The following is a 60,948-nucleotide window of genomic DNA, read 5'->3' as shown; positions in this document are numbered from 1 at the left end:
TTCTCAGGTAGCTCAGCGGTAAAGAATCTGCCTGCCAATGCAGGAGACTCCAGTTCGATCCCTGGGAGGCGAAGATCCCCTGGAGAAGGAAATGGCAACCCACTCCAATATTCTTGCCTGGGAAATTCCATGGACAGCAGAGCCTTGTGGACTACAGTCCATGGGGTCACAAAGAATTGGATACAAGTTAGCAACTGAACAACAAGAACCTAACTTAGCAGGTGCCTTGTTCCATGCTGCAGAACTCTCTCCTGTCATAAAGATAGAAGTTTGTTTTTCCTCTGGATAAAGATAATTAGCTAACACTAATTAGTCCAATTACCTGGTGAAGTTAGGATGAACTTTTTGTGACAAATGATGCTATCACATCTTATCTGAGAACGAGTTATTGTTTATCTTGAGAACAAGTATGTAAACACTTGTATCTGCTTATCTAATATTACAGGTTAGGACTTTCAGTCTGCAGTCTCTTAGCAGATTGCCTGTGATGGACATCACTTTCTGGTTTAATACTTATTTAATAGTAAAACTGTTTCCTTCCTCTACTACCTTTGTGGAGAGGACTTCTGAGTTGTAAGGTGATGTCATTTTAAATTATTTTACTCAACACTACCCGCTTGCAAAAGAGCGTCGACTTCAGCCATTTTCAACTTAAGAGTAAAACATCTGAGCTTGAAATTTAAGTGGCCGAAAGTGAAGTCACTCAGTGGTGTCCGACTCTTTGCGACCCCATGGACTGTAGCCTACCAGGTTCCTCTATCCATGGGATTCTCCAGGCAAAAATACTGGAGTGGGTTGCCATTTCCTTCTCCATCATTGATGAAACATTAACTTAAAATAGCAAAGAAGCGGTAGGGTTCATGGGACACCGAAGGGACTTTCCTGATGCAGCAAGATCTCACTTGCCGCGGAGCAACTAAACCCATGTGCAACAGAACTACTGAGCCCGAGTGCTGCAAATACGGAAGCCAAGCGCCTAGAACCCGTGTTCCGCAACAAGAGAAGCCACTGTAAGGAGATGCCCTGGCCCAGCAAGGAACACCCAGAGCAGCCGAAAATAAATAAATAAATTTAAAAAAATTAAGAAAGAAAGAAAGAAAATTCTGAAGAAGAGGATCATGCCCTGCTGGGCAGAAAAACTGGGACAGAAGCCAGATCCTGATTCTTCTAGGCCCCGCCCAGTCGGCCCCGCCCCCATCCAGCCCCGCCCATCTCGCTTTCAGTTCAGTCCCTGCCACCGCCCACGCCCCGCCCCTCACCGGCCCCGCCCTCGCTCCGCCTGCGCAGGCGCAATTTCCCGCAAACCCGGAAGCGGAGGGAGGGGCGCAGCCCTCGGTTTTTCTGTCACGACTGGGTATTTTCGACGCCCCTCACGACCCCGATCTGCCACATCTAAGGTTGAGGCGTCGTCATGTACGTTAAGATCCCCTTTATCCACTCGTCCACCCTCGGTAAGTCCCGGCAGCATCACGAGACATTCAACGCCTGACAGCTCCGCGGAGGATTGGAAGTCCTAGTCTACTTCGAGTTAAAATCGCTCTATAAAGCGGGTCTCCGCACTGGCCTTTCAGCCTTGGGTCCAGGTGACGCCTCTTGCCTGCTTGAAGTGCCTGCAGTGACTTCCACAGGCTCCGATCCTCTCTCTGTCTCTCAGCCGCGCTGTGCAAAGCTCTCACTCCCGAGGTGGCTTCTCGTCTACCACTAGGCCGTATATACCCAGAGGGCACATCTTCTCTGCCTCCGGGTCGTGCAGACATCACCCCTCTCCTGACAGCTTCCCTGTCTACATAGCCTCAGGAATCGGCCCCTCCCCTCCGTAGTCATCCTTTGCACTTTGCACTCACCGCCATGGAGTTCTCTGCCCCACGCGCTGGAAGAGGTGACACGCACCCATTTGGTTACATTTTTTTGTGTTTCTTCTGCACATAACGCATTCCACTGTCTGTGCTTGTCGTGGTGTGTTTACATTCCCAAAGCCCCACTGGAAAATGCATTTCGTGGGTAGAGGACATCTCCCTATCTCTTCCGTACCTGTGAATGTACAGGGTAGGGGATGAGAAAGACCGACAGAGAAAGGAAGAGTGAAAAAGAGAGGCTGAAATAGACGATGGACCAGGTGGATGTGGAGATACAGTCAGAACAAAAGAGTGAGTCAGAAGAAACCTAGATAGAAAGGCTCCTCCAAAAAGACAAAGGGAAGCCAACTGGGTGAGAGAGACGTTGATCAGGGTAGATGTGGGAACCGCAAGGGGCAGGTACCTGGAACTGAGAGCATGAGGGGGAAATAAAAGCATCGGTGCCCTGGACAACAGAGAGAGGGGTCCTGGGACAGAAAGAGGGGGAAAGAGGCGACAGGGAAAGCAGAGGGGGAAACAGAGCAGGGATGAATTCTCTGGTGTTAATCCCTTCCATCCTTCCATGTCTTCCCTTTGCCCTCAGGACGAGAATCCAGACTCCACTGTAGGACTTTACAGAAGGGGGCTCTGGAGATGGAGTGACCCTCCAGAACTGGTCTAATTTGAGGGAAGATACAAGCCTTCCCATCCAGGGCTGACCAGACATTGTCTGTCCAGCGAGGTGCTGTGATGTTGTGGAGGCCAGTCCATGTGACTGAGTCCTGTTTTTAAGGCAGGACTGAGTTGTGAGCCATCGGCAGCCAAACTCCTGGCTGTGGAGGAGTTCGTGTCTGAATAGTGAGGCAGACTGAGGAAGTTTATTCTATGTAGTAACCTCTGTGGGGTCTCTAATGAGTGTGAGGACCATTGACCCATAAGAGGTTAAAGGGAAGAATTTTGCAGACCATTTTGGGGGTAATCTGCTATGTTTTAAGTGGGTGAATCTCATTATACTGCCCAAGCTTTACTGTCATGTGGGTTCTGCAGGAAACAGATGACATCTTAGAAAGATGGAAGATACTAGAGTCTCCGTGGAAAACGTGGATTGTTGGAGACATTACTCTTACATTAGGATGTTGTGGCTGTGCCTGACTTTAGGGTGGGGTCTCCAAGAAGGAGGGCTTTCCTGATGGCTCGGACAGTAAAGAATCTGCCTGCAATGTGGGAGACCCAGGTTTGATCCCTGGGTCGGGAAGATCCCCTGGAGGAGGGCATGGCAAGCCACTCCAGGATTCTTGCCTGGAGAGTCTCCATGGGCAGAGGAGCCTGGCAAACTCCAGTCTATGGGGTCAGAAAGAGTCCAACATGACAGTGACTAACACACACAGTCCAAGAAGGAATATATGGGATCCTGGGCTGGTGGGTGTCCTCCTGCCGGAACAAAAGCTATTGACATTTGGGACGTGCTGTGGGATCCTATGGCAGAGTGTGCACTCAGTAGGGGTATCTATCCTGTAATATTGTGGGGGGCCCACTGGGAGCTTGTAGGAGTGTCTAGGGGACTGGGGTCAGGTGCTAGGGGTTTTCATTGGCAGCGAGGTGCTGGGGGCAGGTCTCTGGGCATGAACCTGAAGGGGCTGTAAGTCACGACAGGAGGGTAGCATTATCTGAGGGAAAGTGTGAGAAAGCTCCCGTGTTGGGACTCTGCGGGAGTTGACTGTCCTGAGTCCCTCCTGAGACAGTGGGCACAGAGGACTGTCGGTTCCGCGTGGTGAGGTCCTCCCTGTGTGTGTGTTTGAGGCACAGGAAGGGGGTGTGTTGATCCCAAGCACTAAACGGCATATTCTTGACACTCAGGACTGTCTTCTCAAGACCAGTCTTGGCCTGAGGAAGAAACCTAGAAGAGGAGGAAGAAGAAAGAACAGGAGTCAGGCATGGCTCTTTCTCAGGTAAGGTCATATTCTCAGTGGATTCTCAGTCTGTCCTTCCTGAAATGCCCTTCTCTGGACTCACAAATCGTGTCTGACTCTGAAGTGTCCTGTCTGAGTCCTGTACATGCACACTCACCTGGGGCCTTCCCTCAGGGCCTGTCGTCTCCACTTAGATCCCGTCTCCCCATGACCTGGTGACCTGGCCTTGTGAGGAGGCTCCCCTGGGCACCGTCCTGGGCAGGGCTTCACACCCACGGATTGGAGACAGGGTCTCAGTGCTGTTGGGCAGCAGGGATTGCTTAGGGCCCATCTGGATGCGCTGTCTGCTCTCTATCAGCCAGGATGGAAGTCACGTTCTAATGTGTAGGAATGGTTGGAAAATTCTGGAAAAGAAAAGTGATAAGAGGAAACCAGCTCTGCCTGATTTAATAATGCATTCAAAGCTAAGCAAGTGAATCGTGGTGTTTTTGGTTTCAAAATATTAATGATTCAGAATGCAGAAGAAAGTTCAGAAACAGACATCAGGGATTCAGGATGCTTCATTCGATAATTGGTTTTAAAATATGGAGTCAGTCTAAGTATCTAACAAGTGGTTTTAAAAACTTATTCTCAGTACATTCATCCCACAGGGATAATGGTATTCCTGCAAGGACTGCCTCCTAGCAGGTGTTTAAGGTAAAAAACAAAGACAGCGGAGCACAGAACTTTATCTTTGTCATCAGAGAGGCTATAGCTAAATTCTGGCTCCACCATTATTAATAAATTATTAAATTTTCTTTTAAGATCATGTGAGGTATTTATTTATTTATATTGTTGTGGTCAAAATTCCAATAAAGCAGAGGCTTAGGTGCTAAGATGTGAGGCATCTTCTTCTCTGTCACCATGCCTCATGTCTCATTGAGGAACCACTGTTGTCAGTTTTGTGGCAAGACTCAGCTCAAATCTTGTAACACTGCATTTCACATCATTATGAGATTTTTAGGAAAAATTCTTCAAGGCATGTTTGTGGTAATCCTTTATTAAGCACATTTAAAAAATGATCACAGAATGTGGCTGGAAGTGGTTTTCACATTAGTAAACACAAGATACACCTTGATCTTTACCGGGACATTCTCTAATGAAGACACAAGAGACCTTTGCATTTTTTTGCTGACATAGAGAATTGTGTCAGTGGCTACCTCTGAGCCTACTGACTTTTTAGCAGAGGTCTGAGGATTTCTTGGGCGTCTTAACATGTGACTGCTGGGACAAGAATGGCACATTTTGGGCTGCCCTGGTGGCCCAGTGGTAAAGAATCTGCCTGCCAATTCAGGAGACACAGGACCAATCCCTGATCCAGGAAGATCCCACATGCCTTGGAGCAACTAAGCCCGTGCAATGCAACTATTGAGCCTGTGCTCTGGAGCCTGGGAGCTGCTACTACTGAGCCCATGAACCCTAGAGCCTGTGCTTCTAAACAAAAGAAGCCATCACAATAAGACACCTGTGCACTGCAACTAGAGAGTAGCCCCTACTCACCACAACTAGAGAAAAGCCTGTGCAGCAGTGAAAGCCCAGCACAGCAAAAAAAAAAAAAAACAAAAAACAAAGAATGGCGCGTTTCATATTTTGATAGATTTTGTCAGATGTCCTCCCCTAAAGCTGCAAAGGTTCCATCCCCACTGCCAACCTGTGAGATTGCCTTCAATGTAAGCAAAGCTTGATGCTGTATTCTTTTCATCTTTTGAAAATTTTGGGGAAAATCACAATCCTTTGTATCTCTGTTTTCCAACTACTTGTGAGTCAGTTTCATGCTTTTATGGAAATAAAACATGATTTCCATACTTTGCTCAGTTCTCTTTTGATAGCTTTTTTTCTTTTGATATCTTTTAAAAAGCTATGTTTTGTAGTTGAATTCTTTATACATGCCCTGGTGTCTTTCCTAGTTTAGCATGTCTTTGCTGCTGCTGCTGCTGCTGCTAAGTTGCTTCAGTCGTGTCCGACTCTGTGTGACCCCATAGACAGCAGCCCACCAAGCTCCCCCGTCCCTGGGATTCTCCAGGCAAGAATACTGGAGTGGGTTGCCATTTCCTTCTCCAATGCATGAAAATGAAAAGTGAAGGTGAAGTCTCTCAGTTGTGTCCGACTCTTTGCTACCAAATGGACTGTAGCCTACCAGGCTCCTCCATCCATGGGATTTTCCAGGCAACAGTACTGGAGTGGGTTGCCATTGCCTTCTCCAACCATGTCTTTGCAGTGAAACACAAACCTTTCTTTCCTGCCCTGTGCTTTCTGATCTTGCTTGAGAAAGCCTCACCTGACATAATTTAAAAACACTGTCTTCCATACAGTTCTAATCTTTCCTGTTTAAAATTATCTCTATTTCTTTTCATATTTTTCCATTATGGTTTATCACAGGATACTGAGTAGAGTTCCCTGTGCTCTATAGTAGGACTTTGTTGCTTATCCCTAAATCATCCAGTATTTCTTCAAAGGTCTATTGCTGTGATAAGTTCTTTTTTCTTTTCATTGAATCTGCTAGATTAATGTACAACATTAGTACACTTCCTTAATATCGAATCATTTTTTAAAATTAGTGGAGTAAACTCCAGCTGACTTTTGTTAATGACTTCCCTGGTGGCTCAGGTGATACAGAATCTGCCTGCAATGCAGGAGAACTGGGTTCGATCACTGGATCAGGAAGATCCCCTGCAGGAGGGAATGGCTACCTACTCCAGTATTCTTGCCTGGAAAATCCCATGGAGAGAGGCGCCTGGGGGGCTACAGTCCATGAGGTCACAAAGAGTAGGACATGACTGAATAACACTTTTCAAATACCGGAGTTAAATGGACAGATTTATGTTTCTGCATATATGCGGCCCCTGATTCTGCATATATATGGATCCTGTCATGCTTGAAGACACTGTTCATGCTCTGGCTCCTCCAGGTACTGAATATCATGTAGTGTGTAAAACATAACCTGTATCTCCTCCATATGAACAATACTGTGTTGGATAATTTTCATCTGTGTACTTCTTTTATTATCCTCACAAATGGGAAATCTATAGTGATTCAGTGGATTTGATATCTTTTGCTGGAAAAATATAATAAAACTGAAAAAGTGAAAGTGTTAGTCACTCAGTCATGTCCGACTCTACAACCCCATGGACTATAGTCTGCCAGGCTCTTCTGTCCATGGAATTCCCCAGGCAAGAATACTGGAGTAGGTAGCCTTTCCCTTCTCCAGGGTATCTTCCCGACCCAGGGATCAAACCCAGGTCTCCCACATTGGAGACAGATTCTTTACTGTCTGAGCCACCAGGGAAGTGCCATAAAATTAGGGCCAAATAGTTATTCACAATAACCTTACTCAAAATGATCCATCACCTCAACTGAATCAATCCTTACTGCCTCTTTCCTATTCACATCTTGTGTGAAGATAAGAACTCTTCACCTGGTCCCTCAGTGAAAATGTGTTTTTTCATTTCAGGCACAGTTGACCTTCAAGGACGTGGCCATCGAATTCTCTCAGGAGGAGTGGAATGCCTGGACCCTGCTCAGAGGGCCTTGTACAGAGACGTGATGGTGGAGACCCTCAGGAACCTGCTCTCCGTGGGTGAGGATCACTTCCCTCCAGGAGTCAGGATCTGCCCCAGTGAGTCTCTGGGGAACCCCTGCCTTGCTTGGCTAAGCCTGAAGCTGGGCTGACTCTGAAGTGAAACAGAGTTGAACCTTCCCCTTTCTTTAGATGATCACACACTCCACACTAGATTTAAAAAGTATATATTTATATAATTTTTGGCTGTGCTGAGTCTTTGTTGCTGCATGTGCTTTTCTCTATTTGTGGTGCAAGGGCTTCTCACTGTGGTGGCTTCTCTCTTGTGGAGCGCAGGCCCTAGGTGCACAGGCTTTAGTAGTTGTGGCACGTGAGCTTAGTTGTTGTGGTTCCCTGGGTTCTGGAGTGCAGGCTCAGTAATTGTGGTGCACGGGCTTAGTTACTCCATAGCATGTGGGATCTTCCCAGACCAGGGATTGAACCCATGTCTCTTGCGTTGGCACGTGGATTCTTTACCACTGAGCCACTAGGGAAGCCCTCCATACTAAATTAGTAATGGCTCCAGAAGATGAGTAAAAACAAAATCTTATGGCAAACTTCTAAAAATAACTGATTCTGTACCCACTCTTACCCTGTACTTTTGATTTGGTAGTTCTTGGAAGACAGCTAGGTATCTTTTTAAAAAATACTCCTTAAACATTCAAAAAGAGACAGTCGGGAACAGATTTGTGCAATATATATATATATATATATAGTGTATATATATATATATATATATATATATATATTTTCCCCTTTTCCTCTTAATATTTATTTGGCTGAGCTGGGTCTTGGTTGTGGCATGCGGGATTTTATTTGTAGCATGTGGGATCTAGTTGCCTGACCAGGGATCACACCTGGGTCCCCTGCATTGGGAGTGCAGAATTTTAGCCACTGGACCACCAGGGAAGTCCCAAAATATTTTTCTAGGCATGCTGATGTCCTCTCTCCTTAGAAGAAAAAAGGGCTAGTGGTGTACTCTAGAAAATCTACAGCCCATTAATGTTCCACTCTTCTAAGCAGAAAACTCTTTTTGACCTGAATATTATTTCCATTTTGGAGTAAGCTAGAGAGCCCCAGAACGTGGAGAACAAGGTGAAAAAAGTGAAAAAAGCGAATGCGTGGGGACGTATCAAAGGCATGAACACCGGGAAGACCTCAGAAGGGCAGAGAGGAAGTCACACCGTTAATAATGTTGGGGAAACTTTCCAGAAGTGGAAAAGTTCTATGGGAAAACAAATGTTTATTTCCTGTGAGCTCTCAAAGGAAACATTTTTTTCCTTCCACTCAGTTCACCCTTCCAGTATCCAGTGGTAGTCCTCTTGGGCAAAGACCAAGGCAAAATCTTAATCATGGCCTATGACAGACTTGTGTACTTTGATCTTGTGGGGTTCTGGGAGGGCTGGTTATAAGGGGTCCTCTTTCTTCTTTGGTTTCTTTCTTTCTTTATGACTGCACTTGGTCTTCATTTCCACACAAGGGCTTTTCTCTAGTTGTGGTGGGCGGGGGCTACTCTTCCTTGTGGTGTGCAGCCTTGTCATTGCAGTGGCTTCTCTAGTTATGGAGCACAGGCTCTAGGGCACACAGGCTCAGTATTTGCAGCTCCTGGCCTCTAGAGCGTGGGCTCAGTAGTTGTTGGGCTTATTTGCTCCATGGCATGTGGAATCTTAGTTCCCAGACCAGGGATTGAACTCATGTCCCCTACATTGCAAGGTGGATTCTTAACTGCTGGATCACCAGGGAAATCCCAGAGCTAGTGTCTTTATCCTTGTTGTTTAGTTGCTCAGTTGTGTCCAACTCTTCACGACCCCAAGGACTGCAGCACGCCAGGCTACCCTTTCTTCATTAACTCTTAGAGTTTGCTCAGACTCATGTCCATTGAGTTGATGATGCCATCAACCATCTCCTCCAATATCTTTCTCAGCATCAGGATCTTTTCCAATGAGTTGGCTGTTCCCATCAGGTGGGTTAGCATTGGAGCTTCAGCTTCAACATCAGTCCTTCCAATGAATATTCAGGGTTGATTTCCTTTAGGATTGACTGATTTGATCTTCTTGCTGTAAAAGGGACTCTCAAGAGTCTTTTCCAGCACCACAGTTTGAAAGTATGAAAAGACAAAAAGTGTCTTTATAGTCTTCCTCAAACTCTTTGTATCCTTATTTAACTGCTGCCTGGATGTATTCTCTATTATTAAAAGGAGGGAAATGGAAGTCTCCAGATATTATTCTAGAATTGTTTTCTATTTCTTCCTTAAATTCTGTCAATGTTTGCTTCATAGATTTTGGGGTTCTCTTGTTTAGGTGCATATTTTCATAAGTGTTGTAATTCCTTGATGAGTTATTACCCTTTTTTAAACATATAATGGCCTTCTTTGTCCAAAAAATTTGACTTAGTGTCTATTTTGTCTGATATTAGCCTAGCACACCAGGTCTCTCAGGTTACTGTTTTTGCGTGGAACTTGTATTAGCTTGCTTGAACTGCCCTAACAAAGTACCATAGCTTGGGTAGCTTAAACACCAGGAAACAGTTTATTTACGGCTATTTCATCTCCATAGGAAATAAGTTCAGTTTAGCTTACCTTCATGAATTATCTCAGCTAGATCTTCTGGGTAACTTGCTGCAGCTCCTACATCAGCACTTGTGGCTTCATCGTGCACTTCTGTGTCCTAGAGATGGCTTCTTTCTTTAAACCTCAAGAGGCAACCTCAGCTAGCTTCAGACTTTTCTTCTGCGGCATCCACTCTTCTTTCAGCCTTCTGAGAAGAGAGTCAGGGCCTTTGTTCTGGACTCAACTTTGGCCTAAGGGAATGTTGTGGCTGGTTTGTTCTTCTCTCCAGACCATTAAAACTTTCTCCACGTCGGCAACGTGACTTTTTCGTTTCCTTATCATTTGTGTGTTCACTGCAGTAGCACTTTTAATTTCCTTCAAGAACTATTCCTCTGAGTTTACAACTTGGCTGTCTGGTGTGAGAGGCCTAGCTTTTAGCCTGTCTCAGCTTTCAACATGCCTTCGTCACTGACTGTAATCATTTCTAGCTTTTGTTTTAAACTTAGAGATGTCTGTCTCTTCTTTGGCTTGAAAGCTTATGGCCATTGTAGGGTTATTCAGTTCAGTTTAGTCGCTCAGCCGTGTCCGACTCTTTGCGACTCCATGAATCCAGCACGCCAGGCCTCCCTGTCCATCACCAACTCCCAGAGTTCACTCAGACTCACGTCCATCGATGGACTAACGTCCATCGTCAGTGATGCCATCCAGCCATCTCATCCTTTGTCATCCCCTTCTCCTCCTGCCTCCAATCCCTCCCAGCATCACAGTCTTTTCCAATGATTCAACTCTTCTCATGAAGTGGCCAAAGTACTGGAGTTTCAGCTTTAGCATCATTCCTTCCAAAGAAATCCCAGGGCTGATCTCCTTCAGAATGGACTCGTTGGATCTCCTTGCAGTCCAAGGGACTCTCAAGAGTCTTCTCCAACATCACAGTTCAAAAGCATCAATTCTTCGGCACTCAGCCTTCTTCACAGTCCAACTCTCACATCCATACATGACTACTGGAAAAACCATAGTCTTGACTAGATGGACCTTAGTCGGCAAAGTAATGTCTCTGCTTTTACATATACTATCTAGGTTGGTCATAACTTTTCTTCCAAGGAGTAAGCGTCTTTTAATTTCATGGCTGCAGTCACCATCTGCAGTGATTTTGGAGCCCAAAAAAATAAAGTCTGACACTGTTTCCACTGTTTCCCCATCTATTTCCCATCAAGTGATGGGATCAGATGCCATGATCTTTGTTTTCTGAATGTTGAGCTTTAAGCCAACTTTTTCACTCTCCTCTTTTACTTTCATCAAGAGGCTTTTTAGTTCCTCTTCACTTTCTGCCATAAGGCTGGTGTCATCTGCATATCTGAGGTTATTGATATTCTCCCAGCAATCTTGATTCCAGCTTGTGTTTCTTCCAGTCCAGCGTTTCTCATGATGTATTCTAAATAGAAGTTAAATAAGCAGGGTGACAATATACAGCCTTGATGTACTCCTTTTCCTATTTGGAACCAGTCTGTTGTTCCATGTCCAGTTCTAACAGTTGCTTCCTGACCTGATAACAGATTTCTCAAGAGGCAGGTTAGGTGGTCTGGTATTCCCATCTCTTGAAGAATTTTCCACAGTTTCTTGTGATCCACACAGTCAAAGGCTTTGGCATAGTCAATAAAGCAGAAATAGATGTTTTTCTGGAACTCTCTTGCTTTTTCCATGATCCAGTGGATGTTGGCAATTTGATCTCTGGGTCCTCTGCCTTTTCAAAAACCAGCTTGAACATCAGGAAGTTCACGGTTCATGTATTGCTGAAGTCTGGCTTGGAGAATGTTCAGCATTACTTTACTAGCATGTGAGATGTGTGCAATGGTGCGGTAGTTTGAGGATTCTTTGGCATTGCCTTTCTTTGGGATTGGAATGAAAACTGACCTTTTCCAGTCCTGTGGCCACTGCTGAGTTTTCCAAATGTGCTGGCATATTGAGTGCAGCACTTTCACAGCATCCTCTTTCAGGATTTGAAATAGCTCAACTGGAATGCCATCACCTCCACTAGCTTTGTTCATAGTGATGCTTTCTAAGGCCCACTTAACTTCACATTCCAGGATGTCTGGCTCTAGATGAGTGGTCACACCATTGTGATTATCCAGGTCATGAAGATCTTTTTTGTACAGTTCCCCTGTGTATTCTTGCCACCTCTTCTTAATATCTTGTGCTTCTGTTAGGTCCACACCATTTCTGTCCTTTATCGAGCCCATCTTTGCATGAAATGTTCCCTTGGTATCTCTAATTTTCTTGAAGAGATCTCTAGTCTTTCCCATTCTGTTGTTTTCCTTGATTTTTTTGCATTGATCACTGAAGAAGGCTTTCTTATCTCTTCTTGCTGCTATTTGGAACTCTGCATTCATACGCTTATATCTTTCCTTTTCTCCTTTGCTTTTTGCTTCTTTTCTTTTCACAGCTATTTGTAAGGCCTCCCCGACAGCCATTTTGCTTTTTTGCATTTCTTTTCCATGGGGATGGTCTTGATCCCTGTCTCCTGTACAAGGTCACGAACTTCATTCCATAGTTCATCAGGCACTCTATCTATCAGATCTAGTCCCTTAAGTCTATTTCTCACTTCCACTGTGTAATCATAAGGGATTTGTTTTAGGTCATACCTGAATGTTCTAGCAGTTTTCCCTACTTTCTTCAATGTAAGTCTGAATTTGGTAATAAGGAGTTCATGATCTGAGCCACAGTCAGTGCCTGGTCTTAGTTTTGTTGACTGTATAGAGCTTCTCCATCTTTGGCTGCAAAGAATATAATCAATCTGATTTTGGTGTTGATCATCTGGTGGTGTCCATGTGTAGAGTCTTCTCTTGTGTTGTTGGAAGAGGGTGTTTGCTATAACCAGTGCATTTTCTTGGAAAACCTCTATTAGTCTTTGCCCTGCTTCATTCTGCATTCCAAGGCCAAATTTGCCTGTTACTCCAGGTGTTTCTTGACTTCCTACTTTTGCATTCCAGTCCCCTGTAATGAAAAGGACATCTTTTGGGGGTGTTAGTTCTAAAAGGTCTTATAGGTCTTCATAAAACCTTTCAACTTCAATTTCTTCAGTGTTACTGGTTGAGGCATAGACTTGGATAACTGTGATATTGAATGGTTTGCCTTGGAGATGAGCAGAGATCATTCTTTCATTTTTGAGATTGCATCCAGGTAGTGCATTTCAGACTCTTTTGTTGACCATGATGGCTACTCCATTTCTTCTGAGGGATTCGTGCCCGCAGTAGTAGATATAATGGTCATCTGAGTTAAATTCACCCATTCCCGTTGATTTTAGTTCTCTGATTCCTAGAGTGTCGACGTTCACCCATGCCATCTCTTGTTTGACCACTTCCAATTTGCCTTGATTCATGGTTCCTATGCAGTATTGCTCTTTACAGCATTGGATCTTGTTTCTATCACCAGTCACATCCACAGCTGGGTATTGTTTTTGCTTTGGCTCCATCCCTTCATTTTTTCTGGAGTTATTTCTCCACTGACCTCCAGTAGCATATTGGGCACCTACTGACCTGGGGAGTTCCTCTTTTGGTATCCTATCATTTTTCCTTTTCATACTGTTCATGGCGTTCTCAAGGCAAGAATACTGAAATGGCTTGCCATTCCCTTCTCCAGTGGACGACATTCTGTCAGTCCTCTCCACCATGACCCACCGGTCTTGGGTTGCCCCGCAGGCATGGCTTGGTTTCATTGAGTTAGACGAGGCTGTGGTCCTAGTGTGATTAGATTGACTAGTTTCCTGTGGGTATGGTTTTAGTGTGTCTGCCCTCTGATGCCCTCTTGCAACACCTACCATCTTACTTGGGTTTCTCTTACCTTGGCCGTGGGGTATCTCTTCACTGCTGCTCCAGCAAAGCACAGCAGCTGCTCCATACCTTGGACGAGGGGTATCTCCTTACTGCCGCCGTTCCTGACCTTCAACGGGGATAGCTCCTCTAGGCCCTCCTGTCCCTGCTCAGCCACCGCTTCTCAGGTTGCTCCTCCCGGCAGCCGGCCCTGGCCTCGGGCATGGGTGGCTCCTCCCAGCTGCCGCCTCTGGCCTCGGGCTCAGGGTGGCTCCTCGGGTCACCTCCCCTGGCCTCGGGCGCGAGGTGGCCTCTCCCAGCCGCCCCTGACCCTGGACGTGGGGTGTCTCCTCCCGGCTGCCATTACCTCGGACGCTGGGTAGCTTCTCCCAGCTGCCCCCCTGACCTTGGATGCGAGGTGTCTCCTCCTGGCCGCCATTGACCTCGGACGCGGGGTGGCTCCTCCCGACCGTTCCTGCGCCTTCACAGCCTGGCACTCTGGGCCGCTGTCCCTTACTTCGGATGTTGGGTAGCTCTCGGCCACGTTTAGTGCACTGGCCCGCCGCCGCCTGTGCTTAGTGTGCTGGCCCGCTGCCGCCGCCACCGCCTGCAGATAGATGTTAGAATACTGTTAAACTTTATGTATTTTTTTAGGTGAACATTTAAAAATTTTTATTTATTTTAATTGGAGACTAATTACTTTACAATATTGTAGTGGTTTTGCCATACACTGACAGGAATCAGCCACGGGTATACATGTGTTCCCCATCCTGAACCCCCCTTCCACGTCCCTCCCCATCCCATCCCTCAGGGTCATCCCAGTACACCAGCCCTGAGTACCCTGTCTCATGCATTGAACTGGTGATGTTTCACATATGATAATATACATGTTTCAGTGCTATTCTCCCAAATCATCTCACCCTCACCTTCTCCCACAGAGTCCAAAAGTCTGTTCTTTACATTTGTGTCTCTTTTGCTGTCTCGCATATAGAGTCATCGTTACCATCTAAATAAATTCCATATATATGTGTTAGCATACAGCATTGGTGTTTTTCTTTCTGACTTACTTCACTCTGTATAATAGGCTCCAGTTTCATCCACCTCATTAGAACTGATTCAAATGAGAATACTGTTAAACTTTAGATAAAATAAGATAAGATATGTTAGGTCATGACAACTGTTTTCTGAAACCCATAATTATAAAGGGCTTTCCTAGTGGTTCAGTGGTAAAGAACTCACCTCCCATTGCAGGAGACAGGGGTTCCATCCCTTGTCTTTGAAGATCCCACATGCCATGGAGTAACTAAGCCATGTACCACAACTACTGAGTCTGTGCTCTAGTTCAGTTCAGTTCAGATGCACAGTCGTGTCCGACTCTTTGCAACCCCATGAACTGCAGCACACCAGACCTCCCTGTCCATCACCAACTTCTGGAGTTTACTCAAACTCATGTCCATTGAGATGTTGATGCCATCCAACCATCTCATCCTCTGTCATCCCCTTCTCCTCTCACCTTTGATCTTTCTTAGCATCAGGGTCTCTTTCAATGAGTCAGTTCTTTGCATCAGGTGGCCAAAGTAATGGAGTTTCCGCTTCAGGATCAGTCCTTCCAGTGGATATTCAGGACTGATTTCCTTTAGGATGGACTGGTTGGATCTCCTTGCAGTCCAAGGGACTCTCAAGAGTCTTCTCCAACACCATGGTCCAAAAGCATCAATTCTTTGGTGCTCAGCTTTCTTTTTAGTCTAATTCTCACATCCATACATGACTACTAGAAAATCCTTAGCCTTGACTAGGCAGACCTTTGTTGGCAAAGTAATGTGTTCTAGAGCCTGGGAGCCACAATTACTGAGCCTGCCCTCTGCAACAAGAGAAGACACAGCAATGAGAAACCTGTGCACTGCAACTAGAGAAAAGCCTGCATATCAATGAAGACCCAGCACAGCCAAATAAGTACATATAAAATAAATAAAAATTTAAAAGCCCTATAGTCCTTAAATACCTAACAAATGATCCTTCTTTATCATTGCGATTATTTATCACTGATCATCCACAGTGAGGATTTAATTAGGTTATATTAGGAGCCATCAGATTTGATGCAGGGGCTAATACCCTAGTTTCCTTTTAGAAGCTCAGCTCACAACTAAGAAATTATTCTGCCTCCCTGTCCTGCTTTGCCACTGGATCTGATCCTTCTCTAGCTACCAGAATTTCTTTTCCAGACATGAACACTTGCTCAGATTACATCCCTTCCTGACTGCCTCTCAGACTGAAGCAGAAACTACCATACCTGACTCCTTCCTATTGCCATGGGGGTGGGCTCAGTGTAAAGGTCATGGAGCCAGGAGGTGTGTGAGAATGAGGCGGCCAGACCCTGAGATAATGGGTTTGTGATCTGTGACCTCATCCCCTTGAGAACTGCAATTACCATTTCTCTTGTAGTGGCAATGACAGGACAGTCTTGGGGAGCTGAGAATGTTTATGATAAAAAATTTTCCCAGTTGCTAATTATGAAAACAATTCCAATTTTCTTGTAAGTGTCTCCAAAGAGACTGATGACGTGCTTGGAGAGACCGTTAACGTTTTCATGATTCACAGTGGAGACAGGATCTTGGATGGAAGGAGCAGTAGAAATCATGACTTGGGAGGGACAGGCAGCAAAATGTATGTGTCTCCCAGGATTCCCTGAGAAGTTGTTCCACTAAGTATCCATTGTATTCTTTTAAGCTTCAGAGTATTTAGCTGCATGGTTAACTTAAGTACTCAGCAGATACATGGAATCAGAGAGAGTCCAAGATGAATTTTTAATGAGATAAGTGTAAAAGGAAGAATATGTAGATAGTTTACATTAAAAATCACTGTCCTGGGAGAATGGAGACAGGTATATATATGGCTGAGTCCCTCTCCAGTTCATCTGAAACTATCACAATACTGTTAATTGGTTATGTGTGTGCTAAGTTGCTTTGGTTGTGTCTAACTCTTTGCAACCCTATGGACTATAGCCTGTCAGGCTCCTCTATGCATGGGATTCTCCAGGCAAGAATACTGAAGTGGGTAGCCATGCCTCCTCCAGGGGATCTTCCTGATTCAGGGATTGAACCCTAGGCTCCTGCAGGTTCTTTACCGCTAGTGCCACCTAGGAAGCCCCATTAATTGGCTATACTCCAATATAAAATAGAAAGTTAAAAAAAAGAGAAATCATTGACCTAATTTGTACAAATTTGTATAAATGAAAATTAATTTGGAAATGGTGATAATGGACATTTCTAGAATATTGTGTTTTAGCAATACAGATCCCAACACTGATATGAAGTACAAACAGAGGAATATCCACAGAAGACAGAGAGGTATTTATAAAAGTGCCTGTCACAAATGAAAACACAGGATCAGATGGTTTAGCAGACAGTATCAACTGTTTTTTTTTTTTTAATGTATTTTTGGTTGTCCTGGGTCTTCACTTATGCACATGTCCTTTCTCTAGTTGCAGTGAGCAGGGGCTTCTCCCTAATTGTGGTGTGTGGGCTTCTCATTGTGGTGGCTTCTACTCTCCCAGAGCACAGGCTCTACACTCATGGTCTTGAGTAGTTGTGGTGCACAGGCTTAGTTGTCCCATGGCCTGTGTTATCTTCCTGGACCAGCAATCGAGCCCTTGTCCCCTGCATTGACAGGTGGATTCTAAACCACTGGACACCAGGGAAGTCCTCTGCTATTCTTTTAACTATAGCCAGGGCTGCTTTCTCCATTCAGCAGTAATGAATGGTTACCAGAGGTCTTTGTACATACTTTTGCTGAATTTCATTAATGAGCACTCATTGGTTATACAATGAATGATGAGACATGAACTTTAAGGGGGAAAATCACTGCTTTTCATTTTCCAACAGGCAAACACACAATCTGAACAAAGCCCACTATCCATTTCCCCTGTGAGAGTTTTCAGTCCAACTGAGAAGTTTAAGAGTGAAACATCATCAGTCAGGCCATGCCTGTTTTTGACACTAACTGCAAGTGTGGGGTTTCCCCAAACCACAGTCAGTTTCAATAATCCTCTAGAAGGACTCAGCACTCACTGAGAGCTGGTCCACTCACTGTAATGCTTGATTACAGGGTTAAGATACTTTCCCTGGTGGATCAGATGTTAAGGAATTCACCTGCAATGCAGGAGACCCGGGTTTGATCCCTGTTTTTGGAAGATCTCCTGGAGAAGGGAATGGCATTGCCATTCCAGTATTCTTGCCTGGAGAATTCCATGCACAGAGGAGCCTGGTGGGGTATAGTCCTTGGGGTCACAAAGAGTTGGACATGACCAAGTGACTAAAAAAATAACATCTGTCAATGGAAGAGATGCATGGGTCAGAGTTCAGAAAAAATAGTCAAATTGGAGCTCCAGTTTTCCTCTCCCCATGAAGTGATGATAAGTTATTTTCCTGGCATGGATACCTTATGATACAGGGAGTACTGCCACCAGGGAGGATCACCCAAGCCCGAGTGCCCAGAGTGTTTTACTTGTGCTCCTTTAGGATCTGTCTGTGTAGCTGAGCTTTAGTCTCCAGTTCTTCTGAGTGTCAGGCTAATCCTATCATCTCCAATTCCTCCAGAAGCCAACCTAATACTACATAGCCTAAAGCCCCAACAAACTTACCCTGCAAGAGAGGCTGGTGGCCACACCATCAAACCAAAAAATACTCCTGCTATCAGAAAGACAACCTACAGAATGGAAGAAAATATTTGCAAGTGATGCAACTGACAAAGGATTATTCTTCAAAATATACAAACAGCTCATACAGCTCAATATCAGAAGTTCAAGCAAATGAATCAAAAATTGGGCAGATGATCCAAATAGACATCTCTTCAAAGAAAGTATACAGGTGGCCAACAGGCTCAGGAAAAAATTCCCAACGTTGGTGATTATCAGAAAAATGGAAATCAAGACTAGTAAGATATCACCTTACAATGGTCAGAATGGCCATCATCCAAAAGTCTATAAATTATCAGTGGTGGAGAGGCTGTGGAGAAAAGGGAATCCTCCTTCATTGTTGGTGGGAAGGTAAATTGGTTTAGCCACAATCAAGAACAGGATGCAGTTTCCTTAACAAAACTAAAAACAGAGCAATTAATACCATGTGACCCCACCACCCCACTTCTGGGAATATACCCAGAGAAAATTATAATTAGGAAAGATACACACATCCCAATCTTAACAGCAGCACTATTTACAATAGCTAAGATATGGAAACCCCCTAAATGTGCATCACTTGGGGAGTGGATAAAGAAGAGATGGTATATAAACACAATGGAGTATCACTCAGCCATTAAAAAGAATGAGATAATGCCATTTGCAGTACCATGGATGGACCTAGGGATTATCATACTAAATGAAGTAAGCCAGACAGAGGAAAAAAAAAATAGCATATAATATCATCTATATGTGGAATCTTTTATTAAGAAAAGATACAAATAAACTTTTTTACAAAACAGAAAGAGACTTACAGACATAGAAAGCAAAATTCTGATTGTCAAAAGGGAAAAGGGGGAGAGGGATAAGTTAGAAAGTTGGAATTAACATACACACTACCATAAATAAAACATAATCAACAAGGACCTAGTGTACAGCACAGAGAACTGCACTCAAAATTTTGAAAAAACATATAAGGGAAAAGAATCTGAAAAATAAAAAAATACATATAACTGAATCACTTTGGTGTCTACACTTGAAACTAACATAACATATACTTTGATTTTTTTAAAATATCTTAATTAAAAATCAAAACAAAAAACAGCAACGAAAAAGCCCTCATTTAAACTGGACTAAGAACTTGCTCATGGATTGTTTCTATATTTGAGCCCATGGTGCAAATATCTTCAGTTCAGTTCATTTCAGTTCAGTTGCTCAGTCGTATCCAACTCTTTGCGACCCCATGAATCACAGCATGCCAGGCCTCCTGTCCATCACCAACTCCCGGAGTTCGCTCAGACTCACGTCCATCGAGTCAGTGATGCCATTCAGCCATCTCATCCTTGTCGTCCCCTTCTCCTGCCCCCAATCCCTCCCAGCATCAGACTCTTTTCCAACGACTCAACTTTTCGCATGAGGTGGCCAAAGTACTGGAGTTTCAGCTTTAGCATTATTCCTTCCAAAGAAATCCCAGAGCTGATCTTCAGAATGGACTGGTTGGATCTCCTTGCAGTCCAAGGGACTCTCAAGAGTCTTCTCCAACACCACAGTTCAAAAGCATCAATTCTTCGGTGCTCAGCTTTCTTCACAGTCCAACTCTCACCTCCATACACGACCACTGGAAAAACCATAGCCTTGACTAGATGGACCTTTGTTGGCAAAGTAATGTCTCTGCTTTTGAATATACTATCTAGGTTGTTCATAACTTTCCTTCCGAGGAGTAAGTGTCTTTTAATTTCATGGCTGCAATCACCATCTGCAGTGATTTTGGAACCCCCCCCCCCCAAATAAAGTCTGACACCGTTTCCACTGTTTCCCCATCTATTTCCCATGAAGTGATGGGACCAGATGCCATGATCTTTGTTTTCTGAATGTTGAGCTTTAAGCCAACTTTTTCACTCTCCACTTTCACTTTCATCAAGAGGCTTTTTAGTTCCTCTTCACTTTCTGCCATAATCTTAGGAATAGAAAATATGCCTGGAAAACCTTTACCCTTTACACACTAAAGAATCAGAAGTAGAATGTTATTTATTTATTTATTTAGGCTGTGCCGGGTCTTCTTTGTTGTGTGCAGGCTTTCTCTAGTTGTGGTGAGCATGGGCTCCTCACTGCAGTGGCTTCCCTTGCAGAGCACAGGCTCTAGGCACACAGGCTCAGTACTTACTTGTGGTGCATGGGCTCAGTTGCCCTGTGGCATGTGGGATCTTCCTGACCCAGGAATCAAACTGGAGTCTCCTGCATTGGCAGCCAGATTCTTTATCACTGAGTCACCAAGGAAGCCCCAAACCTACACTACTAAATATAAAATAGGTAACTAATAAGGGCTTCCCAGTTGGCTCAGATGGTAAAGTGTCTGCCTGCAATGTGGGAGACCCAGGTTTGATCCCTGGGTTGGGAAGATCCCCTGGAGAGGGAAATGGCAACCCACTCCAGTACTCTTGCCTGGAAAATCCCATGGAAGGAGTAGCCTGGTCAGCTTCAGTCCATGGGGAGGCAAAAAGTCAGACATGACTGAGCGACTTCACTTTAATAAGGACCTAGTGGGAACTTCTTAGATGGTCCAGTGGTTAAGATGAAATCCTTTCTAGGCAGGGAGAAGGGGTTCAATCCCTGGTCAGGGAACCAAGTCCCACATGCCCCAAGGCCTGGTTTACAACAAAAAAGAAGGGACCTACTGTATAGCACAGGGAACTCTATGCAATCCTCTAAATGGCCTATATGGGAAAAGAATCTAAAAAGAGGAGATATACATACCTATGTATAACTGATTCACCTCGCTATACACCCAGAACTAACACAACATGAGAAATCAAGTATAACTTCATAAAATTTTAAAAACATACAATTTATGTTTTTCTGTTAAGATTAGGCGATTTTGTGTTCTTCATGTACAGAAAACAGAGACTGGATACAATGGAGTCACGGCTCATGAGCAGAAAGGGGCTGATAAAGGGAAAACACACATTAATGAGGCCAGTTGTATACACCAACCACCAACTGGGATTATGAAAAAGAGCAAGAGTAATGTTAAAGATGGAGGACAGGGTGTGGAAACACATGAAGGTGCTCGCCAAGAGTAGGATGCTTTGGGTGGCTCTGGACTCAGCAGAGGATCTGGGAGACACACAAGCCTTGTGAATATACTGGACTTGCTGACTGTGTCTGTACAGGGTGAGAATCATGGAGCCACTGGCCCAGAAGATGAGCACAGAAAATGAAACTTCAGGGAATACTATCAAAGCTGTATATATTAAGCCTGAGATTTTCTCAAGATCTGTGGCAGCACAGTACTCTGAATCTCTTGTATTTGTCATGTTTGTGCTGTGCCATTTTTCAGAAACATATAATGCATACAGAGGAAAAAAGAGATTTACAAACATACACTGGATCCAGCAGAAGGAAATGGAGAAGGCAATGTACTTTGGGGCTTTGACTTTAAGATTCTTCCAACGGCAGTACTTGGGGCTGATCGTGATGGTCTGAAACACACTCAAGAGGCAGGTGGTACCAATGGACATACTCCTGCCCACTCTCTCAACATACAAAATAAGTTTGCAGGCAAAATCACTGGCAAAATGTTTCAACCTCAAAGTTGTAATTGTCTGAGGGACTCCTTTCGAGAGAATGACCAAAAAGTTGGCTATAGTCAGGTGCTTGCAAATCAAATCTGTGACCCTCAACCTACACAGAGTGTGGTAAAGAAAGAGGTAACGATACAGAAGGGAGAAATTGCCCCAGATTCCAAGCACAGTCTGTAACAAGAAGATTATTCCTACAGCCAGTTGGCTGGAGGCTATTGTGTCATTCAAGATAATACCCTTTAAATGATGACAACAGTGATTCTTCAGAGCAGAATGGCTCATATAAATTTGTGACATCAACAGCCAACTTTCCTTGTTTACTTTTATGAAATTGCCAAGGCTTCAGGAGACAAGAAAAGATGATGAGAGAATCAGTATATTTTATGAAAAGGTCAGCAGGAAGGATGAAGTGATGGTAACCTGGAAGAAGCAATGACAAATGAGAGTAAATTGAAAGAAAGCATAAAACAACTTTTTAATAAGAAGCTTACTGGAGGAAAAAAAACTATCTCCATCAGTGCCCTTATCTTAAAACAGGTCAATTCTAAATGCATTCCCTTCTAAATTTTAAAGAAGATAATGTATTATTGTACGGACTTCCTTGATGGCTCAGTTGGTAAAAAATCTGCCTGCAATGCAGGAGACCCTAATTCAATACCTGGGTCAGGAAGATCCTCTGGAGAAGGGATAAGCTACCCACTCCAGAATTCTTGGGCTCCCATGTGGCTCAGCTGGTATTTTAAAAAAGATAATGTATTATTTTAGAAAAAAAGACAGAAGTTATTCTAGGGTCTTACAATTTTAAATATATGCTAAAGGTACTTCCCAGGTTTTCTGGTAGTTAAAAATCTGTCTTGCAATGCAGGGGACACAGGTTTGATCCATGGTTGGGGAACTAAGATCCTATATGCCACAGGGTAACTAAGCCAGGGATCTCAAACTAGAGAGTCTTTGCACCACAACAAAAGATCCTCCATGATACAACAAAGCTTCCACATGATGTAACTAAGACCCAGTGCAGCTAAATAAATAAATATTTAAAATATATATATATACGCTAAACAGCACAGACTATATAAAACATATGGTGAAATAACTTTTGCACACATGAATATTAAGACGGGTTCTCATCATACACACACACACACACACACACACACACAAAGATACAACTTTGAATCACACAAGCATGTCTTAAAAACCACAAAGTAGAATGAACAGTGTACAGAGTCTTCAAACAGAAACTTCGAGAAAGAAGTTATTCAGTACATAAGACGTGGAAAAATATTCCACATGCCTGGTAATCAGGACAATTGAAATATCACCACTACTTATATGTCATCAAATACCATCAAGAAATCTGAAACAGAAATGACAAAAATGCCAAGTTTTGGCATGGCTGTGGATCAACCAAGAATCTCATACACTGATGGTGGGTGTTCAAATTGGTACAAACATTTTGGAAAACTGTGGTATCTACTTAGCAGATCAGATGTAATCCTGGTCTAAGAAATCCACTCCTATGAATATACTCACCAGGATTTTGTACATGTATCACCCAAAGATTAGTTATATTAATAGAATTTATATGCGGGCCCTAATCTTTGCTCATCAGTCAGTTCAGTTCAGTTCAGTGTCTCAGTCATGTCCGACTCTTTGCGACCCCATGAATTGCAGCACGCCAGGCCTCCCTGTCCATCACCAACTCCCAGAGTTCACTCAGACTCGCTCATAGTAGCCCCTAACTCTTAATACCCAGCTACCCATTAACAGTTGAATGATCAATTAATCCTTTGATAGTCATACGGTGAAGTCCTATATAGCAATGATAATGAAAAAACAAAAATAATATTAAACAATACAGATAAACTCACAAAGATGTAATGGAATGGAGGAAAAAAGTCCAAAAGAAAGATGATGTATGATTCCTTTCATGTGAAGGCCAAGAGATGCAATGTGATCTAATATTAAATGTCATAATAGTTACAAACGTATACCCAATAATCCAGGGCTACAAATATACCCAACAAAGCTATAGTCTTGGAAACAGTGAGTTAGAAGGAGCAGAGAAGAGTTTCATGGGTACTGAAAACATTCTATTTCTTGATCTAGTTGTGGTCTCCAGAGGTGCAATCATTCCTTAAATTTCACTGAGCTACCCAGTGAAAACATGTCTTTCTGCAAACATGTCTTTCATTTTTAAAAACACATGTATTATCAAAAAATGTGGAAGGAACTTGGGAAAGACTGTTTCTGTAAATGTGTCTCAACTGCTGCCTATGTCTGTGAAGGAAGGGAGCTGTAAGCCCTATCATAACTCCAACAATGAAACATCAGAAAATAGTAACACTGCTGCATATGGTGAATCACTGATTTTGTCATAAAATTCAGCAGAGCAGTATCCTAAGTCTTCATGCTTTATTTTGATTTGTTGCTCCATTTGGCCTCATATCATGGGGAAAATAATGTTTACAGAGAGATATGACTTCTGACCACACAATCTTCTAAAGACCAGGAAATATAATGAACAGTAGACATAGTCTTCATATAGAAACTTCAAGAAAGTAGTTACATACTGTCCAGTAGTGTAAAGTGGAGACCTCGATATACTCAGGAGCTATTTTTTAAAGAAGATTTTATTTATTTCATCTCATTTATTTATTTGGCTGCACCATGTCTTAGTTAATGGCATATAAACTCTTAGTTATGGTACGTAAACACTCAGCAATCGCATGCGGCTTCTAGTTCCCTGACCAGGGACCTAGACCCTCTGCATTGGGAACACAGTCTTAACCTCTGGACCACAGGGAAGCTTTTGCTTTAAGTTCCACCCACCTGGATTTCCTGGGGCTGATCTTGTTGGCTGGAGACACTTAAGGGGCCAGAAGGGCCAGTAGACACACCCTACCAGCTTTGGGGGCATAGAGAACACATTTGCATGGCTAAATCACTGAAGACAAGCTTCAGTTAAAGGCTGCTGTTGTCACGGAGATTCCTTTAAAGCGAATGACCAAGAAGCGACTACAGTCCTGTGCCTGAAGGTCAAATCTGTGAACCTCAACCCACATTCATAGTAGTAAAGGAAGAGATTAAAGTGAAGAGAGAAAACGCCCAGGATTCCAACTACAGTCTGAGAGGAGCACGCCATCCTTATTGCCAACTCCCTGGAGGCCATTCTGCCAGTTGTTTGATGTTCATAACTGCATAGGGTAGGTACTGACACTGATTTATTGCAAAGATAAGGAGATCCTAGGTACAGAGAGGTCAGGTGATCTGTGTAAATTCACATGCTGATTACAGGCTGAGTGCTGGTATGAACCTGGTAGGCTGATTCCAAGACAGTGCCCTAACCACTGTGATGCACCAGCCAAACACATCAGCTGTGTTTTTGAATAATCCATTGTGAAATTTAGTTTTGTTTTTATATCATATAGTTTATTTTGTCAGTTCGGTCCAGTCACTCAGTTGTGTCTGACTCTTTGCAACCCCATGGATGGCAGCATACCAGGCTTCCCTGTCCATCACCAACTCCTGGAACTTGCTCAAACTCATGTCCATTGAGCTGGTAATGCCATCCAAACATCTCACCCTCTGTCATCCCCTTCTCCTCCTGCCTTCAATATTTCCCAGCATCAGGGTCTTTTCCAGTGAGGCAGTTCTTCACATCAGGTGGCCAGAGTATTGGAGTTTATTCCATTGTGTTTATATGTTATAATTTTGGTTGTAAAAAGTTTCCATATCTGCATTAGTAGTTTTCTGTAGGTCAATAACATATCAAAAAGACTCCCTGGATTCAGAAATGGCAACCCACTTCAGTATTCTTGCCTGGGAAACCCTATGAACAAAAGAGCCTGGCAAGCTACAGTCCATGGAGTCACAAACTGAGCCATTAACATGTATACACACACACACACAAATACACACAATCCTACAGGAAAGTACCTTCTGTCCATATGGATTTAACGAATGCAAGATTTCCTCAATATAAGTTTTGCAACAGAAAGATGCATTTCTATCATGCCAGGTACAAATTCAGTATGATATCTATCAAAAAAAAAAAAGACTTGGACAATAATACTTTATTTAAAAAATTATGAACCATGAATTACTACTATATGATAAATGAATATAGGATAGAAATGATTATTTTGATAAATCCTTAGGTATTTATAAGACTGAGGTTAAGTAAGACTACAATATAACAAGATTTGTGAAGAATATTAACATACTACTGCTGCTGCTGCTGCTGCTAAGTCACTTCAGTCGTGTCTGACTCTGCGACCCCATAGATGGCAGCCCATCATGCTCCCCCATCCCTGGGATTCTCCAAGCAAGAACAGTGGAATGGGTTGCCATTTCCTTCTCCAATGCATGAAACTGAAAAGTGAAAGTGAAGTCGCTCAGTCGTGTCTGACTCTTCGCGACCCCATGGACTGCAGCCTACCAGGCTCCTCTGTCCATGGGATTTTCCAGGCAAGAGTACTGGAGTGGGGTGCCATCGCCTTCTCCATTAACATATTGCTGCTGCTGCTGCTGCTAAGTTGCTTCAGTCGTGTCCGACTCTTAGCGACCCCATGGACTGCAGCCTACCAGGCTCCTCCGTCCATGGGATTTTCCAGGCAAGAGTACTGGAGATTAACATATTAGAGACATGTAAAAGTATAATCTGGGGAACATTGACTCTTGTGTGTTGCAAAAGTGAAACCATAAAGAAATGAATGTGTGCTTGGACTTGGTGTTAGAATATTACAAGATTAGACAACATATGAGAAGATACATTTGGTCCTGACAACTATACTCCAAACCTCACCATTATAAAGCTTCCTTTTCCTTAAATGCTGCCTCTCTATCTTGAGGAGGGATAGCAATCTCGCCGTCATCATCAGACCTCAAATGTTTCAGAAAAGACACCATTGCTATGTCTAGTAAGCATATTATATGCCTAGAGTACAATCCTTTCTGTTTTCAAACAAATTCATATTCATGCTTTCAGTAGAGGATTAGAAAATCATTACTTTTCTATCCTAGTCTTTATGGAAAGCATAAAGGCATTTTGATAACACTTCTAATACAAATTTAAAATTAATCTAGAATTTCTGAAAGGTTATGTTGCAGCAGATTGATCTTAAAAATATAACCCTTAAGCTCCTTGAAGATGATGTTTTGGCATTTCCCTGGTGGTCCAGTGGCTAAGACTCACTCCCAGTGAAGGGAGCCTGGGTTTGATTCCTGGTCAGGAAAATAGATCCCACATGCTGCAACTAGGATAAGTACTTTTAAAATGATTCTTGATTGTTATCAGTAGGATTATTCCTGTGATTCCTCCCCAGTAAGAATTTCAAAAAATAGCTTTAGGAGCTGTCAAGTTCAGAGTTGCCTGATGCTGGGAAAGATTGAAGGCAGGAGGAAAAGGGGATGACAGAGGATGAGATGGGTGGGTGTCATCACCAACTCCAATGGACATGAGTCTGAGAAAATTCTGGGAGATAGTGAAGTACAGGGAACCCTGGCATGCTGCAGTCAAAGAGTTGGACACAACTGAGCAACTGAACAACAAAGATCTTGATCTTGCTTTACCTAAGCTCTCTCCTAAGGAATTGTTCTGCTTTCCTGACCTTCTTTGCCACTGGACCTGTTCCCACTCTACCCCCCACCCTGCAGAAAGATCCCTTTTCCAAACACAAATACTTACTCACACCTCCTTCCTTACAGACTCTGTCTCCTCTTAGACAGAAATACAAAGAACTTGACTCCTCATTCCTTCTCATGAGAAGGATGATAGGCTCAGGGTGAAGGTCATGGCAGCCAGGACGTGAGTGGGAGGGAGGCAGTCTGACCCTGAGATAAAGGTTTAGGAGCTGTGATCTCATCCTCCTTCAGAACTGCAATTATCATTTCACTTGAAGTGGCAATGACAGGACTAGCTTGAGGAGCTAATGATCTTTCTGAAAAACTTTTTTTGAGTTGCTAATTACCAAAGCCAATGGTGAGTCTCCTCTGAGTATCTCCAAAGAGACCACTGATACGTTTGAGAGAAGCTCTTAATTTTTCATGATGAAGGTTATTTTGAAATGATTAGGATTTCTACACAACTCTGAAATCTGTTGCCTTTGTAAACAGGTTGTTTGATCTTAGAGATTCCCCCACAGGGGAATTAAGTGTTAACCCACTTAACAAAGTCAATTGTGAGTCTACCAGGCTTTGTTCTGGAAACAAACAAAAAAACACTGAATTAAACTTGAGCATGACATAAAAAATTTTTTGGTGTCTGTTCATTATTTATATACTTGGCTGTGCTGGGTCTTAGTTGTAGCATGGGAACTATTAGTTTCAGCATGTGGGTTCTAGTTCCCTGATCAGGAATCAAGCTTGCACACCTCCTGCAATGGGAGCTTGGAGTCCTAGCCACCAGACCACCAGGGAAGTCCCTGTATGGGACCTTCTTTCTTGTACTCAAAACAGCTCTACCTCTTCTCTTTCCTGCATTTCTGATGCTACACTGGACTATACAGTTTTAGATCCTGGGTAAGGACTTAGGTTGACCTTAGAAAAGCTAGAGTAACAGAAATGATAGTGAAGGAATATCTTTGGGTCTTGGAGGTGGCTTTTCAATGTTGGCTGTAGCACTTATCTGTCTTTGCAGCACTTTTATGGCCTTTGTTCATGGTACACGAAAGGCTTCTAGTCACTCACATATCCACCATGCCTCCCTTTGAGCCTGGAGCCAAATCCTTGAGTCCACCTTTCTCCAGCATTTACAGCTCACAGCCAACTCCATTTTCTTGCCTGGAAATAGGCCAATGATTGCCTTCAGTTCAGTTGCTCTGTCATGTCCTCCTCTTTGTGACCCTTGGACTGCAGCACACCAGGCCTCCCTGTCCATCACCATCTCTTGAAGCTTGCTCAAACTCATGTCCATCAAGTCAGTGATGCCATCCAACCATGTCATCCTCTGCTATCCCCTTCTCCTGCCTTCAATCTCTCCCAGCATCTGAGTCTTTTCCAGTGAGTCAGTTCTTAGCATCAGGTAGCCAAAGTATTGGAGCTTCAGCTTCAGCATCAGTCCTTCCAAAGAATATTCCAGAATGATTTCCTTTGGAATTGACTAGTTTGATCTTCTTGCAGTCCAAGGGACTCTCAAGAGTCTTCTCCAACACCATGGTTCAAAAGCATCAATTTTTTGGTGCTCAGCTTTCTTTATGGTCCAGTTTTCACTTGCATATATGACTACTGGAAAAACCATAACTTTGACTAGATGGACCTTTCTCAGGAAAGTAATGTCTCTGCTTTTTAATATGCTGTCCTGGTTGGTTATAGCTTTACTTTCAAGGAGCAAGTGTCTTTTAATTTCAGAGCTGCAGTCACCATGTGCAGTGATTTTGGAGCCCAAGAAAATAAAGTCTGTCAGTGTTTCCATTGTTTCCCCATCTGTTTTTCAAGAAGTGATGGGACTAGATGCCGTGATCATCTTTTTTTGAATGTGGAGTTTTAAGCCAGATTTTTCACTCTCCTCTTTCACTTTCATCTAGAGGCTCTTTAGTTTCTTGTTGCTTTCTGCCATAAGGGTGGTATCATCTGCATATCTGAAGTTATTGATACTTCTCTCAGCAATCTTAATTCCTGCTTGTGCTTCATCCAACCCAGGATTTTACATGACATACTCTGCATAGAAGTTAAATTAGCAGAGTGACAATATACAGCCTTGACATATTCCTTTCCCAATTTGGAACCAGTCCGTTGTTCCATGTCTGGTTCTAACTGTTGCTTCTTGACCTGCATACAGATTTCTCAGGAGGCAGGTAAGGTGTTCTGGTATTCCCATGTCTTGAGGAGTTTTCCACAGTTTGTTGTGATCCACACAATCAAATGTTTATGCTCCTGACTTCTGAGTTTCAGTATCTCTACTATGCATGAAGAAAGCTCTGGTTTTAAAGGATTTCAAATTAGTCAGAGACAAACTATGTCATATCTTTTTGCAAAGGAATTTCCACTCATTTCTTTATTGGGGTTAAAGCACTGAAATACATGCCGAACTCTGTTGAAGGAGCTTGCCATTTTGCTGGCAGAAATGGATGATTGTGTTCACATTTTTTATTGTCTGAATAGGACAGGAAAGCTATCTTCTGGAATGGGAGATCCCAGTTCTGCATTCTGTCCTTAATGTTTTCCTGATGTCAGTCTTGTAGGGTCATCGCTTCTTTCAAGGATGAAGCTTTGGGCTTTGGGCTCTAGGGATCCAAGGACACCTGGCTCTCCCTTCTGCCCTCCGCATGGCTTTAAGAACCCCTGGGCAGCTACCATATTCTCCCAAGGACAGTCTGTGGATGGGACATGAGTTAGTCATTAAAAGCCAAGTTTTCTGATACAAGGATGCTGTGACAGCAACTGTGATGGCAAAGCTGGCTCTGGAGCTACCTCCAGTTTCATACTCTACTCACCAGCAAGATGGGGTTTTTTTGTAATGGGGAAGTCTATTTTTTAAAATTAATTAATTTACTTTAATTGGAAGCTAATTAGTTTGCAATATTGTAGTGGTTTTTGGAATACATTGACATGAATCAGCCATGGGTGTACATGTGTCACCCATCATGAATCCCTTCCCACCTCACTCCCCATCCCATCCTTCAGAGTTGTCCCAGTGCACCAGCCCTGAGCACCCTGCCTCATGCATCGAACCTGAACTGGTGATCTGTTTTACATATGGTAATAAACATGTTTCAATGCTGTTCTCTCAAATCATCCCACTCTCACCTTCTCCCACACTGTCCAAACATCTGGTCTTTACCTCTGTGTCTCCTATGCTATCTTGCATATAGGGTCATCATTACCTTCTTTCTACATTACACATATATGCGTTAATATATTGTATTGGTGTTTTCCTTTCTGACTTACTTCTTTCTGTATAATAGGCTCCACTTTCATCCACCTCATTAGAACTGATTCAAATGCATTAATATTCCATTGTGTATGTGTACCACAGCTTTCTTATCCATTTGTCTTCTGATGGACATCTAGGTTGCTTCCATGTTATAGATATTGTAAACAGTGGTGGGATGGACATTGGGGTACACGTGTCTCTTTCAATTCTGGTTTCCTCAGTGTATATGCCCAGCAGCGGGATTGCTGGGTCATATGGCAGTTCTATTTCCAGTTTTTTAAGGAATCTCCACACTGTTCTCCATAGTGGCTATACTAGTTTGCATTCTCATGAACAGTGTAAGAGGGTTCCCTTTTCTCCGCACCCTCGCTAGCACTTATTGTGTGTAGACTTTTTGATAGCAGCCATTCTGACTAGCGTGAGATGGTACCTCATTGTGGTATTGATTTGCATTTCTCTGATAATGAGAGATGTTGAGCATCTTTTCATGTGTTTGTTAGCCATCTGTATGTCTTCTTTGGAGAAATGTCTGTTTAGTTCGTTGGCCCATTTTTTGATTGGTTGTGTATTTTTCTGGAATTGAACTGCATGAGCTGCTTGTATATTTTTGAGATGAATTCTTTGTTGCTTTGTTTGCTATTATTTTCTCCCATTCTGAAGGCTTTCTTTTCACTTTGCTTATAGTTTCCTTCCTTGTGCAAAAGCTTTTACATTTAATTAGATTCCATTTGTTTATTTTTGCTTTTATTTCCATTACTCTGGGAAGTGGGTCATAGTGGATCCTACTGTGATTTATGAGAGTGTTTTGCCTATGTTTTCCTCTAGGAGTTTTATAGTTTCTGGCCTTAGGTTTAGATCCTTTATCCATTTTCTATTTATTTTTGTGTGTGGTGTTAGAATGTGTTCTAGTTTCATTCTTTTACAAGTGGTTGACCAGTTTTCCCAACATCACTTGTTAAAGAGATTGTCTTTTTTTCATTGTATATTCTTGCCTCCTTTGTCAAAGATAAGGTGTCCATAGGTGTATGGATTTATCTCTGGGCTTTCTATTTTGTTCCACTGATCTATATTTCTGTCTTTGTGCCAGTGCCATACTGTCTTAATGACTGTAGCCTTGTAGTATAGTCTGAAGTCATAGGTTGATTCCTCCAGTTCCATTCTTCTTTCTCAAGATTTAGCTATTCGAGGTTTTTGTATTTCCATACAAACTGTGAAATTATTTGTTCTTGTTCTCTGAAGAATACCATTGGTAGCTTGGTAGGGATTGCATTGAATCTATAGATCGCTTTGTGTAGTATACTCATTTTCACTGTATTGATTCTCCTGATCTGTGAACATGGTATATTTCTCCATCTATTTGTGTCATCTTTGATTTCTTTCATCAGTGTTTTATAGTTTTTTATATGAGAAGACTCTTGAGAGTCCCTTGGATTGCAAGGAAATCCAACCGGTCCATCCTAAAGGAGATCAGTCCTGGGTGTTCATTGGAAGGACTGATGTTGAGGCTGAAACTCCAATACTTTGGCCATCTGATGCAAAGAACTGATTCATTGGAAGAGACCCTGATGCTGGGAAAGATTGAGGGCAGGAGGAGAAGGGGATGACAGAAGATGAGATGGTTGGATGGCATCATTGACTCAATGGACGTCAGTTTGGGTGGACTTCAAGAGTTGGTGGTGGACTTCAGGAGTTGGTGTTGGACAGGGAGGCCTGGTGTGCTGTGCTTCATGAGGTCGCAAAGAGTTGGACATGACTGAGTGACTGGACTGAATTGATATATATATAGGTCTTTTGTTTCTTTAGGTCGATATATTCCTAAGTATTTTATTCTTTTCATTGCAATGGTGAATGGAATTGTTTCCTTAATTTCTCTTTCTATATTTTCATTGTTAGTGTATAGGAATGCAAGGGATTTCTCTGTGTTAATTTTATATCCTTAAACTACACTATATTCATTGATTAGGTCTAGGAATTTTCTGGTGGTGTCTTTCAGGTTTTCTCTGTAGAGGATCATGTCATCTGCAAACAGTGAGAGTTTTACTTCTTCTTTTCCAATCTGGATTCCTTTTCTTTTTCTTTTCTGATTGCTGTGGCTAAAACTTTCAAAACTATGTTGAATAATAGTGGTGAGAGTGGGCACACTTTTCTTGTTCCTGACTTTAGGGGAAATGCTTTCAATTTTTCCCCATTGAGGATAATGTTTGCTGTGGGTTTATCATATATGGGTTTTATTATGTTGATGTATGTTCCTCCTGTGCCTGCTTTCTGGAGGGTTTTTAAATCATAAATGGATATTGAATTTTGTTAAAGGCTTTCTCTGCATCTATTGAGATAATCCTATGGTTTTTATCTTTCAATTTGTTTATGTGGTAGATCACATTGATTGATTTGTGAATATTGAAGAATCCTTGCATCCCTGGGATAAAGCCCACTTGGTCATGATGTATGATCTTTTTAACATGTTGTTGGATTCTGTTTGCTAGACTTTTGTTAAGGATTTTTGCATCTATCTTCATCAGTGATAATGGCCTGTAGATTTCTTTTTTTGTGGCATCTTTGTCTGGTTTTGGTGTTAGGGTGATGGTGGCCTCATAGAATGAGTTTGGCAGTTTACTTTCCTCTGCAGTTTTCTGGAAAAGTTTGAGTAGGATAGGTGTTAGCTCTTTAAATTTTTGGTAGAATTCACCTTTGAAGCCATCTGGCCCTGGCCTATTGTTTGTTGGAAGATTTTTTTAATTCCAGTTTCAATTTCCATGCTTGTGATGTGTCTGTTAAGATTTTCTATTTCTTCCTGGTTCAGTTTTGGAAGGTTAAACTTTTCTAAGAATTCGCCCATTTCTTCCAAGTTGTCCATTTTATTGGCACACAGTTGCTCATAGTAGTCTCTTATGATCCTTTGTATTTCTGTGTTGTATGTTGTGATTTCTCCACTTTCATGTGTAATTTTGTCGATTTGATTCTTCTCCCTTTTTTCCTTGATGAGTCTGGCTAATGGTTTGTCTATTTTATTTATCTTCTCAAAAAACCAGCTTTTAGTTTTGTTGATTTTTGCTATAGTATCCTTTGTTGCTTTTTCATGTACTTTTGCCCTAATTTTTATTATTTCTTTCCTTCTATGAATGCTGGGGTTCTTTATTTCTTCTTTTTCTTGTTGCTTTAGGTGTAAAATTAGGTTATTTATTTGATTTTTCTCTGGTTTCTTGAGGTAAGCTTGTATTGCACGATAGGTTTTAAGGAATGGCATCAACATACAGGGTAAAGGAGAGCTTGGCATGCTTACTGGAGCCCTCAGTTGATTTTTCCTCATGTAAATTTTGGACTGTTTTCCACTATATCCCAGGACACTTCTCCTAATATTGGTTGAGGACCAGAGAACTTCTCAGGCTTAACTTTTCTTCTGAATTTATGAAATTTCTCTCCCCAGGTACTCTTCGCTGGAGCTGCTAATTTTCTTGTGTACCAAAGAAACAGCCATCTGTGGACTTCTCTGGTGGTCCAGTGGTTAAGACTCTGCACTCCCAATGCAGGGGGTCTAGGTTCGATCCCCTGGTTGGGGAACTAGACCCCAGGTCACTACTAAGAATTGGGCTGCAGAGTTGGACTATAAAGAAAGTTGAGTGCCAAAGAATTGATGCTTTTGAATTATGATGTTGGAGAAGAGTCTTGAAAGTCCCTTGGACTACAAGAAGATTCAACCAGTCCATCCTAAAGGAAATCAGTCCTGAATATTCATTGGAAGGCCTGATGCTAAAGTTGAAACTCCAATATGTTGGCCACCTGATGTGAAGAACTGACTCATTTGAAAAGACGCTGATGCTAGGAAAGATAGAAGGTGGGAGGAGAAGGGGATGACAGAGGATGAGATGGTTGGATGGCATCACCAACTCAATGGACATGAGTTGGGTAAACTCCAGGAGTTGGTGATGGACAGGGAGGCCTGACGTCCTGCAGTCAATGGAGTTGCAAAGGGTCAGACATTACTGAGCACTGAACTGAACTGAACTGAAATGTAAAAGGAAGAACATGTCAATAGTTTACATTAGAAGTCACTCTTCTGTTAGATTGGACACATGCATATGTATGGCTGAGTCCCTTCACTGTTCATCTGAATCGAACACTGTTAATTGGTTAGGTATGTGCTAAGTCGCTTCAGTTGTGAATGATTCTTTACAACCCTATGGACTTTACCCTGTTGGGCTCCTTGGTCCATGGGATTCTCTAGGCAAGAATACTGAAGTGGGTTGTCGTGCCCTCCTCCATGGAATCTTCCTGACTCAGGGATTGAACCCAAGTCTCCTGCATTGGCAAGCAGGTTCTTTACCACTAGTGCCACCTGGGAAGCCCCATTAATTGGCTATACTCCCAACTAATTTGTACAAATTTGTATAAATGAATATTAATTTGGAAATGGTGATAATAGACATTTTCTAGGATGTTGTATTTATCAATACAGATTCCCAACACCGATATGAAGTGCAAACAGAGAATTATCCACAGAAGACAGAGTGATGTTTATAAAAGTGCCCGTCACAAATGAAATCACCAGGATCATATAGTTTAGCAGACAGTATCAACTTTTTTTTTTTTTAATGTATTTTTGGTTACACTGGATCTTCACTTATGCACCTGGCCTTTCTCTAGTTGTGGTGAATGGGGGCTACTCTCTAATTCTGGTGTGTGCACTTCTCCTTGTGGTTGTTTCTATTCTCCCAGAGCATAGGATCTAGATTCATGGTCTTGAGTAGGGTGGCACACAGGCTTACTTGTCCCATGGCCCGTGGTATCTTCCTGGACCAGCGATTGAGCCCTGCATTGACGGATGGAGTCTAAACCACTGGACAGCAGGGAAGTCCTCTGCTATTCTTTTAACTATAGCCAGGGCTGCTTTTCCCATTCAGCAGTAATGAATGGTTACCAGAGGTCTTTGTACATACTTTCACTGAATTTCATTAATGAGCACTCATTGGTTATACAATGAATGATGAGACATGAACTTTAAGGGGAAAAATCACAGCTTTTCATTTTCCAACAGGCAAACACACAATCTGAACAAAGCCTACTATCCATTTCCCCTGTGAGAGTTTTCAGTCCAACTGAGAAGTTTAAGAGTGAAACATCATCAGTCAGGCCATGCCTGTTTTTGACACTAACTGCAAGTGTGGGGTTTCCCCAAACCACAGTCAGTTTCAATAATCCTCTAGAAGGACTCAGCACTCACTGAGAGCTGGTCCACTCACTGTAATGCTTGATTACAAGGTAAAGATACATTCCCTGGTGGATCAGGTGGTATGGGATTTGCCTGCAATGCAGGAGACCTGGGTTTGATCCCTGTGTTTGGAAGATGTCCTGGAGAAGGGAATGGCAACCCACTCCAGTATTCCTGCCTAGAGAACAAGGACAGAGGAGCCTGGTAGGGTATAGTCCTTGGGGTCACAAAGAGTTGCACATGACAGAGCGACTATAAAAATAACATCAGTCAATGGAAGATGCATGGGTCAGAGTTCAGAAAAAATAGTCAAATTGGAGCTCCAGTCTTCCTCTCCCCATAAAATGATGGTATGTCATTTTCTTGACATTGATACCTGACGACTCTAGGAGTACTGCCATCAAGGAGGTTCACCCAAGCCCAAGTGCCCAGAGTGTTTTACTTGAGCTCCTTTAGGATCTTTCTGTGTGGCTGAGCTTTAGTGTCCAATTCTTCTGAGAGTCAGGGTAATCCTATCATCTCCATTTCCTCCAGAAGCCAGCTTGATACTACATAGCCTAAAGCCCCCAAAAACTTACACTGTGAGAGGGGCTTGTGGCCATGCCATTAAACAAACAAACAAAAAAATTTCTTCTATAAGAAGGACAACCTACAGAATAGGAGAAAATATTTGCAAGTGATGTAACTGACAAAGGATTAATTTCCAAAATATACAAACAGCTCATACAACTCAATACCAGAAATTCAAGCAACCCAATCAAAAATTGTGCACAAGATCCAAATAGACATTTCTTCAAAGAAAGTATACAGGTGGCCTACAGGCTCAGGAAAAACTGCTCAACATCACTAATTGTCAGAGAAATGCAAATCAAGACTAGTGAGATATCACCTTACCCTGGTCAGAGTGGCCATTATCCAAAAGTCTACAAATAATCAATGGTGGAGAGGGTGTGAAGAAAAGAGAATCCTCCTTCACTGTTGATGGGAATGTAAACTGGTTCAGCCACTATTCAGAACAGGATGCAGTTTCCTTAAGAAAACTAAAAACAGAGCAGTTAATACCATATGATCCTACAATGCCACTCCTGGGCACATATCCAGAGAAAACTATAATTTGGAAAGATACACGCATCCCAGTGTTCACAGCAGCACTATTTACAGTAGTTAAGGAAATAGCTCCAGTTCTTCTGAGAGTCAGGGTAATCCTATCATCTCCATTTCCTCCAAAAGCCAGCCTGATACTACATAGCCTAAAGCCCCATGGAAACAACCCAAATGTGCATTACCTGATGAATGGATGAAGAAAATAGGGTATATAAACTCAAGGGAATATCACTCAACCATTAAAAAGAATGAAATAATGCCATTTGCAGTACCATGGATGGACATAGGGATTATCATACTAAATGAAGTAAGCCAGACAGAGAAAACAGATAGCATATAATATCGCTTATATGTGGAATTTTTTTAAAAAATGCAAATAACTTGTTTACAAAGAGAAAAAGACTCACAGACATAGAAAATAAAACTTATGATCATCAAAAAGGAAAAGAGGGAGGAGGGATAAATTAGGAAGTTGAAATCAACTTATACATATTACCAAATATAAAATAGATAAATAGCAAGGACCTAGTGTATAGCACAGGGAATTGCACCCAGTATTTTGTAATAATCTATAAGGGAAAAGAATCTGAAAAAGAAAAAAATATATATAACTGAATCACTTTGCTCTCTACACCTGAAACTAACATAACAATTGAAAATTTTTTCAATTTTTAAAAATATCTTAATTAAAAAACAAAACAAAAAACAAACAAAAGCCCTCATTTACCCAGCAATCCCACTGCTGGTCATACATACCGAGGAAATGAGAAGTGAAAGAGACACATGTATCCCAATGTTCATCACAGCAGTGATTACAATAACCAGAACATGGAAGCAACCTAGATGTCCATTGGCAGACGAATGGAGAAGAAAGCTGTGGTATATATACACAATGGAATATTACTCAGCTATTAAAAAGAATGCATTTGAATCAGTTCTAATGAGATGGATGAAACTGGAGCCTGTTATACAGAGTGAAGTAAGGCAGAAAGAAAAACACCAATACAGTATATTAACGCACATATATAGAATTTAGAAAGATGGTAACAATGATCCTGTATGCAAGACAGCAAAAGGGACACAGATGTAAAGAACAGACTTTTGGACTCTGTGGGAGAAGGCGAGGGTGGGATGATTTGAGAGAATAGCATTGAAAGATGTATATTAAAATATGTAAAACAGATTGCCAGTCCAGGTTTGATGCATGAGACAGGGTGCTCAGGGCTGGTGTACTGGGATGATCCTGAGAGATGAGATGGGGAGGGAGGTGGAAGGAAGGGTCAGGATGGGGAACACATGTACACCCATGGCTGATTCATGTGAATGTATAGCAAAAACCACCACAGTATTGTAAAGTAATTAGCCTCCAATTAAAAAAAAAAAAAAAGCCCTCATTTAACTAAGAACTTGCTCATGGGTTGTTTCTACATTTGAGCCCATGGTGCAAATATCTTAGGCATATAAAATATGCCTAGCAAAACTTTACCCTTTATACACTAGAGGATCAGAAGTGGAATTTTATCTATTTATTTAGGCTGTGCTGGGTCTTCTTTGTTGTGTGCAGGCTTTCTCTAGTTGTGGTGAGTGTGGGCTCCTCACTGCAGTGGCTTCCCTTACAGAGCACAGGCTGTAGGCACACAGGCTCAGTACTTGTGGTACATGGGCTCAATTGCCCTGTGGCATGTGGGATCTTCCCTACCCAGGAATCGAACCGAAGTCTCCTGCATTGCCAGCCATATTCATCACCGAGTCACCAAGGAAGCCCCAACATACACTACTAAATATAAAATAGGTAACTAATAAGGGTGTTCTTTGGAAGGAATGATGTTAAAGCTGAAACTCCGATACTTTGGCCACCTCATGCGAAGAGTTGACTCATTGAAAAAGACTCTGATGCTGGGAGGGATTCAGGGCAGTAGGAGAAGGCGACGATGACAGAGGATGAGATGGCTGGATGGCATCACCGACTTGATGGATGTGAGTCTGAGTGAACACCGGGAGTTGGTGATGGACAGGGAGGCCTGGCGTGCTGCAATTCATGGGGTCGCAAAGAGTCAGACACGACTGAGCGACTGAACTGAACTGAACTGAAGAGCTTCCTAGGTGGCTCAGATGGTTAAGTGTCTTCCTGCAATGTGGGAGACCGGGTTCAATCTCTGGGTGAGGATGATCCCCTGGAAAAGGAAATGGCAACCCACTCCAGTACTCTTGCCTGGAAAATTCCATGCACGGAATAGCCTGGTCAGCTTCAGTCCATGGGGTTGCAAAGACTCGGACATGACTGAGCAACTTTACTTTAGTAAGGACCTAGTGGGGACTTCTTAGATGGTCCAGTGGCTAAGACTAAGTCCTTTCTAGGCAGGGAGTAGGGGTTCAATCCCTGGTCAGGGAAACAAGTCCCACATGCCTCCAAGCCTGGTTTACAACAAAAAAGAAGGGACCTACTGTATAGCACAGGGAACTCTACTCAATTCTCTAAATGGCCTATGTGGGAAAATAAAAAGAGTAGATATACATATATATCTACAACTGATTCGCTTTGATATACACCTGGAACTAATACAGCATGATAAATCAACTATACCTTGATAAAAATTTAAAAACATACAATTTACATTTTTCTGGTAAGATTAGGCAATACTGAGTTCTTCATGTACAGAAAACAGAGACTGGATACAATGGAGTCACGGCTCATGAGCAGAAAGGGGCTGATAAAGGGAAAACACACAGAAATCAAGGCAGCTGTATTCACCAACCACCAACTGGGATTATGAAAAAGAGCAAGAGTAATGTTAAAGATGGAGGACAGGGTGTGGAAACACATGAAGGTGCTCGCCAAGAGTAGGATGCTTTGGGTGGCTCTGGACTCAGCAGAGGATCTGGGAGACACACAAGCCTTGTGAATATACTGGACTTGCTGACTGTGTCTGTACAGGGTGAGAATCATGGAGCCACTGGCCCAGAAGATGAGCACAGAAAATGAAACTTCAGGGAACACTATCAAAGCTGTATATATTGAGCCTGAGATTTTCTCAAGATCTGTGGCAACACAGTACCCTGAATCTCTTGTATTTGTCATGTTTGTGCTGTGCCATTTTTCAGAAACATATAATGCATACAGAGGAAAAAAGAGATTTACAAACATACACTGGATCCAGCAGAAGGAAATGGAGAAGGCAATGTACTTTGGGGCTTTGACTTTAAGATTCTTCCAACGGCAGTACTTGGGGCTGATCGTGATGGTCTGAAACACACTCAAGAGGCAGGTGGTACCAATGGACATACTCCTGCCCACTCTCTCAACATACAAAATAAGTTTGCAGGCAAAATCACTGGCAAAATGTTTAAACCTCAAAACTGTAATTGTCTGAGGGACTCCTTTTGAGAGAATGACCAATATGTTGGCTATAGTCAGGTGCTTACCAATCAAGTCTGTGACCCTCAACCTACACTGAGTGTGGTAAAGAAAGAGGTAATGGTACAGAAGGGAGAAATTGCCCCAGATTCCAAGCACAGTCTGTAAGAAGAAAATTATTCCTATGGCCAGTTGGCTGGAGGCTGTTGTGTCATTCAAGATAATACCCTTTAAATGATGGCAACAGTGATTTCTCAGAGCAGAATGGGTCATATAAATTTGTGACATCAAGAGCCAACTTTCCTTGTATGCTTTTGTGAAGTTGCCAAGGCTTCTCAAGACAGGAAACGATGAGAGAATCAGTATATTTTATGAAAAAGTCAGCAGGAAGGATGAAGTGGTGGTAACCTGGAGGAAGCAATGACAAGTGAAAGTAAATTGAAAGAAAGCATAAAACAACATTTTAATAAGAAGCTTACTGGAGGAGAAAAAATCTTCATCAGTGCCCTCATCTTAAAACAGGTCAGTTCTAAATGGATTCCCTTCTAAATTTTAAAGAATGTATTGTTTTATTGTAGGAACTTCCCTAATGGCTCAGTTGGGAAACCATCTGCCTGCAGTGCAGGAGACCCCAGTTCAATTCCTGGGTCGGGCAGATCCTCTGGAGAAGGGACAGGCTCTTCAGTATTCTTGGGCTTCGCGAGTGGCTCAGTTGGTATTCTAAAGATGAAAATGTGTTATTTTAGAAGAAAATACAGGAATTATTCTAGTGTCCTACAATTTAAAATATATGCTAAATGTACTTCCCTGGTTGTCTGGTAGTTAAGAATCTGTCTCGCAATGCAGGGGATGCAGGTTTGATCCTGGGTTGGGGAACTAAGACCCTATATGTCACGGGGTAACTAAGCCTGGGACCTGCAACTAAGGAGTCTGTGCACTACAACCATAGATCCTGGTTGATTCAACAAAGCCCCCGCATGATGCAACTAAAACCCAGTACAGATAAGTAGATGAATATTTAAAAAATATATATATGATAAAGAGCACAGAATATATATACCATATGTTTAAATAACTTTGCACAGATTAAAATTAAGACTGGTTCTCATCAGTACACACACATACACACACACAAAGATACAACTTAGAACCATGCAAGCATCTCCTGATAACCACAAAATAAAATAAACAGTGTACAGAGTCTTCAGACAGAAGCTTTGATACAGAAGTTATTCAGTGGATAAGACATGTGGAAAAATATTCCACATTCTTGGTAATCAGGAAAATTAAAATATAACCACTACTTATATGTCATTAAATACCATCAAGAAATCTGAAACAAAAATGACAAAAATGCCAAATTTTGGCATAGCTGTGGATTAACCAGAATCTCATATACTGGTGGTGGGTGTTCAAATTGGTACAAACATTTTGGAAAACTGTGGTATCAACTTAGCAGATCCGATGTAATACTGTTCTAGGAAATCCACTCCTATAAATACACTCAACAGGATTTTGTACATGTAACACCCAAAGATTAGTTATATTAATCAAATTTATATGAGAACCCTAATAATTATTAGCAAAGGAGAAAGGAAAGATATACCCATTTGAATGCAGAGTTCCAAAGAATAGCAAGGAGAGATAAGAAAGCCTTCTTCACCAATCAGTGCAAAGAAATAGAGGAAAACAGCAGAATGGGAAAGACTAGAGATCTCTTCAAGAAAATTAGAGATACCAAGGGAACATTTCATGCAAACCTAGGCTCAATAAAGGACAGAAATGGTGTGGACCTAACAGAAGCACAAGATATTAAGAAGAGGTGGCAAGAATACACAGAAGAAGTGTACAAAAAAGATCTTCATGACCCAGATAATCATGATGGTGTGATCACTCGCCTAGAGCCAGACATCCTGGAATATGAAGTCAAGTGGGCCTTAGAAAGCATCACTACAAACAAAGCTAGTGGAGGTGATGGAATTCCAGTTGAGCTATTTCAAATCCTGAAAGATGATGCTGTGAAAGTGCTGTACTCAATATGCCAGCAAATTTGGAAATTTTGCTGTGGCCACAGGACTGGAAAAGGTCAGTTTTCATTCCAATCCCAAAGAAAGGCAATGCTCAAAGAATGCTCAAACTACCGCACAATTGCATTCATCTCACACGCTAGTAAAGTAATGCTCAAAATTCTCGAAGCCAGGCTTCAGCAATATGTGAATCATGAACTTCCTGATGTTCAAGCTGGTTTTAGAAAAGGCAGAGGAACTAGAGATCAAATTGCCAACATCCACTGGATCATCTAAAAAGCAAGAGAGTTCCAGAAAAACATCTATTTCTGCTTTATTGACTATGCCAAAGCCTTTGACTGTGTGGATCACAATAAGCTGTGGAAAATTCTGAAAGAGATGGGAATACCAGACCACCTGACCTGCCTCCTGAGAAACCTGTATGCAGGTCAGGAAGCAATAGTTAGAACTGGACATGGAACAACAGACCGGTTCCAAGTCGGAAAAGGAGGACGTCAAGGCTGTATACTGTTATCCTACTTATTTAACTTATATGCAGAGTACATCATGAGAAACACTGGGCTAGAGGAAGCACAAGCTGGAATCAAGATTGCTGGGAGAAATATCAATAACCTCAGATATGTAGATGACACCACCCATATGGCAGAAAGTGAAGAAGAACTGAAGAGCCTCTTGATGAAAGTGAAAGAGGGGAGTGAAAAAGTTGGCTTAAAGCTCAACATTCAGAAAACTAAGATCATGCCATCCAGTCCCATCATTTCATGGCAAATAGATGGGGAAACAGCGGAAACAATGGCTGACTATTTTCTTGGCTCCAAGATCACTGCAGATGGTGATTGCAGCCGTGAAATTAAAAGATACTCCTTGGAAGGAACTTATGACCAACCTAGACAGCATATTAAAAAGCAGAGACATTACTTTGCCAACAAAGGTCTGTCTAGTCAAGGCTATGGTTTTTCCAGTGGTCGTGTATGGATGTGAGAGTTGGACTATAAAGAAAGCTGAGCACCGAAAAATTGATGCTTTTGAACTGTGGTGTTGGAGAAGACTCTTGAGAGTCCCTTGTACTGCAAGGAGATCCAACCAGTCCATCCTAAAGGATATCAATCCTGGGTGTTCATTGGAAGGACTGATGTTGAAGCTGAAACTCCAGTACTTGGCCTCCTAATGTGAAGAGCTGACTCAGTTGAAAAGACCCTGATGCTGGGAAAGATTGAGGGCAGGAGGAGAAGGGGATGACAGAGGATAAGATGGCTGAATGGCATCACCGACTCGATGGACGTGGATTTGGGGGGTCTCCGGGAGTTGGTGATGGACACAGAGGCCTGGTGTGTGCAGTTCATGGGGTCTCAAAATGTCGGACACGACTGAGTACTGAACTGTACTGAATAGCCCCTAACTCTTAATACCCACCTACCCATTAACAGTTGAATGATCAGTTAATCCTTTGATAGTCATACAGTGAAGTCCTATGTAGCAATGATAATGAAAAACAGCAATAATATAAAACAATACAGATAAATTAACAAAGATGTAATGGAATGGTGGGCAAAAGTCCAAATGAAAGATGCTGTATGATTTCTTTCATGTGAAGGCCAAGACAGGCAAAGTGATCTAATATTAAATGTCATAATACTTGTAAATGTGTGCCCAATAATCCAGGCCTACAAATATAACCAACAAAGCTATAGCCTTGGAAACAGTGAGTTAGAAGGAGCACAGAAGAGTTTCATGGGAACTGAGAACATCCTGTTTCTTGATCTAGTTGTGGTCTCTAGAGGTACAATCATTCCTGATAGTTCACTGAGCTGCGCACTTATTACCTGCAAACATGTCTTTCATTTTTAAAAACACATGTATTATCAAAAAATGTGGAAGGAGCTTGCGAAAGGCTGTTTCTGTGAATGTGTCTCATCTGCTGTCAGTGTCTGTGAAGGAGGCGAGCTACACTGAGATCATAACTTCAACAATGAAACATCAGAGAACAGTAACACTGCTGCATACAGGGAATCGTTGATTTTGTCATAAAATTCAGCAGATCAGTATCCTAAGTCTTCATGCTTTGTGTTGATTTGTTGCTCCATTTGGCATCATATCCATGGGGAAAATAATGTGTACAGAGAGATACAACATGTGACCACACAATCTTCTCCTAAAGACCAGGCAATATCATGAACAGTAGACATAGTCTTCATACAGGAACTTTGAGAAAGAATTTACATACTCTCCAGTAGTACAAAGTGGAGACCCTGATATGCTTGGGAGATTTTTGTTTCAAAAAAGATTTTATTTATTTTGTCTTATTTATTTCAGTGTCCCAGGTCTTAGTTAATGACATGTAAACACTTAGTTATAGCAAGTAAACTGTCAGTTGTAGCATGTGCCTTCTAGTTCCCTGACCAGGGATTGAACGTGGATCCCCAGCATTGGAAGCACAGTCTTAACCTCGGGACCACAGGGAAGTCCTCTCCTCGGGAGCTTTTGCTTTAAGTTCCACCCAGCTGGATTTCCTGGGGCTGATCATGATGGCTGGAGACACTTAAGGGGCAAGGAGTGCCAATGGACCCACACTGTTCGTTCTGGGGGTATAGAAAACACATTTGCATGGCTAAATCCCTCAAGACAAGCTTCAGTTAAAGGATGCCATTGTCATGGAGATGTCTGTAAAGGGAATGACCAAGAAGCAACTATAGTTCTGGGCCTGAAGGTCAAATCTGTGAACCTCAACCCTCATTCATTGTAGTATCAGTTCAGTTCAGTTCAGTCGCTTAGTCGTGTCCGACTCTTTGCGACCTTATGAATCACAGCATGCCAAGGCCTCCCTGTCCATCACCAACTCCTGGAGTTCACTCAGACTCACGTCCTTCGAGTCAGTGATGCCATCCAGCCATCTCATCCTCTATCGTCCCCTTCTCCTCCTGCCCCCAATCCCTCCCAGCATCAGAGTCTTTTCCAATGAGTCAACTCTTCGCATGAGGTGGCCAAAGTACTGGAGTTTCATTAAAGAGAGAAAATACCCAGGATTCCAACTACAGTCTGAGAGGATCACACCATTCTTATTGCCAACTCCCTGGAGGCCATTCTGCCAGGTGTTTGATGGTCATAACTGCTTGGAGTAGGCACTGGCACTGATTTTATTGCAAAGATAAGGAGATCCTAGATACAGAGAGGTCAAGTGATCTGTCTAAATTCACATGCTGATTACAGGCTTAGTGGTGTTATGAACCTGGTAGGCTGAGTCCAAGACAGTGTCCTAACCACTGTGATGCACCAACCAAACACATCAGCTGTGTTTTTGAATAATCCATTGTGAAATTTAGTTTTGTTTTTATATCATATAGCTTATTCTATCAGTTCAGTTCAGTCACTCAGTCCTGTCTGACTCTTTGCAACCCTATGAACGTCAGCACACCAGGCTTCCCTGACCAACACCAACTCCCATAGCTTGCTCAAACTCATGTCCATCGAGTCAGTGATGCCATCCTACCATCTCATCCTCTGTCATCCCCTTCTCCTCCTGCCCTCAATCTTTCCCAACATCAGGGTCTTTTCCAATGAGTCAGTTCTTCACATCAGGTGGCCAACATATTGGAGTTTATTCCAAAATGTTTATATATTATAATTTTGGTTGTAAAAAGTTTCCATATCTGCATTAGTATTTATTCTGTAAGTCAATAACATATCAAGAAGATTCCCCAGATTAGGAAATGGCACTGACCCCAGTATTCTTGCCCAGGAAATCTTAGGAACAGAGGAGCCTGGTGAACTACAGTCAATCGGGTCACAAACTGAGCCACTAACATGTACACACACACACACACACAGAAATACACACACACAAACACACACACAGAATCCTATAGGAAAATATCTTTTGTCGATATTGGATTTAATGAATGCAAGATTTCCTCAATATAAGTTTTGCAACAGAAAGATGCATTCCCATCATGCCAGGCACAAATTCACTATGGTATCTATCAAAGAAAGACTTGGACAACATTACTTTGTTTAATAAACTATGAACCATGAAATACTACTATATAATAAATGAGCATAGGATAGAAATGAAATAATTATTTTGATAGATCCTTAGGTATTTTTAAAATCAAGGTCAAGTGAGACTACAATATAACAAGATTTGTGAAGAATATTAACATACTAGACACATGTAAAAGTATAATCTGGAGAATATTGACTCGTGTGTTGCAAAAGTGAAACCATAAAGAAATGAATGTGTGCTTGGAATTGGTGTTAGAATATTACAAGATTAGACAACATATGAGAAGATACATTTGGTCCTGACAACTATATTCCAAACCTCATCATTATAAAGCTGCTTTTTCCTTAAAAGCTGCTTCTCTATCTTGAAGAGGGATAGCAATCTCACCATCAGCATCAGACCTCAAATGTTTCAGAAAAGACACCATTGCTATGTCCAGTAAGCACATTATATGCTTAGGGCTATATATATATAATCATTTCTATTCTTCAAAATCATATTCACGGTTTCTGTAGAGGATAAGAAAATTGTTGCTTTTCTATTCTAGTCTTCATGGAAAGTATAAAGGCATTATGATAACACTTCTAATACAAACTTAAAATTAATCTAGAATTTCTGAATGGTTATGTTACAGCAGATTGATGTTAAAAATACAACCCTTAAGCTCCTTGAAGATGATCTTTTGGCACTTCTCTGCCATCCCATTGCAGGGATCTGGGTGTGATCCCTGGAGTATTTAGATCCCACAAGCTGCAACTAAGAATTCACATACTGCAACTAAGGTAAATACTTTTAAAAATGATTCTTCATTATTATCACTAGGATTGTTCCTTGAGTCATCCACAGTAAGAGTTTCACAAAATAGCTTTAGGAGCTATCAAGTTTGGTGTTACCTGATGGTGGGAAAGATTGAAGGCTGGAAGAGAAGGGGATGACAGTGGATGAAATGGGTGGATGGCATCACTGAGTTGATGGACATGAGTCTGAGCAAACTCTGGGAGATAGTGAAGGAAAGGGAAGCCTGGCGGGCTGCAGTCCATGGGGTTGCAAAGAGTCGGACACAACTGAGTGACTGAACAACAACAAAGATGTCAATCTCACTTTAACTAAGCTCTCTCTTTAGGAATTATTCTGCCTTCCTTATTTGCTTTGCCACTGGATCTGTTCCCACTCTACCCCCCGCCCCACAGAATGGTCCCTTTTCCAAACATGAACACTTACCCAGACCTCCTTCCTTACAGACTCTGTCCCTTCTCAGACTGAAATACAAAGAACTTGACTCCTTCTCATTCCTTCTCATGAGAAGGATGCTGGGCTCGGGGTGAAGGTCATGGCAGCCAGTACGTGAGTGGGAGGGAGGCAGTCTGACCCTGAGATATAGGTTTAGGAGCTGTGATCTCATCCTCCTTCAGAACTGCAATTATCATTTCACTTGAAGTGGCAATGACAGGGCCAGCTTGAGAAGCTAATGATCTTTCTGAAAAACTTTTTTTGAGTTGCTAATTACCAAAGCCAATGGTGTGTCTCCTGTGAGTATCTCCAAAGAGACCACTGATGTGTTTGAGAGAAGCTCTTAATTTTTCATGATGAAGGTTATTTTGAAATGATTAGGATTTTTATACAATTCTGAAATCTGTTGCCTTTGTAAACAGGTTGTTTGATCTTAGGTTTTCCCCTCAGCCAACACCAACCCACTTAACAAAGTCAATTGTGAGTCTACCAGGCTTTGTTCTGGAAACAAACAAAAAACACCCGATTAAATTTGAGTATGATGTAATAATTTTTCTTGTGTGTGTTCATTTATTTATTTACTTGGCTGTACTGGGTCTTAGTTGTGGCATGCAAACTATTATTTGCAGCATGTGGGATCTAGTTCCCTGATCAGGGATCAAACTTGTGCACCCCCTGTAATGAAGGCTTGGAGTCTTAGCCACCAGGCCACTGAAAGGTTGTTGTTGAATTACGACGCTGAGATTCTTGGCCCCAGGAGGAGAAGAATTCAATCCAGGGCCAGAGACAAGGCTTGATTGCTCAGAGCTTTTGTGTAACAAAGTTTTATTAAAGTATAAAGGAGATAGAGGAAGCTTCTGACATAGGCATCAGAAGGGGGCAGAAAGAGTACCCCCCTGCTAGTCTTTAGCTGGATGTTATATAGTCACCAGCAGTCTGTTTAATGAAAGAAAGGAATGTCTCAAAACTCAGAATGGCACCAGGCCCCTCGCCCATAAGATGTATTTTGGGATAATCTTGGCTCCAAACGTTTATCTTGGGCCATAAAATGATTAACTTGAATCTTGAAGAAGGGCAGATCACCATACGAATAGTGTCGTTTACATAGATTAGAGGAACAAGATCTGAGTATAACATACTGGTTTATCAAGTAGGTTCTGAGCCCAAAAGGCGGAACCGACTTGAAGACAGAGTTTGGGGTAAATGCATAGTACATTAGCATAGCTTAAGATAAACATTTCCATAAGAAAAAGGCATTGGTTAACTTCAGGTGAAACCAGGTGTCACTATGGCAACACAGAATTTTAAGAGAAACCTCCTTTTAAATTTGTATTCGTGTTTGTTGCTCAGTCGTGCCTGACTCTTTGCTACCCCATGGATTGCAGCCCTCTGTCCATGAGATTTTCCAGGCAAGGATACTGGAGTGGGTTGCAAAAAATATTGCTAGTTTGTTTCCTCCTGCCGCTTAAGAGAGATAAAATGTCTGACACTTGCAGGTTATTTCCTCCATTTGGAGACCCCTGGCCTTCCTGCCTGTTACCCTCTCACCACCAGAGAAGTCCCTGTATGGGACCTTCTTTCTTGTACTCAAAACAGCTCTACTTCTTCTCTTTCTTGCATCTCTGATCCTACACTGGAGTACACAGTTTTAGATCCCGGGTGAAGACTTCAGTTCAGTTCAGTTCAGTCATGTCCGACTCTTTGTGACCACATGGACCGCAGCATGCCAGGCCTCCCTCTCCATCACCACCTCCCGGAATTTACCCAAACTCATGTCTATTGAGGCGATGATGCCATCCAAACACCTCATCCTCTGTTGTCCCCTTCTCCTGGCTCAATCTTTCCCAGCATCAGGGTCTTTTCAAATGAGTCCGCTCTTCACATTAGCTGGCCAAAGCATTGACGTTTCAGCTTCTACATCAGTGCTTCAAATAAACACTCAGGACTGATCTCTTAAGGATGGACTGCTTGGATCTCCTTGCAGTCCACGAGACTCTCAAGAGACTTCTCCAATACCTTCAAAAGCATCAATTCTTCGGCGCTCAGCTTTCTTTATAGTCCAACTCTCATATCCATACAAGACTACTGGAAAAACCATAGCCTTCACTAGATGGACCTTTGTTGGCAAAGTAATGTCTCTGAGTTTTAATATGATGTCTAGTTTGGTCATAAGTTTCCTTCCAAGGAGTAAGCGTCTTTTAATTTCATAGCTGGAGTCACCATTTGCATTGATTTTGGAGCCCCCCAAAATAAATTCAGCCACTGTTTCCACTGTTTTCCCATCATTTGCCATGAATTAATGGGACTGGATGCCATGATCTTAGTTTTCGAATGTTGAGTTTTAAGCCAACTCTTTCACTCTCCTCTTTCACCTTCAGCAAGAAGCTCTTTAGTTCTTCTTTCCTTTCTGCCATAAGGGTGGTGTCATATGCATATCTGAAGTTATTTATATTTCTCCCAGAAATCTTTTTTTTTTTTAGTCCATTTGAAGTTTATTTTTAAATATAAATATATTTATTTTCATTGGAGGTTGATTACTTTACAATATTGTATTGGTTTTGCCATACATCAACATGAATCCGCCACAGGTATACACGTGTTCCCCATCTTGGACCCCCCTCCCTCCTCCCTCCCTGTACCTTGATTCTAGCTTGTGCTTCATCCAACCCAGTGTTTCTCATGATGTACTCTGCATATAAATTAAATAAGCAGGGTGACAGTATAAAGCCTTGATGTTCTCCTTTTCCTATTTGGACCCAGTCTGTTGTTCCATGTCCAGTTCTAACTCTTGTATCTTGGTTGGCATATAGATTGCTCAGGAGCAGGTCAGGTGGTCTGGTATTCCCATCTCTTTCAGAATTTTCCACAGTTTATTGTGATCCACACAGTCAAAGTCTTTGGCATAGTTAATAAACTAGAAATAGATGTTTTTCTGGAACTGTCTTGCTTTTTTTGATGATCCAGCAGATGTTGGCAATTTGATCTGGCTCCTCTGCCTTTTCTAAAACCAGCTTGAAAATTTGGAAGTTCATGGTTCATGTATTGCTGAAGCCTGGCTTGGAGAATTTTGAACATTATGAGATGTATGAGCTGAGTGCATTTGTGCAGTAGTTTGAGCATTCTTTGGCATTTCCTTTCTTTGGGATTGGAATAAAAACTGACCTTTTCCAGTCCTGTGGCCACTGCTGAATTTTCCAAATTTGCTGGCATACTAAGTGCAGCACTTTCACAACATCATCTTCCAGGATTTGAAATAGCTCAACTAGAATTCCATCACCTCCACTAGCTTTGTTTGTAGTGATGCTTCCTAAGGCCCACTTGACATCACATTCCAGGATCACTCTAGGTAAGTGATCACACCATTGTGATTATCTTGGTCATGAGGATCTTTTTTGTACAGTTCTGTGTATTCTTGCCATCTCTTCTTAATATCTTTTGCTTCCATTAGGACTATACAATTTCTGTCCTTTATTGAGTCCAGGTTTGCATGAAATGTTCCCTTGGTATCTTTAATTTTCTTGAAGAGATCTCTAGACTTTCCCATTGTATTATTTTCCTCTATTTCTTTGCACTGATCACTAAGGAAGGCTTTCTTATCTCTCCTTACTATCCTTTGGAACTCTGCATTCAAATGGATATATCTTTCCTTTTCTCGTTTGCTTTTCCCTTCTCTTCTTTTCACAGCTATCTGGAAGGCCTCCTCAGACAGCCATTTTGGTTTTTTACATTTCTTTTTCTTGGGGATGGTCTTTTTAGTTTTAATCTGGTGCAGGTCTTTTTTTTTTTAATATAAATTTATTTATTTTAATTGGAGGCTAGTTACTTTACAATATTGTATTGGTTTTGCCATACATTAATATGAATCTACCACGGGTGTACATGGGGATGGTCTTGTTCTCTGTCTGCTGTACAATGTCGTGAATCTCCGTCCATAGTTCATCAGGCACTCTATCAGATCTAGTCCCTTTAATCTATTTCTCACTTCCACTGTATAATCATAAGGGATTTGATTTAGGTCATACCTGAATGATCTAGTGGTTTTCCCTACTTTCCTCAATTTAAGTCTGAATTTTGCGATACGGAGTTCATGATCTGAGCCACAGTCAGCTCCCGGTCTTGTTTTTGCTGACTGTATAGAGCTTGTTCATCTTTGACTGCAAAGAATATAATCAATCTGATTTCGGTGTTGACCATCTAGTGATGTCCATGTATAGAGTCTTCTCTTGTGTTGTTGGAAGAGGGTATTTGCTATGACCAGTGTGTTCTCTTGGCAAAACTCTGTTAGCTTCTTTGTCCTGCTTCATTCCGTATTCTAAGGCCAAGTTTGCCTTTCCTGACTTCCTACTTTTGCATTCCAGTCCCCTATAATTAAAAGGACATCCTTTTTTGGTGTTAGTTCTAAAAGGTCTTGTAGGTCTTCATAGAACTATTCAATTTTAGCTTCTTCAGCGTTACTGGTCAGGGCATAGACTTGGAACACTGTGGTATTGAATGGTTTGCCTTGGAATGAACAGAGACCATTCTGTCATTTTTGAGATTGCATCCAAGTACTGCATTTCACACTCTTTTGTTGACTAGGATGGCTACTCCCTTTCTTCTAATGAATGGTACTTCATTGTGGTGTTGATTTGCATTTCTCTGATAGTGAGTGATGTTGTGCATCTTTTCATGTGTTTGTTAGCCATCTGTATGTCTTCTTTGGAGAAATGTCTGTTTAGTTCTATGGCCCATTTTTTGACTGGGTGGTTATTTTACTAGAATTGAGCTGCATGAGCTGCTTGTATGTTTGTGAAAGTAATTCTTTGTCAGTTGCTTCATTTGCTATTATTTTCTCCCATTCTAAAGGTGGTCTGTTCACCTTGCTTATGGTTTCCTTCGTTGTGCAAAAGCTTTTAAGTTTAACTGGGTCCCTTTTGTTTATTTTTGCTTTTATTTCCATTACTCTGGGAGGTGGGTCATAGAGGATACTCCTGTGATTTATGTTAGAGAGTGTTTTGCCTATGTTTTCCTCTAGGAGTTTTATAGTTTCTGGTCTTTCATTTAGATCTTTAATCCATTTTGAGTTTATATCTGTGTATTGTGTTAGAGAGTGTTCTAGTTTCATTCTTTTACAAGTGGTTGACCAGTTTTGCTGGCACCACATGTTAAAGAGATTGTCTTTTCTCCATTGTATATTCTTGCCTCTTTTGTCAAAGATAAGGTGTCCATAGGTGTGTGAATTTATCTCTGGGCTCTCTAATTTGCTCCATTTCTTCACTGGAGTTAAATCACTGAAATATATGCCTGATCATTTTGTAGGAGCTTGCATTTTGATGGCAGAAATGGATGATCCTGCTCACATTTTTTATTGTTTGAATAGGGCAGGAAAACTATCCTCTGGAATGGGAGATCCCAGTTCTGCATTCTCTCCTCAATGTTTTCCTGATTTCAATCTTGTAGGGTCATCACTTCTTTCAGAGACAAAGCTCTGGGCTTTGGGCTCTAGGGATCCAAGGACACCTGGCTGTCCCTTCTGCCCTCCACATGGCTTTGAGTTCCCCTGGGAAGCTACCATATTTCTCCGAATGACAGTCTGGGTATGGGACAATGAGTCAGACATGAAAAGCCAAGTTTTCTGATACAAGGATGGTGTGACAGCAACTCTGAAGCTGGCTCTGGAGCACTACCTCAAATTTAACATTCCATTCAGCAGCAGGATGGGTTTTAAGGAATGGCATGAACATGCAGAGTAGAGGAGAGCATGGAATGTTACTGGAGCCCTCAGTTGACTTTTCCTTATGTAAAATTTGGACTGTTTTCCACTATGTCTCAGAACAGTTCTCCTAATATTGTTGAGGACCAGAGAACTACTCAGGCTTAAATTTCTTCCTGAATCTTTTTTCCTGAAGTTTCTATCACCAGCTACTCTTCACTAGAGCCCCTAATTTTCCTGTATACCAAAGAAACAGTCCTCTGAGGACTTCCCTGGTGGTCCAGAGGTTATGACTCACACTCCCAATGCAGGGGTTCTAGGTTGCATCTGCTGGTTGGGGAACTAGACCAACAAGATGCAACTAAGAGTTGGCCTGCAGAGTTGGACTATAAGAAAAGCTGTGCACCAAAGAATTGATGCTTTTGAACTGTGGTGTTGGAGAAGACTCTTGAGAATCCCTTGTACTAGAAGGAGACTCAACCAGTCCATCTTAAAGGAAATCAGTCCTGAATACACATTGGAAGGACTGATACTGAAGCTGAAACTCCAGTACTTTGGCCACCTGATGGGAAGAACTGACTCATTTGTTAAGACCCTGATGCTGGGAAATATTGAAGGTGGGAGGAGAAGGGGACAACACAAGATGAGATGGTTGGATGGCATTACCGACTCAATAGACATGAGTGTGAGTAAACTCTGGGAGTTGGTGATGGACAGGGAGGCCTGGCGTGCTGCAGTCCATACAGTCGCAAAGAGTCGGACATGACTGAGCGACTGAACTGAGCTGAGCTGAAATGTAAAAGGAAGAACATGTCAGTAGTTTACATTAGAGATCACTGTCCTGGGAGAATGGAGACGTATATGTGTATGACTGAGTTCCCTCACTGTTCATCTGAAAGTATCACAACACTGTTAATTGGTTATGTGTGTGCTAAGTTGCTTCACTTGTGTCCGACTCTTTTCAATCCTATGAACTATAGCCTGCTAGGCTCCTCTATCCATGGGATTCTCCAGGCAAGAATACTGGAGTGGGTTGCCATGCCCTCCTCCAGGGAACCTTCCTGACTCAGGGATTGAAACAAGTCTTCTGCATTGGCAGGCAGGTTCTTACCACTAGTGCCACCTGGGAAGCTCCATTAACTGGCTATACTCCAATAAAAAATTAAAAGTTAAAAGAAAATAAATCATTGATCTAATTTGTACAAATTTTTATTCATGAAAATTAAAATGGATATGGTGATAATAGATATTTTCTAGGTTATTTTACTTTATCAATACAGATCCCAACACTGATATGAAGTGCAAACAGAGAAATATCCACAGAAGACAGAGGGGTATTTATGAAAGTGCTCATCACAAATGAAAACACCAGGATCAGATGGTTTAGTAGGCACTATCAACTATTTTTTAAATGTATTTTTGGTTTTGCTTGGTCTTCACTAATGCACATGTCTTTTCTCTAGTCACAGTGAGTGCTGGTTTCTCTCTAATTGTGGTGCATGGGCTTCTTATTGTGGTTGCTTCTATTCTCCCAGAGCACAGGCTCTACACCCATGGTCTTGAGCAGTTGTGGTGCACAGGCTTAGTTGTCCCATGGCCTGTGGTATCTTCCTGGATGAGGGATCGAGCCCATGTCCTCCACATTGACAGGTGGGTTCTGAACCACTGGACACCAGGGAAGTCCTCTGCTATTCTTTTAACTATTGCCAGGGCTGCTTTCTCCATTCAGCAGTAATGAATGGTTACCAGAGGTCTTTGTACATACTTTCACTGAATTTCTACTTTCACTGAATTTCATTAAGGAGCACTCATTGGTTATGTAATGAATGATGAGACATGAACTTTACTGGGCAAAATCACTCCTTTTATTTTTCCACCAGGCAAACACACAATCTGAACAAAGCCCACCTTCCATTTCCCCTGAGTTTTCAATGCAACTGAGAAGTTTAAGAGTGAAACATAATCAGTCAGGCCATGCCTGTTTTAAAACTAACTGCAAGTGTGGGGTTTCAAAAACCAACTTAGTTTCAACTTAGTAATTCTATAGAAGGACTCAGCACTCACTGAGAGCTGGTCCACTCACTGTAATGGTTGATTACAGGGTATAAATACATCCCCTGGTGGTTCAGATGGTAAGGAATTCTGCAATGCAGGGGACCTGGGTTTGATCCCTGGTTTGGGAAGATCTCCTTGAGAAGGGAATGGCAACCCATTCCAGTATTCTTGCCTGAAGAATTCCATGGACAGAGGAGCCTGGTGGGCAATAGTCCTTGGGGTCACAAAGAGTTTGACATGACAGAGCGACTAAAAAAAAAAAAACAAAAAAATGACAACAGTCAATGGAAGAGATGCCTGGGTCAGAGTTCAGAAAAAAATAGTTAAATTGGAGCCCCAGTTGTTCTCTCCTTATGAAGTGATGGTATGTCATTTTCCTGGCATTGATACCTGACAACTCAGGGAGTATGGCTACCAGGGAGCTTCACCCAAGCCCAGGTGCCCAGAGTGTTTTACTTGAGCTCCATCAGCATCTGTCTGTGTGGCTGAGCTTTCAGTTCAGTTCAGTTCAGTCACTCAGTCGTGTCCAATTCTTTGCGACCCCATGAACTGCAGCACGCCTGGCCTCCCTGTCCATCACCAACTCCTGGAGTTCACTCAAACTCATGCCCATTGAGTTGGTGATGCCATCCAGCCATCTCATCCTCTGTCGTCCCCTTCTCTTCCTGCCCACAATCCCTCCCAACATCAGGGTCTTTTCAAACAAGTCAACTCTTTGCATGAGGTGGCCAAAGAATTGGAGTTTCAGCTTTAGCATTAGTTCTTCCAGTGAACACCCAGGACTGATCTCCTTTAGGATGGACTGGTTGGACCTCCTTGCAGTCCAAGGGACTCTCAAGAGTCTCCAACACCACAGTTCAAAAGCATCAATTCTTCGGTGCTCAGTTTTCTTTACAGTCCAACTCTCACATCCATACATGACCACTGGAGAAACCATAGCTTTGACTAGACGGACCTTAGTCAGCAAAGTAATGTCTCTGCTTTTTAATATGATGTCTTGGTTGGTGATAACTTTTCTTCCAAGGAGTAAGTGTCTTTTAATTTCATGGCTGCAATCACCATCTGCAGTGATTTTGGAGCCCAAAAAAATAAAGTCTGACACTGTTTCCACTTTTTCTCCATCTATTTCCCATGAAGTGATGGGACTAGATGCCATGATCTTGGTTTTCTGAATGTTGAGCTTTAAGCCAACTTTTTCACTCCCCTCTTTCACTTTCATCAAGAGGCTCTTCAGTACTTCTTCACTTTCTGCCATAAGGGTGGTGTCATCTGCATATCTGAGGTTATTGATATTCTCCCAGCAACCCTGACTCCAGCTTGTGCTTCTTCCAGCCCAGCATTTCTCATGATGTACTCTGCATATAAGTTAAATAAGCAGGGTGACAATATACAGCCTTGACGTCCTCCTTTTCCTATTTGGAACCAGTCTGTTGTTCCATGCCCAGTTCTAACTGTTGCTTCCTGATTTGAATATAGGTTTCTCAAGAGGTAGGTCAGGTGGTCTGGTATTCCCATTTTTTTCAGAGTCTTCCACAGTTTATTGTGATCCACACAGTCAAAGGCTTTGGCATAGTCAATAAAGCAGAAATAAATGTTTTTCTGGAACTCTCTTGCTTTTTAGATGATCCAGCGGATGTTGGCAATTTGATCTCTCGTTCTTCTGCCTTTTCTAAAACCAGCTTGAACATCTGGAAGTTCATGGTTCACATATTGCTGAAGCCTGGCTTGGAGAATTTTGAGCATTACCTTTCTTTGGGATTGGAATGAAAACTGACCTTTTCCAGTCCTGTGGCCACTGCTGAGTTTTCCAAATTTGCTGGCATATTGAGTACAGCACTTTTGCAGCATCATCTTTCAGGATTGGAATAGCTCAACTGGAATTCCATCAGCTCCACTAGCTTTGTTTGTAGTGATGCTTTCTAAGGCCCACTTGACTTCACATTCCAGGATGTCTGGCTCTAGATGAGTGATCACACCATCATGATTATCTGCGTAGTGAAGCTCTTTTTTTTTTTTTTTTTTTTTTACAGTTTTCGTGTTGCCACCTCTTCTTAACATCTTCTGCTTCTGTTAGGTCCATACCATTTCTGTCCTTTATTGAGCCCGTCTTTGCATGAAATATTCTCTTGGTATCTCTGGTTTACTTGAAGAGATCTCTATTCTTTCCCATTCTGTTATTTTCCTCTCTTTCTTTGCATTGATTGCTGAGGGAGGCTTTTTTTATATCTCCTTTCTATGCTTTGGAACTCTGAATTCAGATGCTTATATCTTTCCTTTTCTCCTTTGCCTTTCACTTCTCTTCTTTTCACAGCTGTTTGTAAGGCCTCCTCAGACAGCCATGTTGCTTTTTTGCATTTCTTTTCCATGGGGTTGGTCTTGATCCCTGTCTCCTGTACAATGGCATGAACCTCCATCCATAGTTCATCAGGCACTCTATCAGATCTAGTCCCTTAAATCTATTTCTCACTTCCACTGTATAATCATAAGGGATTTGATTTAGGTCATACCTGAATGGTCTAATGATTTTCCCTACTTTCTTCAATTTAAGTCTGAATTTGGCAATAAGGAATTCATGATCTGAGCCACAGTCAACTCCTGTTTTTTTTTTTTTTTTTTTTTGCTGACTGTGTACAGCTTCCCCATCTTTGGCTGCAAAGAATATAATCAATCTGATTTTGGTTTGGCCATCTGGTGATGTCCATGTGTAGAGTCTTCTCTTGTGTTGTTGGAAGAGGGTGTTTGCTATGACCAGTGCATTGTCTTGGCAAAACTCTATTAGCCTTTGCCCTGCTTCATTACATACTCCAAGGCCAAATTTGCCTGTTACTCCAGGTGTTTCTTGACTTCCTACTTTTGCATTCCAGTCCCCTATAATGAAAAGGATATCTTTTGGGGGTGTTAATTCTAAAAGAATTAAGATGATCTTGTAGATCTTCATAGAACCATTCAACTTCAGCTTTTGCAGTGTTACTGGTTGGGTCATCAGCTTGGATTACTGCGATATTCAATAGTTTGCCTTGGAAATGAACAGAGATCATTCTGTGGTTTTCGAGATGGCATCCAAGTAGTGCAATTCGGACTCTTTTGTTGACCATGATGGCTACTCCATTTCTTCTGAGGGATTCTGCCCGCAGTAGTAGATATAATGGTCATCTGAGTTAAATTCACCCATTCCAGTCCATTTTAGTTCGCTGATTCCTAGAATGTTAACGTTGACTCTTGCCATCTCCTGTTTGACCACTTCCAATTTGCCTTGATTCATGGACCTGACATTCCAGGTTCCTATGCAATATTGCTCTTTACAGCATCGGACCTTGCTTCTATCGCCAGTCACATCCACAACTGGGTATTGTTTTTGTTTTGGCTTCATCCCTTCATTCTTTCTGGAGTTACTTCTCCACTGATTTCCAGTAGCATATTGGGCACCTACCAACTCAGGGAGTTCCTCTTTCAGTATCCTATCATTTTGCCTTTTCATCCTTTTCATGGGGTTCTCAAGGCAAGTGGTTTGCCATTTCCTTCTCCAGTGGACCACATTCTGTCAGACCTCTCCACCATGACCCACCCGTCCTGGGTGGCCCTACATGGCATGGCTTGGTTTCATTGAGTTAGACAAAGCTGTGGTCCTTGTGATCAGATTGGCTAGTTTCCTGTGAGTATGGTTTCAGTGTGTCTGTCCTCTGATGCCCCCTCACAACACCTACCGTCTTACTTTTGTTTCTCTTACCTTGGACATGGGGTCCGCTTCATAGCTGCTCCAGCAAAGAGCAGCTGCTGTGCCTTTTTTGGACTAGGGGTATCTCCTCACAGCTGCCCCTCCTGACATTGAACATGGAGTTAGCTCCTCTCGGCCCTCCTGCACCCGCACAGTCACCGTTCCTTGAACGTTGCTCCTCTCAGCCACTCCCCCTAACCTCGGGTGTGTGGTCGCTCCTCTCGGTTTTAGTCTCCAGTTGTTCTGAGAGTCAGAATAATCCTGTTATCACCAATTCCTCCAGAATGCAACCTGATACTACATAGTCTAAAGCCCCAACAACCTTACACTGTGAGAGAGGCTTGTGGTCATGCCATCAAACAAAAAAATACTTCTTATATCAGAAAGACAACCTACAGAATGATATAAAATATTTGTAAATGATGCAACTGACAAAGGATTAATCTCCAAAATATACAAACAGCTCATACAACTCAATATCAGAATTTCAAAAAACCCAATCAAAAAGTGGGAAGAAGACCCAAATAGACATTTCTTCAAAGAAAGTATACAGTTGGCCAGTAGGCTCATGAAAAAATGCTCAACATTGCTAATTATCAGAGAAATGCAAATCAAACCTAGTGATATATCACCTTCCACTGATCAGAATGGCCAGCATCAAAAAGTCTACAAAAATAAATGCTGGAGAGGGTGTAGAGAAAAAGGAATCCTCCTTCATTGTTGGTGGGAATGTAAATTGGTTTAGCCACTATGAAGAACACGATGCAGTTTCCTTTCAAAAAAAGAAAAATAGAGCAATTAATACCATATGATCCCGCAATTACACTCCTGGGCCTATATCCAGAGAAAATTATAATTTGAAAATATACACACATCCCAATGTTCACAGCAGCACTATTTACAATGGCTAAGCCATGGAAACATCCTAAATGTGCATCACCTGAAAAAACTGATAAAGAAGAGATGGTATAAAAACACAACAGAATATTACTCAGCCATTGAAAAGAATGAAACAATGCCACTGGCAGCACCATGAATGGAGCTAGGGATTATCATACTAAGTGAAGTAAGGTGGACAGAGAAAAACAAATAGCATATAATATCACTCACATATGGAATCTTTTTGTAAAAAAAGATACAAATAAACTTATTTACAAAATAGAAAGAGACTCACAGACATAGCAAACAAACTTATGATTACCAAAGGTGAAATGGGGAAGGAGGGATAGATTCAGTTCAGTTCAGTTCATTTCGATCACTCAGGTGTATCTGACTGTGTGTGACCCCATGGACAGCAGCCCACCAGGCTCCTCTGTCCACAGGATTCTCCAGGCAAGAATACTGGAGCGAGTTGCCATTTCCTTCTCTGACAGGATCAGAAGTGGAATTTTATTTATTTATTTATTTGTTTAGGCTGTGCTGGGTCTTCATGGTTGCACGTGGGCTTTCTCTAGTTGTGGTGAGCATGGGGTCCTCACTGCAGCGGCTTCCCTTGCAGAGCACAGGCTCTAGGCACACAGGCTCAGAAATTGTAGTGCATGGGCTTAGTTGCCCTGTGGCATGTGGGATCTTCTTGACCCGGGAATTGAACTAGAGTCTCGTACATTGCCAGCTGGACTTTTTATCACCAAGTCACCAAGGAAGCCCCAAACATACACTACTGTATATAAAAAAGATAACTAATAAGGACCTAGGGGGAATTCCCAGATGGTCCAAACCCTGGTTGGGGAACCAAGCCC

General features: G+C 42.1%; 1 long non-coding RNA gene and 1 other non-coding gene across 3 annotated transcripts; both read left to right on the top strand.

Moving 5' to 3' along the window:
* The first annotated feature begins 1,283 nt into the window (after positions 1–1,283).
* LOC138929747 (uncharacterized) lies at positions 1,284–35,395 on the top strand. Of its 2 annotated transcripts, none has more exons than XR_011445936.1 (4): positions 1,284–1,451; positions 3,693–3,784; positions 7,236–7,361; positions 34,250–35,395. It is a non-coding gene; the product is annotated as an uncharacterized lncRNA (long non-coding RNA). The 2 variants fall into 2 exon arrangements; XR_011445937.1 differs by having other exon boundaries at positions 7,236–7,400; positions 34,250–35,294.
* Positions 34,310–34,383, top strand: TRNAG-CCC (transfer RNA glycine (anticodon CCC)). The gene has a single exon. It is a non-coding gene; the product is annotated as a tRNA-Gly (tRNA).
* Positions 35,396–60,948: the final 25,553 nt, after the last annotated feature.

This window comes from Ovis canadensis, chromosome 14, assembly GCF_042477335.2.
Source record: "Ovis canadensis isolate MfBH-ARS-UI-01 breed Bighorn chromosome 14, ARS-UI_OviCan_v2, whole genome shotgun sequence".
Lineage (NCBI taxonomy): Eukaryota > Metazoa > Chordata > Mammalia > Artiodactyla > Bovidae > Ovis > Ovis canadensis.
This window is presented reverse-complemented; position numbering and strand designations above follow the sequence as displayed.